At 45.1% G+C, this 70,572-nt stretch overlaps 6 protein-coding genes and 2 long non-coding RNA genes across 10 annotated transcripts in view; 1 reads left to right on the top strand and 7 right to left on the bottom strand.

Moving 5' to 3' along the window:
• Positions 1–1,498: 1,498 nt before the first annotated feature.
• LOC133895994 (transcription factor IBH1-like) lies at positions 1,499–2,299 on the top strand. Its single transcript, XM_062336516.1, has one exon. It carries the CDS (start codon positions 1,805–1,807, stop codon positions 2,054–2,056), a length of 252 nt encoding a protein of 83 aa, XP_062192500.1. The 5' UTR covers positions 1,499–1,804; the 3' UTR covers positions 2,057–2,299.
• A 23,949-nt stretch (positions 2,300–26,248) lies between these two features.
• LOC133895806 (uncharacterized) lies at positions 26,249–29,899 on the bottom strand. Of its 2 annotated transcripts, XM_062336324.1 has the most exons (3): positions 29,781–29,899; positions 28,688–29,158; positions 26,249–26,746 (listed from the first exon to the last, which is right to left on the bottom strand). In XM_062336324.1, the coding sequence occupies exons 2-3, from the start codon at positions 29,151–29,153 to the stop codon at positions 26,700–26,702; spliced, it is 513 nt and encodes a 170-aa protein (XP_062192308.1). In that variant the 5' UTR covers positions 29,154–29,158; positions 29,781–29,899; the 3' UTR covers positions 26,249–26,699. The 2 variants fall into 2 exon arrangements, with proteins under 2 accessions (XP_062192308.1, XP_062192307.1); XM_062336323.1 differs by having other exon boundaries at positions 28,688–29,860.
• Positions 29,900–36,569: 6,670 nt separating this feature from the next.
• Positions 36,570–37,640, bottom strand: LOC133896192 (protein SCAR2-like). Its single transcript, XM_062336741.1, has 4 exons — positions 37,383–37,640; positions 37,218–37,301; positions 37,003–37,110; positions 36,570–36,943 (listed from the first exon to the last, which is right to left on the bottom strand). The coding sequence occupies exons 1-4, from the start codon at positions 37,557–37,559 to the stop codon at positions 36,902–36,904; spliced, it is 411 nt and encodes a 136-aa protein (XP_062192725.1). The 5' UTR covers positions 37,560–37,640; the 3' UTR covers positions 36,570–36,901.
• Positions 37,641–38,374: 734 nt separating this feature from the next.
• Positions 38,375–42,220, bottom strand: LOC133895118 (uncharacterized). Its single transcript, XM_062335307.1, has 3 exons — positions 41,386–42,220; positions 38,521–41,288; positions 38,375–38,383 (listed from the first exon to the last, which is right to left on the bottom strand). The coding sequence occupies exons 1-3, from the start codon at positions 42,218–42,220 to the stop codon at positions 38,375–38,377; spliced, it is 3,612 nt and encodes a 1,203-aa protein (XP_062191291.1).
• A 196-nt stretch (positions 42,221–42,416) lies between these two features.
• LOC133895490 (uncharacterized) lies at positions 42,417–42,857 on the bottom strand. The gene is made up of 3 exons (XR_009905607.1): positions 42,717–42,857; positions 42,561–42,632; positions 42,417–42,485 (listed from the first exon to the last, which is right to left on the bottom strand). It is a non-coding gene; the product is annotated as an uncharacterized LOC133895490 (long non-coding RNA).
• A 2,518-nt stretch (positions 42,858–45,375) lies between these two features.
• On the bottom strand, positions 45,376–46,342 carry LOC133894793 (uncharacterized). Its single transcript, XM_062334961.1, has 5 exons — positions 46,204–46,342; positions 46,029–46,116; positions 45,812–45,936; positions 45,641–45,712; positions 45,376–45,526 (listed from the first exon to the last, which is right to left on the bottom strand). The coding sequence occupies exons 1-5, from the start codon at positions 46,283–46,285 to the stop codon at positions 45,432–45,434; spliced, it is 462 nt and encodes a 153-aa protein (XP_062190945.1). The 5' UTR covers positions 46,286–46,342; the 3' UTR covers positions 45,376–45,431.
• Positions 46,343–47,797: 1,455 nt separating this feature from the next.
• On the bottom strand, positions 47,798–50,986 carry LOC133894819 (uncharacterized). Its single transcript, XR_009905532.1, has 5 exons — positions 50,805–50,986; positions 50,602–50,699; positions 49,451–49,549; positions 48,625–48,685; positions 47,798–47,968 (listed from the first exon to the last, which is right to left on the bottom strand). It is a non-coding gene; the product is annotated as an uncharacterized LOC133894819 (long non-coding RNA).
• A 17,064-nt stretch (positions 50,987–68,050) lies between these two features.
• The window catches only part of LOC133895803 (uncharacterized), a 3,769-nt gene continuing 1,247 nt past the window's right edge, over positions 68,051–70,572 (bottom strand). The window contains exons 4-7 of one of the 2 annotated variants that reach the window (XM_062336318.1): positions 70,047–70,181; positions 68,899–69,522; positions 68,492–68,668; positions 68,051–68,399 (exon numbers count right to left, since the gene is read on the bottom strand). In XM_062336318.1, coding sequence (XP_062192302.1) covers positions 68,226–68,399; positions 68,492–68,668; positions 68,899–69,522; positions 70,047–70,181 — 1,110 coding nt within the window. In that variant the 3' untranslated portion in view covers positions 68,051–68,225. The remainder of the gene's footprint in view (positions 68,400–68,491; positions 68,669–68,898; positions 69,523–70,046; positions 70,182–70,572) is intronic. The other variant, XM_062336319.1, reaches the window with a different exon arrangement.

The raw sequence follows: 70,572 nt of genomic DNA, 5'->3' as shown, positions 1-70,572 counted from the left end.
AAAAAAAATTATGAAATTACACACTACCCCAGAGGGGGTATTTATTGAAAATTTTTAAACCTTATCATAGACGGTTATAGGTTTCGTCTGTATAAAAGTGTCTGTGATATCGAGTTTGCTACAGATGATTTTATCGGATCTGGCTGCACCTTGACTATCTCACGCATCAGCCATAATCAGATTGTGTTGCTACCAAACTGCAAGCCATGGTTCAGTAAGAAATAAGTATTTAATCATGTCTTTTAGTTGACAAAAATGTCTCCATTCTGACGAACAGCAATGAAGAAATTTTCATCCGATGGAACAGAATGGAGAATATGGTTGACGATGTACATAGGGTCGACGGAGGGGCCTTCACAGCAATGAAGAAGATGAATTCCATCGGGCCAAAGTCAACACCAAGCATCCGAGTCGTCGAAGCCTCCATAGGGACAACCCTATCCTGCTACCTCCCAATTATCGTGAATTGTGCCATTGTAGATTTACAATGGAAACAAGGTTGTGTCATCAGTTGCAAAGATCGAAACAATAAAAACCTAACAAATTCTAACTAAACCGCGAAGGGAACCATATGATACTCACCTCGGTGCAGTGAAAGGGATTCGGCCCGAGTCGAGATCTCGCTTCTCCAGCGCTGATGACGAGTGAGGATGCAGATTACTCCTCGTTTCTAAGTGCAGTTACAAACTTGGATATAGCGAATGAGAAAGAAAAACACTCCTCATCGCTTTATATTGAGGGGTTATGTGTGCCGGAAGCTAAAAGAGCCTGAAGAGATGAGCGATTTGTGTGTGTTAGAAGCTAAAAGAGCTAAGAAAGACGAGTGATCAAATTTAAAAATATTCGTGGGTCTTTAAATACAGACATGTATTTATGAAATCCATCTGTGTCTACTGAATAGATACAGACATATCTTAAAAAATCGTCTATGGTAATATTACAGACGGATTGTTCTAAAAATCATATGTGTCCGTATGATAGAAACAGATAGATTTATAAAAATTATCTATAAATTCATTCATACCTAAACGTCTAACTTATTATAGACATATCTATCTTAATCACCGTCCAAGAATATTTTATCGGGAACTGATGAAAAAACCATCAATAAAGTACCATCAGTTTCCAATAATTTGTGATAGTGACATAACATATGTTTCTAATGATTTGTGGCAGTGACATGACAATGTAGTATATCATCACTGGTACAATCTATGAGATCTTTGATAGCAATAGAGCAGATGATTTTGGTGGTCGTGGGTACAAGTTGTAAGTCCCATCCCCATTCAAACATAAATGTAGTACCTCCACTATGCATATACACTCTCATTTTTCTCCAAGGCATTGGTTAGAGTACTTGCGGTCATCTGGTACACGACCACAGAAGATCCCTGCAGCTAGCGGGCTAGCAGCTGTTATCCACGGTGATCGTCTCCTGTCCCTCTGTCGTGATGCCACCTGGAAGCGCGGCGACTACTCTGAAAGGAAACAGCTGTCAGGCACGTGCGCGCGGCGATCACGACGAGACGTGGCGTCCACGCCGGGGACCCGCCGCCACCCTTCGCCCGCCGAACCGCCGCTCGATCCGTCCACATCTTGCCTCGCGCGCGCTTCTTCCCTTCGTGGCGACGCCTCTCCTCGCTGGGCGCTGGCTTTCCCTCCACGTCCGCGCAAAAGCGCCCGCCCGCCTGACCCGCCGCGACGACCTCTCTATTTATTCCGGCCGGACCACAGCGAGCCTTCTCGGCGCCGGCCACGTGAACAGGGAAGGAGTGGATATATAGCTGGCTAGTTGGTGCTGAGCATGGAGGAGTGGCGCCGGCGGCGGGGGAGCGGCGGGAGGCGGCCGTCACCACGCGCGGCGCTGCGGCGGAAGGTGCGGAAGCTGCGGAGGCTGGTGCCCGGCGGAGAGGATGCGCCGGCTAGGAGCCTGCTACTCCGCACGGCGGACTACATCGTGCGGCTCCGGGCCAGGGTCGAGCTCCTCAGGACGCTCGCCGCGCTCTACGGCGCCCCGCAGCCGCAGGTCGCCGGTGCCGACGCGTGCATGAGCTGATCCTTCATCTCGGTACAAGCCGCATCGTGCACTGCAGAATTCATGCAGCTCAGCTTAGCTTGTACGTAGTATAGTTCAATGAGACGGGTGGTGAAATGTGAAATTTCACGAGCGATATGGTGTTTTCGGTATTTGTTTACAATTTTCGAATTGTTTCCTCTTCTTCTTCTTTTACTGATCGATGATATTTTATTGTTAATTTCTAGCTAGGTTATTTTTTAGGGCTAAATGGAGGCCCTTTTATCTTGCCTGGTTCTATGCATGTACTGTATTTATTCTCGGTTCGTTGTACGCATCTGTTGGTGAAATTCAAGCTAAGTTAGGATCCATAAAAAAATCATTCTATGTTGAGAAACAAGATGTTTTTTTCCCCTTCTTGGGACAAGATACGCAACTCATGTTATATGCACATTTTCATCTATTTCTTGAGACTTTGTTCTTTCTTTTTCGAGACTTAATTTTCTTTTCTCATGAATAGGATCGTGTTATGCTATTACTAGACATCTAGCAGGTACAGTTTATTGTTTGTCGAAAAATCGTCGCTTGGGGAACGACATGTCCTGCCACCTTTTTCTATTAGTTCTAGTATTATTCTGGTTATCTTTCCGAATGCTTCTGGAATGGACGTACCATACCAGTGTATGATTGAGTAGCCATTGTCCAGCAGCAGGGTGAGATGTGAGCTGGATGTACGTACACCAATACGTCCATATCACATTCAGACGGAGTACTACCCATTTCTGCCAACACTAATATAAAACCGAACAAAAATAGCGACCGATCAGTACCGATTAAATAGTAATTATGACTGAAAATATATCATTATCGGTTCTTAATCTCCCGTATGTGAACAATGATTGAATTGTTAAGAATCGGTACTCATAGTCCGTTTCAGTGCCGGTTTCATCTACCAACTAACACTGAAACAGAGATTGGACCCGAAATTACCTTCAATTTGTTTTTTGTTCACAGCTCACATCCGACAGCCCTTATCTGATCCGCTCTCTTCATTCTGCTCCTCCCTCTCTCAACCACCCCACCCCTCCTCTCCAGGCACGACCGCCGCCCTCCCCACCTGCCGCCCCTCCTCTCTAGGCACAACCATCGCCCTCCCCACCCCGCCATCCCTCCTAATCTACTCCCCCAACAGCCTCCCCACCGGCCTCCTCTCCCATTGGCCTTGTGAGATCCACGACAGAGGGTCCGAGGGTGGCGGGTGTGAGGATGTGATCGGAAGACGGAGGAGACGGGGAGAGTCCCACCATCGCCGCTACGGAGCGGAAGGTCCAAAAGGTCGCGGTTCCTTCCCCGACGCCTTCCCCACCAAGTTCGACGGGTAGCAGTCCACCCATAACCTCCCTCGTCGTATTCGTCTCGGGAGCCGGGGAGTCGAGCTTCGTCGCCACAATGGACAGTGTCAGGAGGAGGGTGATGGTCTCTTAGAGGGAACCAGTGGTGGAGGGGTGTTGGCGGTTTCTCGTAAATTTCGAATGTGTTCTTGGATTATTCTTGCTTACTTGTGCTTTGGGAGTTGAGATCCTATCGCTGTTGTGAGATCTTGGGAATGGTTCAGTGTACTAGAGGCAAGAAATTGTGTGGCATCCTAGAGTAGAGGTAGAATCTTTGGGCGAATGTAAGAGCTAATTTGTCTTTCTGCTTTGCTTTGAGTAGTGATGATCTTGCAGTGATTTAGGTGGCAGAATTCTTGGGTGAATGTTAGGAACAATTGTCTTTCTGCTTTGCATTGAGTAGCGATATCTAGTAGTGATTTAGGTGCACAGTCTTGTATTGTTGTATTGAATTTGATTTGAGATGTGTTTATATGGACGAGATAAGTTGATTTGATTGTGAGATATGTTCGTATGGATGAAATCGTTCGATTTGAGCATGCTCGGTGGTGGCGACGGCGACGGGAGCACCACGTCGAGTGGCGATAGGAGCGGCAGCCGAGCTGGCTCTCTTAAGCCGGCTCATTTATTCTTTTTGCCTCCTGAAACCTTTTCACTACCGGTTAGAGTCACGAACCGACAATGAAAAAAAAAATTAGTGCATGTTCCAGACCCAACACTGATAATCATTAGTCGAGTAATCAATGGTGGTTCAAAATCGTCATTAGTGGTAGGTTTTGAACCACCACTGATGATGTGTTCAGCTGTAGTGCAAAATACAATTGAGATTGATGGCTCATTTCATGATCGTCAATCGATTATGTGTTGACATTCATCATTCTACGTGTAATCAGTGTCATACAAGACTAAGCTAGATATACCCAGGGCAAGTGGGGACAAGATTTAGATATGTGACACGTGAGAATAGTACCAATAATGCATTTGTTAGTATTGGTGATATTGGGGTTGTGTCAGTTTTACACAGTGCTCAGGAGCGGGCTTACATGAGGGCAAGGGTGTACAAATATACACCCAAATGTTTTTGCAAAAATATATATATCATATTTTTCTTTAGTCTTAGGTCTTTGCACTTTTCTTAGTACCGCAGGCTCAGCTCCCGATGGCCCAAGCGGTCAAGCTCAATGCGACAATGCCCAACAGCTCAAGCCCAACGTAGCAAGTTAGCAACACCCAACTACCAATGCTCAATCCCCAATTTCCCAAATGTGCAACTATTTTCCGGTATTTCTCGGTAGCCCAATGCCCAAATGAACGCACGAGATGGAGGACGACAGCAATGAGCCTTTTGGCGGCGCAAGCGTGACGCAGTGGGGTGGCACGACCGCGACCATCAGAGTCGCTTCATTTCTAAAGGAGCTACAAGTTGCAGAGTTTTGATCCCTTTAAATTTGTATTCTCAGTTTCTCACCTTCAATTCTTCAAATGTGTTATTGTTAATTTGTTATTTATAGTGCTTAAATCATAATTTCCGAATAAAAGACAAATTTCTTCCTTCCATGCAGTTAATTTATGTTATCATGTGAGATGTTGTCCTTTATATTTCTTTCCTACGGGGTACTGGTATATAAAATAAAAGACTAATGTGATATTGTGATTAGAAAAAGGTACAAATTTACTTGAATAATATCTTGTTTATTTTACCGTGTGTGCTTTCCTACTAATAAATGGTACTGTATTTTCTTCAGAGGTTATCCAATAATTTTTTTAGCTAGCTATTTACACCCATTGTTAAAATGATGCGCTCGCAATTGTTGGTACTCCCATCGGCCCCTACTGCATATGCACATGTGTGCAATTGTCACTACTACAAAATGGGCGGTTACTATATGTGTGACATTACTGCCAGTTTTGAAACCGACAGTAAACACTTGGCAGTGATAGTTGAGCACTATCACTATCGGGTTCTCAACAAAGAACCAAAAAAAAAAGAAAAATAAAACCCCACAGAGCAGAGTAGGACCTCGCCGTTGTGGATCCAGCAATGGAGGAGGTCACGCCGCCCTAGATACGCCCTCCCCCATCGCCGTCCTCATCGCATGTGGATCTAGAGGAGGCCTCGCGCCATGGATCATCTGTGGATCTAGACGAGGCCTTGCGCCATGGAGGATGTTGTGAAAGCCAAGGAGCACGCGATCACCATGGAAGAGGGGCACCGAGGACTACATCGAGGTTGATGTGCTGAGGACCGCATCGAGGACACCGCACTAAGGACCGTTGGGATCTCACCCCGTGCTCCTTGCGGATCCCCTTGCCTCCAACTGTCGGGATCCCACCACCACGCTCCTTGTGGATCCCCTAGCCTCCCACTATCGGGATCTTGCCACCACACCCTGTCGGAGAGTGAACTCCTGTCGCAGGGATCCCGAGAGACCCCTTTTTAAAGATTCGGCTGGGGGGATGATCCTGAACGAGCTCGTCGGGGAAATAAATGGAAACGGAAATAAATGCAACGGCTGGTGGTGGGGGATGATTGACCTAGTGCAGAAGAGAGATAGATGCACCGGGGTTTAGACAGGTTCAGGCCGCACGGGGGCGTAACACCCTACTCCTGTGTGAGCGCTATATCTTTCCTTGAAGGGAATTCTTCAAGGATGTATTGGTTACAAGGGTGTGCTGCCTACAGAGAGCTTGAGGCTCTCGTGTTCTAGCTCTGCTCGAGCGTGTTTGTGATGTTCTTGCTCTACTGTGTTCGTCGCGCTTCTTCTATATCTCCTGTTTGTCCGTCTCGCCTGACGTGTTCTGGCTTCTCATCTCGAATCATCGACTGGGGCTCCCTCTCTATGTGTTCTCCATCCTTTCCTTTTATAGGCGCGCCGACCTCAACTTGTCCTGAATGGGAAGGAGGGGGCGCAAGTGCCAAGGTGCCATGGAGAAAAGTGCCATCATTCCGTCTTGACGAAGTGACAGGGACGGTGGAAAAATGCGGCGTGCATCCGACCACCCGCCACTATGGATGTCCTCCGGCGCCATTAAGAGGGCCCACCGGGCAGCCATAGAGGTGCCCGGTGCGCCCACCCTGTCTTGTTCTTCTGCCGGGGCAGGGTGGCAGGCGGAGCGCTTCGATTCTGGCAACGTTATCCCGAGGCACCTAGATGAAACGGGACGGGACCCATGCATTTAATGGACCCACGCCCCCCTGCCAAAGCATGGCAGGGTCTGACACTAGGGCGTGGGCAGCTGAGAATATCAGGATGTCAGGATGTTAGGCCGCGCGTGACTATTGAATGCGGTATTGGATCTTTGACTGGCTGACACCCTGCCGATGGGACCCTTCGGGTCGTCGGGCGATCTTGCGTGAACCTTCGGGGAACCAGGCGCTCAGGGGCTGCCACGTGCAGCCCCGAGCACCCTCTCTCGAGCACTTCGGTGAAAGCTTCGGGGAACCGAGTCCTCGGGGGCTGCCACGTGCAGCCCCGAGCACCCTCTCCCGAGCACTCTGGTGAGACCTTCAGAGAACCGAGTCCTCGGGGGCTGCCACGTGCAGCCCCGAGCACTCTCTCCCGAGCACTCTGGTAAGACCTTCGGGGAACCGAGTCCTCGGGGGCTGCCATGTGCAGCCCCGAGCACTCTCTCCCGAGCACTCCGGTAAGACCTTCGAGGAACCGAGTCCTCGGGGGCTGCCACGTGCAGCCCCGAGCACTCTCTTCCGAGCACTCCGGTAAGACCTTCGGGGAACCGAGTCCTCGGGGGCTGCCACGTGCAGCCCCGAGCACTCTCTCCCGAGCACTCCGGTAAGACCTTCGGGGAACCGAGTCCTCGGGGGCTGCCACGTGCAGCCCCGAGCACTCTCTCCCGAGTACTTTCTTCCCGGTACTTGGACTCTGCGGGTCATCGGGGGACTGGGGTGCTCGAAAACCGGAGGCTGCGGCCCCAAGCGCCTTCTCCCGGAACTTAAGTTCTTCTCATCGTGTAGGGGGGTCTTCGCGGGATGGTGACACGTGGTGGATGGCCGGCCCGGTCTCGGGACTCAGGGACCCCTGGTTCCTGATACACCGATAGTAGCCCCTGGGCCCATTGGTAGGCGACGGGATGGAGACTGCGGATGGACCCTTCATCGCGGCCGAGGCCGAGATTGGTGCAGACGCCACATGGCAGGCTTTCGAGAGGTGACCCTTGCGGATCCAGACCTCAGGTACGACCCAGCGGGAAAACGAGTGGACGCGTGTCCATACAACTTCCGAAGGGTATGCCGACCGTACGGGTGGCACGCGCGGCCATCGCGCAGATCGAGGAAAATACGCCTGGCAGTTGCTGATGCCGCACGATCGGCGGGAGATTCGCCTGGCAGTTTGCGTCGACCGAGGCGACGCTTCGCCGAGCGAACCGTTGGGTGGCAATTTTTGAATTTTGAGATATAAAAAGGGGGAAAGGATCGGCCCGTCCCCCTCTTTACGCCTTCTTGCACTCCTGTTCTTGCTTTCTTCGTGCTCCGAAGCCCCCTAGGAAATTCTCAGACGATCGGAGCATTCTTCCTTCTCTCTCTCTCCACCACCAAAACACCTTCTATTCTTTGCCGAGATGACGAGGGTCGGAGGAGGACGTCGGGACAAGACTTCGGACAGCATCTTGCCGGAGTCTCGTCTGAGGAACGAGGAGGCGGCGGACAAGATCAGGAAACTGCTGGTGCCGGAGGGGCAAGCAGGAGCTGTGGTAGTGACGCCGGCGACGACTGTCCCTGGGCGGATCGTCCTCTTCACATCTTTTGTGGCGGCAGGGTTGGTGCCGCCATTCTCCACCTTCTTCTTGCAAGTGCTGGAGACGTACGGCATTCAATTGGTGCACCTAAGCCCCAACTCCGTGGTGGTGCTGGCGATCTTCGCGCACCTCTGCGAGATGTTCGTGGGGGTGGTGCCATCGGCGACGCTGCTTCGCCATTTCTTCGTCCTTCGGCCGGTGGGGAAGAAAAGGGGGCACTCCACGGCGGACGTCGCGGGGTGCTGCAACCTTCGGCTTCGGGACGGCCTGGGGGATCATTATATTCCCCAGGTGCTGCGCAGCAAGTGGGAGGAGTGGCGACGGGACTGGTTCTTCATCGACGTCGACCCCCACGAGCGCCTCGAACTGCCAGAGACGGCGGCGGAACCTCGGAGGTCGACGTGGGAGGCGCCGCCGCCAGAAGACGCGAGGCTGAAGCCGGTGCTGGAGCGCATCCTGGAGCTGCGCGAGTCCGGGCTGACCTCCGTCATGGTGGTTGTGGACTTCCTGCGCCGTCGGCTGGCGCCTCTGCGAGAGCGGGCCCGGCCGAGCTGGTTCTACACCGGGCCGGAGGACATCACCAGGACCCAGATCGGTGCGAGCTGGGACCTGGGCCTGGCGGAGCTGCGGGGAATGACGCGGGTGATCACCGGAACGGAGGACATGGCCCGGGCGGAACTCCCGTGGCCGGAGATGGCACTCTGCGCCAAGCCCGACCGGGTGGCAATCATGGCGCGGCTGCCGGAGTTCGACGCCCAGGGGCCTGTGGACCGGCCGAGAAGCCGGAGTCCCGAGGCCTCCGAACTCCCCGGGTTGGAGGAGCTACTTGGCGAGGAGGCCACTGTCAACTCGGCGCGGGCTGGCGACGGGGCCGTCGCAGGCAGCAGCCGCCGTGCCAGAGAGGAGGGCACCTCCAAAAACGTCGTGGAGGCGGCATCGGGGGACCGGGGAAAGCGTCCCCGAGCCCTGATTCTAGTGCCGGATTCTCCGCCGTTGCCCACGGCAGCGGCGGTATTCCCGGTGCTGGAGCCGCGGCTGGTGCGGATGGGGCCTGCGCCGGCTCCTGAGACCCGCGCAGCGGCGCCTGAGACCCGCACAACGGCCCCGCCGAGCCCCCAGCGAAAGAGGCGGCGGGAGGAATCCGGGCCGGCGCCGTCGGACCCGTACTTCAGGCTCCCAGCGGCCAAGTGGCAGTACCAGTGAGTCTCTTTCCTTGCTCTTTCCTGAGCGTTTCTTGCCCGAACTGAGCTTTGATGTTCTTCATCTATCTCATGTAGGTCGGCTGTGGGCGCCACTGCGATGGAAAAGGCGCGGGTGCCAAGGCCAGAACCTAGCCCGCCGGCCGCGTCGACGGAGGCGGGCGCAGGAACGGCGGAGGCGCCAATAGTCGTGGCGGCCACTGGGAGAGAGGCGGAGGCGGCGGCCGAGAGGAGGACGGAGCAACCGTCCGAATCCTCGGTGCCGGCGGAACCTACCCCGGGCGCGGAGAGCCCGGGGTGGACGACGGTGGAGGTGGAAGTTTTGCCGGGGCCGGCGGACGTGGCGGCCGATGCGGGAACGCGGCCACCGTCCGAACCTTCGGCGCCGGCGGAGCCTACCCCGGGCAGGCAGAGCCCGGGGCAGATGGTGGTGCGGGGCCCTGCGGAGAGCTCGGACCCCCCGGAGGCAATCTGCGGGGAGGCCTGGGCCCCACCGGTGCCCGGCCAGCCCGCCAACCCCTTCCTGGCCGCCATCGAAGGCGTCCAGGCGGTGGTTGGGCGGCTGGGCGTGGCGGTGAACGCCAAGGAGGAGGAGCTCGAGGCCGAGCGCGCCCGCCTGGCGTCGGAGAAGGCACAGCTGGCGGGCGCCCAGGAGGAGGCCCGCGCGGGAGCAGAAGCTCCTAGAAGACACCCGCGCAGAAGTCGCGCGGGAACAAGAAATTTTGAAGGCCGCGCGGGCAGAAGCCGCGCGGGAACGAGAAGACGCCGCCCGCCTGGCTGAGGCGTCGAGGCAGCAGGCTGCCGAGGCCCTTGCCAGGATGGGGCAGGCGCAGGAGAGGGAGGCGGCGGTCGCAGCTCGCGAGCAGGCGGCGGAGGTGCTGCAAGCAGAGCTGACCCGCTGGGAGGGCGCGGCCGAGAAGACGCGCGCCGACCTCCAGCATTGGGAAGACGACCTCCGGAAAATCAGAGAAGAGATCTGCCGCTGGGAGGAGGATGTCTCCCTTCGGGAGGTGGACAATGAGTTGTCGACGGCAGACCTCGGTGCCCGGGAGGATTCGGTGGCCCAACAGGAGGATGCGCTGGCCCGGCGGGAGGGCGAGCTGAGTCGCCGAGAAGGTGAACTGAGTCGTCGAGAGGGTGAGGCTGCAGCGGCCGCTGCTACCAGGGCGGAGGAGAACACGAAGCACGAGGCGGAACTGACCGCCCGTGAACGCGCCTTATTCGAGATGGTGGCCAAGACGAAGCAGGCTGCCGGCCCCGCAGCAGTTGGCGGTTCTTCTGGTCCGGCCGGGGACCAGGGACTTGAGGCGCAGCTGCGGGCTGCCAAGGAGAAGCTCGAGACCGCGTTCGTCTCGCGGGTCAACCTGCAGCAGATGCTGGAGGATATACTCCGGCGGATGCGGCGGGCCGTGGAGAAGGGCGGTCTCGGACGGCTCGTCGAAGACCAGAAGGGCGACGGCCCCGCACGACAAGTGTTAGGGCTTCAGTAGGTCTGCGAGCGCCTTGAGGCCCTGCCTTGGGCGGTCCAAGAACTTGCCGCCCGGGAGGGACGTGGCTTGGCACGTGCAGTGGCCGAGCACATCCTAGCCTGCTACCGAAGCAGGGACCCAAACTTCCCGCTGGAGCCGGCGCGGGAGGGAGTGGTCGAAGTTGAGGGAGAGGCCGCCCGGGAGGCGGTCCGAAGCACTGCCGCCGTGGTGGCAGCCGGCTTCAAGCGGGAGGTGCCGCCGCCGCCAGCCCCCGGGGACGACTCAGAGGACTCAGCTAATGCCTCCGCCGCCGACTAGATCTTTTGTAGTTGTTTCTTTCTTTTGTTGTCTTGATGAATGTAAATATAGGAGTGATCCCTTAGAAACGTTTTGTATATGCCTTGTGAATATAGTGGCATCTTTTCTTTGGGCTCGCAACTCCAATTTCTCTGAGTGTTTGATGTTTCTTCTAATGTTTTGCCTTGAAGTCCCGGGGAGTACTCAGTCGGGCCGTTCCCGACCTTCCCATCCCCGAGAACGAAGTTGTCCTGATCGCTGTTGTTGGCGCGGTCAGCTCTCGAGCTCTCGCGAGTCCGCATCGTCTAAGTTAAAAAAACAAAGACACGAACTTCCTTGCCCGGGAGATAGATCAATCCAGCACGGAACACGCCATGCCTGGTGAACACTTTTTCACTTCGCGACCACTCAGTTAGTAGACGGGAGACGCGCGCGGGCGAAAATGTGACCAAGGGACCTCGTGGTCCGGTGGTGCCCGGGCTTAAGACGGACCGGGCCGAGCACTGACAGCCCGCCCTTGAGGCCTGAGCTCCGGACTACTCGAGCAGCTCGAGCGATAGGATTACCCAGGGCACCCAAGGACTCGGTAGTGCTGGGGGTCCTTAAAAGCAGACCGAACACCACGACCACCACGAAGGGCTTCGGTCAGACATTACCGTGCGCGCGGTACTCCTTTCTACAAACCGCTCTGTCGTTCCAGGAAAAAGTAGACATGCGGCAGGGTTTTGCGCGCGAGGAGATCACCTCGCCGAACAGATTAAAGCGCGAGAGCCCCCGAGAATGACTCGGGAACATAAATTTACTGAAAGCAGACTTGTCTGAATATAACCACTCACCGGACAGCTATCGGCCTTCCGGCCAACCGATCCAGGAGGGGTGTGCTTCCGAGCTCGGGGTGCCCAGGGACTTGGTCCTTTCAGCGGAGCACCCGAGCGCCCAGAGGCACACGAGGCTCCCGGGGTCGGGTGATCTCGACCACTCATGCCTAAGTGGTAGGACCACCCGAGGACCCTTGGGGCTGACCAGGGACCGGGGCATTGAAGCCCTCGCGGTCGAACTGCTTTTGATTGCCGGCCTGTGACTTAAGAGAGAATATAGAATTTCTTTGTCTGGTGCGCTCTGTTAGTGCGGTACTTGTTATAGACTGCTCTTGTTTTCGACCCGAGACCTCTTGAATACCCAAACCGGTGGACCAGAGCGGACAGAGGCATAACCTAGAGGTCCTATGGTTCGGTGGCGCCCGGGTATGACAGACCAGATCGAGCACCGACAGCCCGCTCCGGGGGCTTGAGCTCCGGACTACTTGAGCAGCTCGAGCGATAGGATTACCCAGAGCGCCCCGGAACTCAGTAGTGCTCGGGAGCCTGCCACGACACTGAACACCACAGCCTACCATGCCGGACGTAAATCAGCGGCGACTGCTCGCATGCATACCGATTGGGATTCTTTTATCAGCGGGGAAAATGAGAGAGCGAACTTTTTCTCGCACAACCGAGCACCTCACTAGACAGATTAAACATACGGAATCCAGAAAAAATAATTCGACATAGCGATTGCCTATTGAAATGTTGAATGTACAATGTTTGCAAGGTTGGACGACGGCGACTTACCCAAGGGGTGGAGCCCTCGATCTGCTTGGGCGGGGGGAAGCCCCCGGCCTGGCTGACCTGAGCTGCGAGCACGACCATCTACGGGTAGAACCTTCGGAGATGCTCGATGTTCCACAGGTTCGGGAGTGGCTGTCCTTCCTCTGTCGCCAACCTGAAAGAACCTTCTCGCGGGACCGCGATCACGGTGAAGGGACCTTCCCACATAGGGGACAGCTTATTCATTCCTTCGCGCGACTGGACGCGTCGGAGAACTAGGTCCCCCACCTCGAGAGATCGGGCCCGGACATGGCGCAGATGATAACGCCGCAGACCCTGCTGGTACCGAGCCGCCCGGACGGCGGCACGCCGCCGGCGCTCTTCCAGGTAGTCCACGTCGTCGCGCCTTTGCTGCTCCTGCTCACCCTCAGAGTATGCATGTACTCGAGGGGAGCCCAGAGTGAGCTCGGAGGGGAGGACTGCCTCGGCGCCGTAGATGAGGAAGAACGGAGTCTCCCCGGTGGTGCGGTTTGGCGTAGTCCGATTAGCCCACAACACGGCTGGCAGCTCGTCCACCCATCCCTTCCCGTGCTTAGCGAGCACGTTATAGGTCCGGGTTTTGAGGCCCTTCAGTATCTCCGCGTAGGCGCGCTCGACCTGCCCGTTACTCCGAGGATGAGCGACGGAGGCGAAGCAGAGCTTGATGCCGAGGTCTTCGCAATAATCCCCGAACAGGGCACTCGTGAATTGGGTGCCGTTATCGGTGATGATCCGGTTCGGGACGTCAAAGCGGCTGGTGATACCACGGATAAACTGGAGCACCGTGTTTTTGGTCACCTTGATGACTGGGACCGCCTCCGGCCACTTGGTGAACTTGTCGATGGCGACATATAGGTATGCATAGCCCCCGATTGCTCGGGGGAATGGACCCAGAATGTCCAAACCCCAGACCGCGAAAGGCCATGACAGGGGAATGGTATGAAGAGCCTGAGCTGGCTGGTGAATCTGCTTTGCGTGGAACTGGCACGCCCTGCAGCGCCGAACCAGCTCGGAAGCATCCTGGAGAGCTGTAGGCCAGTAGAAACCTTGCCGGAAGGCCTTCCCGACCAGCGTGCGGAACGATGAATGGCCACCGCACTCGCCCTCGTGGACCTCAGCGAGAAGATCGCCGCCTTCTGCCCGGGAGATGCATTTCAGGAGGACACCTCCTGCGCTACGTCGGTAGAGATCCCCATCTACTATGGCATAGCGTCTGGACTGCCGAGCAACTCTTTCGGCAGACGCCTCATCCCCGGGTAGGAACTTTTCTTTCAAGTACCCTCGGATGTTAGACATCCACGAGACATCTTGAGAACATTCGGCGAGCGCAGCGCACTCGCCGAACAGCGGCGCCCTGACGGGGCTTCCCACTGAGGGCACCGCCGGGGTCCCCTGAATTGAGTTCGAGGTTTCCCCTTCATCCTGTTCGGCAGGCAGGACGGAAGGCCGTGTGAGTCTTTCTTCAAAGACTCCGGTAGGGACGCGCGCACGGGAGGAGGCCAGGCGGGAGAGCTCGTCGGCCAGAGTGTTATCGCGGCAAAGGATGTGCCGCAACTCCAGGCCATCGAAGCGCCTCTCGAGCTTCCTGACCGCAGCCACGTACGCCACCATTTGAGGATCCGTGCACTGGTACTCCTTGGACACCTGGTTGACGACCAATTGGGAGTCCCCTTTGACCAGGAGGCGACGAATCCCGAGCCCCACCGCAGTCCGGAGGCCGGCAATGAGACCTTCATATTCCGCCATGTTGTTGGATGCGCGGAACTGCAACTACACGACGTACCAGAGCTCTTCACCTGTTGGGGAGGTGAGAACCACTCCGGCCCCTGCGCCTTTCAGCGAGAGGGAGCCGTCGAAGTGCATGACCCAGTACCCGGGCGCGTCGTGCCCGGGATAGGCAGAGATCTCTTCTGGGATGATGTAGGGGACGGGCGTCCACTCTGCCAAGAAGTCAGAGAGTGCCTGGCTCTTGACTGCCTGGCGACTGACGAAGTGTAGGTCGAACTCCGCCAGCTCAACTGCCCATTTGACGACGCGCCCAGTGCCTTCCCAGTTCCGGAGAATGGGTACCAGTGGATACATGGTAACCACCGAGACCTTGTGCGCCTGGAAGTAGTGGCGCAGCTTCCGGGAAGCAACGAGCACGACATAGAGCAGCTTCTGAGCCTGGGGATATCTTGTCTTGGCTTCCCGGAGGACTTCACTGACGAAGTACACCGGTCGCTGCACCCGGTGGGCCCGGACGGCGGCTCCACCCGGGGGGCTGCCGCAGCCCCCAGGCTCGGCGGCACGGTCGAGGCTGGCTGAGCACTCGGGCTCGACTCCCTGCCCAGGGGGAGTCGCGAGGACAGGTGAGTGGTCGGGGGCCTCTGGGAGCTGGGACCCAGCACCTGGCCCTGAACACTCGTCGCGCTCCACCACCAGCACTATGCTCACGACCTGAGGTGTGGCCGAAACGTAGAGCAGTAGGGGCTCACCTTGAGAGGGAGCCACCAGTACGGGTGGCGAAGTGAGGTACTTCTTTAGGTCGCGAAAGGCCTGCTCGGCCTCCGGCGTCCAGTCGAAACGACCGGATTTCTTCAGAAGCTTGAAGAGGGGGAGCCCTCGCTCCCCGAGCTTGGAGATGAAGCGCCCGAGCTGGACCTCTTTGAGTCGAGCCGGGGGTCGCATCTGCTCGATGGCCCGGATCTTCTCTGGGTTGACCTCGATTCCTCGGCCAGAAACCAAGAAACCAAGGAGCTTGCCCGCCGGCACCCCGAAGACACACTTCTCCGGGTTGAGCTTGAGGCTGGTAGAGCGGAGACTGTTGAAAGTCTCGGTAAGGTCCTCGAGCAGGGTGGCGCGGTCTCGGGTTTTGACCACGAGATCGTCGATGTAAGCTTCGACGTTGCGGCCAACCTGCGAGTTAAGGGTAATACGAATAACGCGCTGGAAGGAGGATCCAGCGTTGCGCAGGCCAAAAGGCATTGACATGTAGCAATAAGTCCCCACCGGAGTGGTAAAAGCAGTTTTTTCCTCATCCCCTACGGCCATGCGAATCTGGTGATACCCAGAGTTTGCATCTAAAAAGCATAAAAGATCGCATCCCGCAGTTGCATCTACAATTTGATCAATACGAGGTAAGGGGAAGGGATCTTTAGGGCAAGCCTTATTTAGGTCGGTGTAGTCCACGCACATGCGGAGCTTGCCGTTGGCCTTCGGGACGATGACTGGGTTTGCTAGCCAGTCGGGGTGGAGGACTTCTCGGATAAATCCGGCGTCGAGGAGCTTGCTGACCTGCTCGCGGATAAACTCCTGGCGCTCAGGCGCCTGCCGCCGGACCTTCTGCTTCACCGGGTGGGCGTCCGGACGCACCGCCAAGTGATGCTCGATCACCTCCCTAGGGATCTCGGGCATGTTGGACGGTTGCCAGGCAAACACGTCGGTGTTGGCCCGGAGGAAGGCGACGAGCGCGCTTTCCTATTTGCTGCCCAGGTCACCGCCGATTCGGACGACCTGGGTAGCGTCTTCGCCCACCACGACCTCCTTCGTCGGAACAGAGGCGTTGGCAGCGAGTCGGGGTTTGGATGGAGAGGGTCCCGGGCCCCCTGGAGAGCCATCGACCTCGGCCTGCGCTGAGACCAGAGCCATGTATGACTGCTCAGCGCAGGAGACGGCGCCGCCGGAGTCGGCGATCATGGAGATGGGGCCCGCGGGGCCCGGCATCTTAACCGTGAGGTATGCGTAGTGCACGGCCATCATAAACTTGGCGAGCGCCGGACGCCCGAGGATGGCGTTGTAGGGGAGAGGGAGCTCCGCGACGTCGAAGAGGACGCACTCTGTGCGGAAGTTATCCCGGCTCCCGAACGTCACGGGCAACTCGACCTGCCCGAGGGGCAGGGAGTGCCCGGGGGTCACTCCGCAGAAGGGGAGCGACGGCTTTAGGCGCCTGGAGGACACCTGCAGCTTCTCAAAGGCCCCCTTGGAAAGGAGGTTGAGGCCGGCACCACCGTCGATCAGCACTCTGCCGACCTTAACATTGCAGACAGTGGGGGATACTACCAGAGGTAGTCGCCCCACGGCTGCAGTACTGGCGGGGTGATCAGCCATGTTGAACGTGATCGGAGCGTTCGACCACCTCAGGGGCCTTGCGGCCTCCTCGCTCGGGGTTGCTGAGCACACTTCGCGTCGCATGACCTTGATGCCACGGCGCGAGGAAGGCGTGTACGCGCCTCCGTCGATGAAGGCGATGGCGTGCTCGGGCTCCTGGAAACCGAGCTCGGCGTTGTCGGGGGCGACCTCAGCATCGTCTCCTCCGCGGGACTCGTCGCGCTCCCTCTGGCGCTGCTCCACGAGTCCTTTGACCGTACGACACTCCGTGAGGTCGTGCCATCTGGTCTGGTGTATGGGACACCATTTACCTGGCTCGGGCCCCGCGGGAGCGGGGGCCCTTGCTAGAACAAGAGCCCGGCCGGGGGCCGGGGCTCTGGCGGGAGTCGGTGCCCTAGCTGGTGCCGGGGCCCTCGTGGGCCCGAAGTCCCGAGGAGGAGCCCGAGCAGGGGCCCTTGCGGGACGTCGGTCGACGACCGGCCGGCGCTCTTGCCGGCGGTCGGGCTCTTGCGGCGCCCTATGGGCGGGGCCCTGGGTCGGCTCGACAGGAGCGGCCTCGCGCTTCCTTCTCTTCTTCTTTTCCTGCTTGTCGGAGCGGGAAGAACTTGGCTGGTCGGTGGCGGGGCGAGGAGCATGCCACGCCCTGGCCTCCGCAGCCTTGGCGCACTTATCGGCCAGTGCGAAGAGCTCCGCAGTGGTCTCGATCTCGTGCGTACCCAGCTTTTCGAGCATCCGCTCGTCGCGGACGCCCTACCGGAAAGCAACAATAACAGCATGGGGGGCTACTCGCGGAATAGTGTTGCGAACCTGGCTGAAACGCTGTATAAAGCGCCGCAGCGTCTCCCCTTCCTGCTGTTGGACGGCGTGGAGGTCGCACTCCAAGTCGGGGCGCGTAAACGTGCCCTGAAAATTGGCCACGAACTGGTGGCAAAGGTCATCCCAGGAGCTAATAGACCCTGGGGGTAAGTTCATAAGCCAAGAGCGGGCAGAGCCCCTCAAGGCAACATGAAAATAGTTTGCCATCACCTTTTCGCTGCCTCTGGCCGCTTGGACGGCCGTTGTGTAGATCTGGAGGAACTCGACGGGGTCGATGGACCCGTCGTACTTCTCCGGCAGCTCGGGGCGGAACTTGGAAGGCCACCTGACCCGGCGGAGCTCAGCGGTGAAGGCACGGCAGCCGGTGCCGTACCCCGCAGCTCGAGCGGGGGTCCTTGGTGGCGAGTGGCGGCGAGCCGGGGATTCCCGGCGGCCTTGGGCCGGGAGAGAGGAAGCCTGGTCCTCTGCCCCGACCTCCTGCCGGGTCTCCCGCTGGCGCTCGAGAGTAACTCGGGCATCCTCGTGGCCCCTCCGCTCGTCAAGACGCAAGCGGAGGTCCCGGGCTTCGAACACGGCCAGGGGGATGGCACTCCGCCTGGAGGCCCCTCGGCCCGTGTGGACGTTGCCCGTTGAGGAGCCGGCTCTGGCGGCGCCACGCTGAGAGGTGGTGCGAGGACTCCCGGCCTGCACCTGGCGGTGAGCAGTGCCAACCAAAGCGACGACATCTCGGATCCATTGGCCTTCCGGAGTATTCGGCGTGGCCTGAACGGGCGGGTGCCTGAGGAGAGCATGCGCTGCAAGCAGCGCGCTCCCCGGGCCGGCCTCGCTGAATGCGAGCCTGCGCCGGGATGGCACTTGACGCGGTCCAGAGGCGGACCTAGCGGCCGGGGTCCCGACCTCTTGCTGGGGGTCGAAAAGTGCATTAGCAGCGGCGGCGGCGGCCCTGCTGGGCCCAGCGCCTTGATCCCCTTAAGCGGGAAAAACCGCGCACGTGGATAGCGGCTGCTGATGGAACGCAGCAGCGACTGGGCTCTCCCGAGCGTCGGGCAGCACTCCGTCACTGGAAGTGGAGCCGGAACGCTAGAGACGGTGCCCACCAGCCATCTTTTCCTGTGGAAAAAAGCAAACAAACAAATCCAGGGATATTCCCCCCTACCTGGCGCGCCAGCTGTCGGAGAGTGAACTCCTGTCGCAGGGATCCCGAGAGACCCCTTTTTAAAGATTCGGCCGGGGGGATGATCCTAAACGAGCTCGTCGGGGAAATAAATGGAAACGGAAATAAATGCAACGGCTGGTGGTGGGGGATGATCGACCTAGTGCAGAAGAGAGATAGATGCACCGGGGTTTAGACAGGTTCGGGCCGCACGGGGGCGTAACACCCTACTCCTGTGTGAGCGCTATATCTTTCCTTGAAGGGAATTCTTCAAGGATGTATTGGTTACAAGGGTGTGCTGCCTACAGAGAGCTTGAGGCTCCCGTGTTCTAGCTCTGCTCGAGCGTGTTTGTGATGTTCTTGCTCTACTGTGTTCGTCGCGCTTCTTCTATATCTCCTGTTTGTCCGTCTCGCCTGACGTGTTCTGGCTTCTCATCTCGAATCATCGACTGGGGCTCCCTCTCTATGTGTTCTCCATCCTTTCCTTTTATAGGCGCGCCGACCTCAACTTGTCCTGAATGGGAAGGAGGGGGCGCGAGTGCCAAGGTGCCACGGAGAAAAGTGCCATCATTCCGTCTTGACGAAGTGACAGGGACGGTGGAAAAATGCGGCGTGCATCCGACCACCCGCCACTGTGGATGTCCTCCGGTGCCATTAAGAGGGCCCACCGGGCAGCCATAGAGGTGCCCGGTGCGCCCACCCTGTCTTGTTCTTCTGCCGGGGCAGGGTGGCAGGCGGAGCGCTTCGATTCTGGCAACGTTATCCCGAGGCACCCGGATGAAACGGGACGGGACCCGTGCATTTAATGGACCCACGCCCCCCTGCCAAAGCATGGCAGGGTCTGACACTAGGGCGTGGGCAGCTGAGAATATCAGGATGTCTGGATGTCAGGCCGCGCGTGACTATTGAATGCGGTATTAGACCTTTGACTGGCTGACACCCTGCCGATGGGACCCTTCGGGTCGTCGGGCGATCTTGCGTGAACCTTCGGGGAACCAGGCGCTCGGGGGCTGCCACGTGCAGCCCCGAGCACCCTCTCCCGAGCACTTCGGTGAAAGCTTCGGGGAACCGAGTCCTCGGGGGCTGCCACGTGCAGCCCCGAGCACCCTCTCCCGAGCACTCTGGTGAGACCTTCGGGGAACCGAGTCCTCGGGGGCTGCCACGTGCAGCCCCGAGCACTCTCTTCCGAGCACTCCGGTAAGACCTTCGGGGAACCGAGTCCTCGGGGGCTGCCACGTGCAGCCCCGAGCACTCTCTCCCGAGCACTCCGGTAAGACCTTCGGGGAACCGAGTCCTCGGAGGCTGCCACGTGCAGCCCTGAGCACTCTCTCCCGAGCATTTTCTTCCCGGTACTTGGACTCTGCGGGTCATCGGGGGACTGGGGTGCTCGGAAACCGGAGGCTGCGGCCCCGAGCGCCTTCTCCCGGAACTTAAGTTCTTCTCATCGTGTAGGGGGTCTTCGCGGGATGGTGACACGTGGCGGATGGCCGGCCCGGTCTCGGGACTCAGGGACCCCTGGTTCCTGATACACCGACACACCCCTTGCAGATCCCGTCACTGCATCCATTGCAAGTCATGCGCGTGGATTTGAAGAGGTGGGGGAGGAGGCTCGGTGGTGAGAGAGAAAAGGGGAAAATAATGATAAGAGAGAGACAACCAGTGGGAGAACTTAGGATATTTTTGGCTAGCGGTTCACAATGATGGTGTATGTGGCATTAGTATACTTGGCTTATTGTCGATTCTTTAGAAAAACCATCAATGAACGAGTAGTGACATTTTTTATCACTATCAGTTTGTAATATAAACTGGTAATAATGTATCACTACCGGTTCTAGCTTCGAACCGGCACTGATAGTGGATGTCATTGTCGGTTCTTAACGGATTAATGTTAGATTTGTCGATTCAGCTTATGAATCGGTAATAATACCTTATTATTATCGGTTATTATCAAACTGGTAATGAAAAGGAAATAGAAATGACTCTTTCTGTAGTGTGTTATGCATAGAAAGCTATAATATAAAACGACCAATGTAAAAAATGTTTGGACGTGGTTCCGGTGCATGCTGTTGTTGTAGCGATTGCAACATTGGTAGTAGCCCAGCCCGATACATAGCGTTCAAAAAATACCGAAGTGGTCTTCCTCCTTGGTGTCGGCTGCGCACAGCGAACAGGCCCGCCATGCCCATGGATCATCAATTGGAGCTTGACCGCAGTGGAGAACGGAACCTCGACCAGTCCTAACTAGGTAGATTGGCGCGCTTTGCTGCGTCCGTTTTGAATAAATGTTATATTTGAATGTTGTATAATTTGTAGTAGCTTTAATAGCATACGGAGCGTACCGATTTTTTCATCATTAGTATATATTATTGGTGGAATATTGAATTCATTTAGACTCATATATATATATATATATATATATATATATATATATGTGTATATATAGACACACACATATAATATATTGCTGAGCAGTAGCTACGTCAGTAATACAGAACTAACAAAATTTGTTTCGTATCAGTGCATTGATTTTTCCACCGTTAGTATATGTTATTGGAAGTGGAATGTTGAATTCATCTAAACTCATGTATGTAATATATATATATAAATATAAATATATATTTGTATCTATATAGATTTATATATATATACATAATATATTTGTGGACAGTAGTTACGTGAGTAATACGAATGTAACAAAATTTGTTTTGTATTTTTTGAGTTTTAGTTTCTTGCCTTTGCACTTTAGAATGTTTTAGTCGATTTATCAATATAACAAATTTTCCTTTCACATTTTCTAGTATTTTCGAAAATAGAAAGTATATTATATGTATACAAATACATATATACGTATCCATATATATACATATACGTATACAGGTACAGTGATGGGTGGGACTCTGCTACAGTATCAGAGCCCTGAGCGCCCAGGGATTTCACCGCTGTTAGTATATAGGATAGATTATTGAAAGTGGAATGTTAAATTCATCTAAACTCATGTATGTAATATACATATATAAATATAAATATATATTTTTATCTATATAGATTTATATATATATACATAATATATTTGTGGACAGTAGTTATGTGAGTAATACGAATGTAACAAAATTTGTTTTGTATTTTTTGAGTTTTAGTTTTTTTTTTCTTTGCACTTTAGATCGTTTTAGTCGATTTATCAATATAACAAATTTTCCTTTCGCATTTTTCTAGTATTTTCAGAAATAGAAAATATATTATATGTATACCAATATGTATATATATATATACACGTATATGTATACATATCCATATATACATATACGTATATATGTATAGTGATAGGTGGGGCTCTGCTACAGTAGCTTAGAGTAGCAGAGCCCTGAGCGTCGAGGGATTCCACCGCTGTTAGTATATAGGATAGATGAGAAAGGTGTTGCTATTCTTGCTCTTTTTTACATTCTTGTGATGAAGATTTTTCTAGAGGGGATATTAAGACAATTTTAAGAACTTCTGTGAAATTTTTTTAAAATAATATTATTTGCATCATATTTTATAGGGAGGTGTATCTTAAGAGAATTTTTAAAATTAGTTTCACTTCAGATAGAGTTTTATTAATTTCTCCATGATTTTTACAAAGTTTAGAAGCATAAAGTAAACATGTTAAGAAACAACACTGTAATTAAGTTTTTCATGTCTACCATTATTTTCTATATAAAGCATAGTATAAGTAAAATAATAAAAATGGCTTCACTAATTTTAGAGGTGTGATGATTAGCTATGAATTAATCTAGTTGCAACACATTATACAATCTTGCACGTTACAATAACTATTTAATGAGTTCATATATTTTTAAAAGACTTTGATCATGTAAGAAGACCAACCAAATTGGTTTCATAATTTTTGGATTAGCAAAGAGTAAACTATGCGTTTAACTTGGTTTAGAAAATACATTTTCTTCCAGAAAATATTCAATTTTTTATGAGTATAAATATTTTTATCATGTAGATCATGTTACAAGAAACAAACAAAATTTGTTTTACTTAATTTGAAGCTCAGATAAATTAGTTATTGATTTTACAAGTTTAAACTAATTTTTTGGTTTTTATTTAACATCATATAAATTCGAGAAAACCGCTCGATAAATCACTAAAACCGAACTGTTACCGACAAAATCGAGCGATTACCGATAATGCAAAAAATGCGGAAAATGCGCTCGATAAATTGACACAACCGCTCGGTAACTAGCGCAAACTGAGCAGTTACCGTTTAGCCAATTCGGTTCGAATTCTCACCGAATTTCAAATTAGATCGGTGAATTTTAAGCGAATTTTCGTCAAAGTCCAAGCGATTATCACGATACCGTAATTTTTCAGTTACCACCGGGTCTCAATTTTTTCAACAAACAGTTTTGTAAACCTTAGTTAACACGAGAAGATGACATCTTGCGGTCCCAAGTTCCAAGGCAAGGTGGGAATGAGCCGCTGATTTCCTCTTCTATTGGCCTACTGCCAAAGACCAATAGTTCCAGTCCTTGTAACGACTGCACCCGATCCACACCAAAAAAATGTTACATCACTTTCTGGTGCATGCATCCTAACCGGAGTACATATGGTTCTTGTCTTAAGTTGTTCTGTACAGCACTTCACCTTTTTTTAGGGGAAGGGGTGATTCTGTAATAAAGTGAAGAAGGTTATTTATAATTATGAACACCTAGAGAATATTCCCCAAACATAGGTGATGTTATCGCATAATTATGGAGATCTTGGAGGGGCTATTGCCTAAGATGCAGAGTTATAAGCTACAACTAAGACAATTCGTAGCGCAAACTTGAAACAAATATGGATTATTTTTTTTTGAAATGGGTGTTTTTCACCCTTTCTCACGTTGTGCCTCGGACCCTTATCGCGAGCAGGGCGTTCCCACGCCTTGACCATCGTGTTTTTGCATAGGGTTCAAATGTGAACAATATAAGCTGATCGTAATCTCTCTTTTATTTCTAAATTTTGTGCTTATGTGATGAATGGGTGCCGTACGGGAAACATCAGACTGTCATTGTATTCTTCTTGCTTTTTAATTTCTTGTGCAATGTGGACACATCTGGTTAAAATAGGTTAAATGTTGAAAACTTCACATGGTTGTTGCAGTCATTGTTTGGATTTGTTGCAAGTGACGGTTGGAAATGCTGCAAGGGATGTTGCATATTTGTTGCAATGAGCAACAAAAATGCTGCACCAATGTTGCAACACCATTCAAGTTGTGCAACAATTCTAAATATCGCTTGCAATAAATTTTCAAGCTTTCAAAACTTAGTCTATTTTCACTAAATATGCCCCCTTCATCACCCATAGACTTAATCAATAATAGATATAGCCTTTGGATTTTCTCTGGGCTTTCTTGGAATTTTTGTGCAACCAAAAAATTCATTTCATGATTTTACAAGCATCCAAATAATTACTGCACTCAAATAGTAAATCATAAAATCAGAAAAATCTAACATTAAGCTTCTGAGGCCCTCTACTAAAATTTAGGTGAATTTTATAAGAAGTGTTGGATAAAGTTTGACTGTAGTTCAAAGTCATTTGAATTTCAAGAATTAAACTAGATTGAAAACTGATTGGAAATTCCTATGCACAATAATGGATCAAGCTCACCTCAACCTAGCTCCCTCTCTCCTTGTTCAGCCCAACACGGCTTGAACCACTCCGCGACTTAACCTATTGGGCAGGCCATGTGGTCCCACACTTAGATGACCCGACACACCCTCACGGCTCATCTACCAACGTGTCTCCCACCTCTTGTCGGCCCTCTCTCTTGTGCATGCGAGCAGAGTGTGGATGACACCATAATTTTTTGATGGATCATGGTGTTGAACAAGAAAAGAACTTGAAGATTTTGCTTTGTGCTTTTACAAATTATTTAGACTTAAAAATGTATTCCAATAAAAGCAAGCTTTTTTGTTGAGCAAACGATAAGGTCAACAATAGCAATATAGAAGTATTAAGTTATATCTACTATACCAAAGTTTTGAAAAATAACTAGGTATCTCATATATCATCTCTAAAAGTTACATGTGACTTGGGGTGAGTATAATTGGCTTTAATAAGTGCCACCCATCTTTTTTTTTTTAGCCTAGGTTGGTAAGTGCATCATTGCCATATAGCAAGACACTGGCATATTTTTTGTATAAATATCTTCTTTCTAGAAACAAATTAAAAGTATCAAGATCTAGATAATTCTCTTATCAACCTTGCAACATTGAATCATTCTCATATTATTTTGTTAAGATAATTAAACAAAAGAGTTTGATAATGAGACATTTGGATTAAGGACTTCATCTCAAATGGTTGGAAAACAATGAGATGATGTGCTAGTTTATGTATGTTTTCTCTGTAGTCATCTTATAAAAAGTTATAAATTATACTCATGATTTCCAACAGGTTTACAATAGAGAAATTGTACCAAACTATATAATTATTTATTTATAATCTCTACTATATAAAACACGAGTTATTTCCCGCGTCACCTCTTCCTCCTACTCCTCCCATCTAATAAAAATCCCTAAAATTCAAATAATTTACCAACTTTTGCCATCCACCCTCCTCCTCCATCCTCCCTACCTCGTTATTGGATACGGATATGGAACTCGTTTTACTAGAAAATAAATAAAAAAATCAAGAGAAAAATTAGTGAATAATCTCCTCTTTTTTGGATCCTATCTGAAATCAAACTACGATATCACTCCCAACGTATTTATTCGGCAGTGCTCCCATGTTGCATCTACATCTCCATATCTTAAGTTTGTGCTAGTACCTCAAAGAAACACAAACATACCGCGTCCAATATTTGTGTTTTCATTGTAACGCACGAACACTTAGCTAGAACTCCCTCCCGTCCGAAATAAATATCATTTTGGACATCGATGCAACCCCTAAAATACAACTTTAACTACTACTTTTTATTGTAATATATTGGTAAAAACATAGCAAAAATATACTATTATAAAAGTTTTTTTTTTGACAAATCTAGCTACCTGTGTCATTTTTAAGTATCCAACCTCAATACATAAAAAGTAATTTGTAGCTAAAATTTAAAATAATTGACTGCACGTAATCCAAAACGATATTGATTTTGGACTAGAAGGAGTATATATACAATATTGAATATGGAGACTATACTCTAAAGGATGTTAGACATTGTGGTCATATAATGGATCCTAGCCTCCAGAGAACTCTATATAAGTCAATACTTCATAGTAGGGTTAACATTCTAAACCAGCAATCAAACACCCTCTGATACAGTACACCAGCAATCAATAAATTTGATAGTGCGGTACATAATATGATCAAAATAGATAGTTGAAATATTCAGGTGAAAAAACATTCATGACATATTAACTGTGAAAGCAATTCCAAAAACAGATACCAGATTTTATTCTGGCCTTTACAGCCACAAAATAATTTGGATACAGAAGATATGTGAAATTCATAAGAGTTCAGTTTCCAATGTTCACGAATACATGTATATACAGAACAAAATACAATCATACCAATGATGTAAACAGCCATGACGCTATATACATGTAGTTCTAGAATCTAGAATTTATAAGCAAGTGGGATAAATAGTCTAGCAATTCATTGCTCCATTGTCAGTAACTTCAATTATATTCATACCAATTGCATATCATGGTGCCCATGATTTCATGCGAGAATATCATAGCCTTAACCTCAGGAAGGATGATGCACCCGTTCATTGCTGTTTTAAAATTCCACTGCTCTTGTATAGTCCTCTTCGTTTGCTTTTTTGGGTTTCATCTCTTCCTCCATCGATACATTTTACAAATGGGGAATATTAGATCGAATGTAACAATACTATATACATTGAAGCCAGCAAAGAATGGAAAAGGAGACATCAGTTCTGAAGGGAAGAAAGCCATTGTTCTACAAAATCCTTGTTATCTGCAGAATAGAGACAAGAGACAAAACATTACAAGGGCAATATTGGCAGCAGTAATTGTGTTAACCATCATGCACAGTACGTAATAACAAAACATGAATGATTAAAGATCATAACTATATTAGGACAGGCAAGCTTGATTGAAGGATAAATGACATTATTTATTATTAATTAAAATGGTAGAATAAGCCAACAAAGATTGTCGGTAGTTGCGGTTCAAGTAGGTAGCATGTTTTCTCAGTTGCAACTGAACAACAAACAAAAGTCCATGACAAATATCAACTAAGTCAAATTTGAGAAAACTGATAAGCCAAATGGATAAAAGAATACAGCATCGATAAAAGAGTAAAGGAAATAATCGATGCTAAAAATACATTTCTAGGGAAAGATTAATGCAAAACCAATTGTATGTGTCTCAAGAATGATGCAAAGGACACCATAATGATTAGAGATGGAATGGTGGTTTGAATTCTGAAAGTTTACATCAACTTCGAAGGCACATTTAAAGCTGCTGATACTACATATACACATTTGTGCAAGTGGAAAAGATATATTATCAAGAAATTTCCCGTTTTGTAGCAATAAGGCCCACACATAATGTGTGACAGTAGATTAGTAAGACAGTTGCAGTCAGCGTCGTGGCAGGCAGTGATGACCAGAAGTCGTGGCCGATGTGACCCAACGGTAGCAGTAGGTGAGCGCAGGAGAGAGAGAGAGAGAGAGAGAGAGAGGGTGGGCGGAAGAGGAGAGTGGAGGAAGAACCGAAGATGACAGACAAAATGGTAGTCTGACTTGCCACTAACAATCAACAACGGCACAAAGGGCAAGGTTTTGAAAAGGCAATGGCATATAAGGGAGCATTCATTCTACAGTGGCATTTCAGGTATCTAGGAACCTTCCACGGTATAAGAAATTTCCCCAAGTAGTGGTCAAAGATATGTTTTCGAGAATATGCCCAAAAGGACAAGCAAAAGAGAACGGATGCGTGATAGGACCAAAGCTCAGACTTAGCAAGCAATAAGGGGCGACAACTAAGATGTATGGTAAGACCAAGCTCAGACCTTCATAATATAGAAGCTATCCAAACTTTCAAACTAGATAGATAGAGGCCTAAACCTGAAACTAACAGAGAATAGATGGAAGGGTTCAAGGTTCCACATATATATTTCCTGCTGACCAATCTTCTGGTGGGTTCAAGGTTTCCAACAATCGACATAGCACTGTAATAGAAAAACTGAAGAATAGGTGCCATTTTATTAGAGGATTCTGAAATTTCATGAATTGCATTAAGATTTCAATGTTATAGTAATTGAGCAATCAAACTCAGCAATTGGCTGGTAAATAGTAGGTAGCTCGCACGTTATAGAACAGTGAGAGACACCACTGATGATATATGTGGTACTTAGTTTCGGGTAAATGACATAGGTGCATTCCCAAGTTAGAATAATTATGGCACTAGGGCAGCATAGCAAAGAGATGACAAAACAAGCATGTCGAGAGCATAGTGATATTAGGGTAACACACCTAAATACCTACTGGAAGTTGTGTTTATGATTATCAACAATAAACAACAATGACGTCAAGTCCATGATGATAAGACTGACACCCAAAATTACAACACTTACTATTCTTTTTCTGCTCAGTAATGCGAGTGTTTCACCCAGCACTGGAATTTTAGCTGCTCATTATGCTAATGTGGCCTCAAGGGTTGTATTGTACCCAACTACCCTTTTTATTGCCAAAAACATTCAACACTTGAAAGCTCGAAACTTGCCAATTTTGGAGCATCAGTTCAACAGGATGAACTATGTCTATTAAAAAGTTAATAACAATTTCAACTATATAACTTAATTACTTGCCTACTCAGCTACTCTAAACTACTAGTTAGCAGTAGTTACTGAACATAACAGAAGCATACAGTGGAGTATGGATATTCGGCTCACCGGAAACGCTGCCGTCGGCGTCACTGGGACCAGGGAACCTGCCGTCGGGCAGGCCAGGCCGGCGGTAGCATGGCACAAGGACGGCAAAGCTACCCTCGGAGTCCCCGTCGTTCTGGAGCTCCGGCGCGTGCGGCTCGAGCCAGCCGATGGACCAATCGGAGCAGTCGGAGTCCGATTCCAACAGGCACCCGCCGCCGTCGCCATCGGACGGCACGATGACCATGTCGTGCTCCCTGTCCACCCTCGCCTCCCTGCGGCCACCGCGACGCCTGCTCTTGCCCTTCCGCGGCCGCGCGCCGCCGCCAGAGCTCGGGAGCCCGACGACGCACGGCTCCCGGAAACCGGAAGGAGAGTCCGGGAACAACCCGTTCGTCATGGACGTGCTGCCCGCCGGCAGTTCGCGTGGTCTCCGGCTTCTAGTTCTGCTTCCCGGCCATATCCAGTGGGAGATTCGACTCAGGGCCATGGCCACTGGGGGAGAGAAATCAAATAATCAAAGAATTCTTGGTTCCTCTTGATCCCGGTAAAAAAAATTGGGCAAAACTTACTGGATCAAACAAGACAAAAAAAACAATGGCAACCGAAAGATCTCCTAGAAAATCCTATAGTTAGTTCACAAAGGCGGCGCCTTTAGAAGTAAGCAACAGGGCTGAATCGAGTAGAACAAAAGAAATAGGTCATAAATATCCCCAGCAGTTGCTCCTGGGCTCTAATCAAAGGAAAGGAAGGAGAAAGCAACGAAAAATCATGAGTTGCTCACAAGAAACCCATCTCTCAATAAATTTTCTCCCCACTCCGCATACACCAGATTCGCTTTGGAATCGACAGCCCTTCGATGAATCTAACGCACTTCCCCAAAAGATATACAAAACTCGAACCAAGAACAGACTAACCAACAGTAGGTAGGATAAACCGGTGAAACGAAGAGAAGAATAAATAGCAGCAGATTGCTACGAGGTCGCTAAAGGAATGTGGAGTAGGACCCGCTCCCCGGATTCGGATCTTTCGATGGGAGGAGAGGAAGGATCGGAACAAGCGAACTGGATCCAAAAGGAAGATGCGTGAGGCGAGGAGAGGAGGTAGAGGATTTCACCTCTTCACCTCTGTATCGGAAGCAACCACCGGCGGACCAGACGGTCAGATGGATATAGCGCTGCTGGTTCGGCTATCACCCCACAGTGATGAACTGATGACGACACTATGTGTGAGTTACATATTCTCTCATTGTGTCGTGTGTTGTTTAACTCATCATTCCACAGTGATGAACTGATGACGACACTATGTGTGAGTTGCATATTCTCTCACTCAGCCCCTGCGATTGGATGTGTTGGAAGTAGGGTTTAATTTACCGTTTGAGTAACCGCACTCCGAAAATGCACGGTTATTCGAAATTCAGCTAAAATTCGTACAAAATTTATTTGCTAAAATTTAAAATTTAGATAAAAAATAACAGATTCTCTGTTCGGTAACCGGTCCGATTAGATCGGTCCGATTAGACCGGTTACCGAGCGATTTTCTCGATTTATCGAATAGTTTTCTTGAATTTTCCGCATTGTATTGTCGGTAACCACTCAGTTTTCTCGATTTATCAAACATTTTTCTCGATTTTCAGTGAAGTTTAACCTAAAAAAAAACCCTAAAATTGGTTCAATCTTGTAAAATTAATAACTAATTCATCTAAGCTTCAAATCAAATGAAACAAATTTTGTTGGTTGATAGGACCAAAGCTCAGACTTAGCAAAATAGAACGGATGCGTGATAGGACCAAAGTTCAGACTTAGCAAGCAATAAGGGGCGACAACTAAGATGTATGGTAAGACCAAGCTCAGACCTTCATAATATAGAAGCTATCCAAACTTTCAAACTAGATAGATAGAGGCCTAAACCTGAAACTAACACAGAATAGATGGAAGGGTTCAAGGTTCCACATATATATTTCCGGCTGACCAATCTTCTGGTGGGTTCAAGGTTCCCAACAATCGCAACATAGCACTGTAATAGCAAAACTGAAGAATAGGTGCCATTTTATTAGAGGATTCTGAAATTTCATGAATTGCATAAAGATTTCAATGCTATAGTAATTGAGCAATCAAACTCAGCAATTGGCTGGTAAATAGTAGGTAGCTCGCACGTTATAGAACAGTGAGAGACACCACTGATGATATACGTGGTACTTAGTTTCGGGTAAGTGACATAGGTGCGTTCCCATGTTAGAATAATTATGGCACTATGGCAGCATAGCAAAGAGATGACAAAACAAGCATGTCGAGAGCATAGTGATATTAGGGTAACACACCTAAATACCTACTGGAAGTTGTGTTTATGATTATCAACAATAAGCAACAATGACGTCAAGTCAATGATGATAAGACTGACACCCAAAATTACAACACTTACAATTCTTTTTCTGCTCAGTAATGCGAGTGTTTCACCCAGCACTGGAATTTTAGCTGCTCATTATGCTAATGTGGCCTCATGGGTTGTATTGTACCCAACTACCCTTTTTATTGCCAAAAACATTCAACACTTGAAAGCTCGAAACTTGCCAATTTTGGAGCATCAGTTCAACAGGATGAACTATGTCTATTAAAAAGGTAATAACAATTTCAACTATATAACTTAATTACTTGCCTACTCAGCTACTCTAAACTACTAGTTAGCAGTAGTTACTGAACATAACAGAAGCATACAGTGGAGTATGGATATTCGGCTCACCGGAAACGCTGCCGTCGGGCCGGCCAGGCCGGCGGTAGCATGGCACAAGGACGGCAAAGCTACCCTCGGAGTCCCCGTCGTTCTGCAACATGGCACAAGATATGGATGTTATTTTTTTTATTATTCAGATTATTCATAAGATACTTAATTAGCAGAATTTTAGAAATTAGATTGTGTGGTTTGTGCTAAACTTTGAACTGTTATTTGGTTTAATCACATTTATTGAGTTGGATATTTTCTTCAAAGTAAATGAGAATGACATAATTGAGACTTTCATGTCTAAAAAAGCACAAAAGAAAGAATCTAGAGTAGTACTATAATCTCGTATTTTTGTAAGATCTTATTTCATATTTAAACAATTTATATTGTAATTTTTGCAAATTTTGAACCTATTTGTTAAATATACGATATTATGAGATATTTTTAATATATTTGTAATGTACTTTTAGGATTATTTTACTTATATATTGATTTGTGGTCTTATAAAAAGTTAGAGCGCCTATCCAACCTAAAAATTCTAGCTCTGTCACTGTACAAAAGATGGCCTATATAAGGCTTCGGCACAAATCCAATGCCATGACAAATGAGAGATGTAAAAGATATTAGGTGGGAGGATAAAAAGTGGAAGATATTAAGATAGTGTTCAGTTCACACACCGGTAATGCAAGCAAAAGGGGTGTGTTTGGTTAGATGGATAGAGCTATTTAGAAGATGGTCATCTATTTTTTATTGTACTAGTTATCTGCCCGTGCGTTGCAATGGGCATAAAAAATTTGTTAAAGAAATATTTTTCTGACTGTATGCTGTAACGAGTGTTAAAAATTTATATAGAACTATCTAGGTACGTAGCCTCATGACAAATAACAAAATCGTTTTCAGATAAAGCTTGCAACTTAGATTTCAAATACAACTATAACTTAACTTTGAGTACAAATAAATAGGTTTATAGAAATAGATTTATTTCTATAACTATCTCTTTCAAATCGTCTTGCCCACGATACGGCTAAGATATTCTCGTACACTTGCAGGTATTACATGTCGACATGAATTCTCGTCGAGCACATGAATTGCAAAACGAAATAACCAGATAAATTCCTATGGCAGAATGTAGCAACTGAAAAATGATACAAAATATAGTGGAAATAAGTACCCTGCGGGACAATTCCATTCAATAGAGACTTCTTAGGTTTGTTATGCAGCGACATGACTCTAATTCCAGCTCTCGTTTCCTGTACAAACTTGCGACAATGAAAAGCATGAAAAGGCATAAGATGAAATACATGAAAAGGCGCCATAGGCAACAGTGTTTGCACTCATGTGCGGAGAGATGGCTAAAGGCTGTACTCCCTTTTGAATTTCCACTAATGCAATAGCGAGAACATGTCTAAATAAAATCCTACTTAAAAAAACCTGAAGCTAAAAATGATCCATCTTGATAAATTAATGGTTGTATAGCGAACCTACAGCCAACTATGTATAGCGAACATTTTCTAATCAAATGGACTTCCACGAACAGCCACCTGACAAAGAAGGCGGGCGACGGGAAGAAATCTCGGCGGAGGTGGTGGTCGGGCGGTGGAGAAGAAAAACCGATGAGCGGTGGAGAAGAAAAACCGATGAGCTCTCCGTGCCGAGGGTGAGCTCAGACCGGGCGGAGCGGCGCTATTCGACGGCTTCCCCAAGCTCGAGCTCGGTGCTCCAATGGTGGCGGCGGCGGAGTGGTTAGCTAGGGCAAGGAGGCGGCGGAAAAGAGCACTCGGCGGACGGGTTGGGGGAGGTGGCTTTAAATAGAGAGGGGAGTTAGGGCCAGCGGTTAGGATTGGATTCGGTTAGTTGGGATTTTTTGAATCAAATCGCGCCTCCCCCTTCCTCCTCGTAGCGAGCTCGAGGCGAGGGAGATGTCCCCGGCGGCGCCGAAGCAGCAGAAGGCGAACCTGCTAAAGCAAGAGGGCAACGCTTTCTTCAAGGAGGAACGCATCAGCGCCGCAATCGACGCCTACACCGGGGTAAGGGTACAACAGCCACCCACTGGATTTTCTGCCTAATTCGCGTGCTACGCTTGTAGTTTCATCAAGTTGTTAGGAGTCGGAGGTTTTTCCCCCTGTTCAATCGATGGCTTGGTAATTTGATTTGTGGTGTTGGCATTGCTTGTCAGGATGGTTCATGGCTCCTGTGTCGAATTGTCTCACATTTATCTCAAAAAAATAGTTGTCTCACATGGAAGACAATTTTCTGTTGATGTAAAGCTTGTTTGTGGGCAGCTAGGTGGTGTGATTACTGATTATGCATATTGCTGCCACAACGCATCTGGACTCTGGAGTAGTTCCTTTGTTTACCTAGTTAAGAATTGCTTCACTACAATGAAGGTTGAATAGCAACTTGACTTTTAATGTATTGTGAGGCTAGCCAATGCTAATGCACTGCTGTTTGTAATTTGCTACACATTTAGTGCTAGGCAGGGAAGGGGGTTGCTGGGAGAGGGGAGGGGCTGATGGAGAGAGGACATAGAGATTTACCAATCTTATAGCACGGTGTAGAAACATTAGAAGCCTCTAGAATTGTTATGCTTGTGAAGCCTACAGAATTATTAAACATTAACTTTAGATTAAGGGACATGACATCGAATGTGTTGGTTTTAGCCATTCAGCAAATTGCAAATAACAACTTTAGATTAAGTGATTGAATAACCTTCAGAACTTAGCATATAGAACAGGACTTGTTCATGGAAGGGAGAAAAAACTTCTCTTCATAGTATATGCTCACCACTACCTCTAGGACTGATTTACTTCCTTCACTTTTAGTTGTCTTGATTGTTTGGAGCCAGGGATTAGTAATGTAGTCGGAGTTACTATTATTTCCAACTTAATCAACACAGTAGGAACAAGTAAGATTGTTAACTTTCGTTGAGGTCTCACCATCTTGAAATATGAAGACGTAATGCACTTGTGTCTAAAGAGGTTCATATGGTCCAGCTTATGTATCTACTATTCAAACTTTCCTTCCACCTTATGGAAAGTCCATGTCCTTGCTTCTTTTTTGCTTCTCAAATTTTTTCACTTTACTTTTTTTACCTGAATCGTTTGGTCTTTCTCCTTCCATTTAGTTGCCATGGACATTTGAAAGACAAGGTACCAAGTTGGAATGGCGTTGGAAGTTGCAGCCGTCACCTAATACACAGTAGACTAAATCTGAGATCCTGGGTTTTCTTATGGTTGCAAAAATACGCTTGAGTGTATGTCCCTTTACCCTTTGCTTTACATCTTTCACTTCAGACTACATGGGATTATGGAAAGTCTAAGCTATGGCAATGTTGAATTTAAAGAGAACCACAGGGTGAATTGGTTGTTGAGGTGCAGATGAACATGAACTTGATTTGCTTGAATTGCCCCCAACTGCCAAACCACTGAACCACTTTTGTCTGAAGGAACTGAAAATAGGCTTATGGGGCGCAGATGCTAGTTGGAATTCCAATTTCTTGGTCAATGTTTCTTTTGTAACTCGTCAAATTTATGAGTAACTGGTGCTGTGCATTTTTAGAGTAGTTTTAGTAATGAATACAGGAATACACATATACGTAATTCACAAGCTCTGAGTAAGCGTGAACAAAAACTAAATAAAGAGAATAAATAGACAATGTGAACGTATCAATCTGGTGCCTCCAAACACTGAAATACAAATACAATCAATCTAATTTGCAATTAATGTAACAGAGAAATACAATCATGCTAATATACTCCAATGCAAACAAGGAATCAAAAGCAGCCTAGAGCTTCACAGAACTCTAAACTTGGTGATGAAAATATGACTAAATATAGAATATCTCAACAGCGGTGCCATATGGCATATTCTTTCCTGGAATGTCTTGAATACTTTTTTTTATTTTCACTGCAAATTACATATGCATTAATTTCTCTATATTAGTAGAGAAGTATAACAATTTCTCTATTGTTTCCGAGAGTCACTACAACTCGATACACAGACAGCACTCAGAAGAACAAAATACCATGAATCAGAAGAACAGTGTTCACGTTGGCTGACCAGTGAGTAAGGCAGTGATGAAACCCATCAGACAGCTTCAGCTTCAGGGTGAACTTTGGAGCCAGGATAAGAAAACAGCTTAGTAGCATTCTTGTAACTCACCTCCACAAGTTCTGCCTCTGGCATTTCAAGCAATGACGCCCCATACATCAAAACCTGAAAATAAGGGACCACAAGATTTTAGAAGCATGTTCTCAGTATTGCTCAATACAAAGTAAACAAGCCTTTTTCATAGATGGAATACACAGGGAAACAGGGGGCTGACGCTGGATTGCTTAAGCAATTTAAAAAACACAGGACTTCAGTATACTAATAGAGTAATAGACAATTGTGTATTTTAAAACTGAAGATCTAAAACAGGTTACATATGGGGAAGGATGTCAACAGAACAAGCACATTCTGATGTTTTTTTTTGTTTTGGTTTTTTCAATGTTTTTCTCATTCTGTTCTAACTGATTAGAACTCTAAAAAGCCATAGTTTTAGCTTAATGTATTTGTGCATGACTCACTATTTTGTGTTTATCTAGTTTGTGGCTGTCTCAAACTCAAAGAAGGCCAAGCTCAGACAGCTTAGAGACAAAGCTGCTGAACTCGAATCTGCTGACAAGCCTCCAAAGGAGGAAGAGGAGAACTGAACGGACAGAACAGAGCTCTTCGAGGGAGGAGGCAACAAAGAGGCAAGCGTCAACGATGGGCCATCGGAGACAGGTAGCGACCATCTTCATTCTTCATAGCTCTCCTAAGAAATCTGCAGCCACCTGCAGAGGGAGGAGAGGTCACAAGAGGACAAGAAAATAGACTGAATAATGCAAGCTCACTGCTGGACTGAACATAACGGGACCTACGTGGAAAATGTTGATCCTTGTGAAGTCCATCTGCAGCTGACCCATGATCTATCATGCCAGTGTGATCCTGACACACTGGCTTTATATTAAAAAAAAGAAAAATAACAGTGTGGTACTACACTAAAACCTATAGTAGTTTCTAAATGGTTTTGCAAAATGCCTTTAGTTCTGCGATATTTACCCACTGAAAAAAAAATTAAATTTAGTTTAAGTAACACACTGCATGAAGATTATTTATCTGTACACTCACAAGTTGCTTGCTTGAGTTGCTCCAGATTTGCAAGTTACAAAATTCACACGAGTCATGTGAGGCATATACAATCCTCAACAAGCACCAGACACTCAGGAGTTGCATCAAAAGATAATAAACATATGACGCATCAAAAGATAATAAACATATGACGCGCTCCAAAACACAGCAATCACTAAGTAGGCACACTGTTTACAGCGCTGCCCCTATCTTGCCATGGTCCGGACCAACTGTTTTGGCATGTAATCCTGTAGAACGCTGGCTCCATTCCATCGATCATTTGCTCCATGCAAGAACAGGATCACAAGACCTGGATCGGCAGATTACTTGTGGAACATCAGGCGCCAGATTGCTTTGAGGAATCAGCTACTCACTCCAGCTATCCTCGTCATCTTCATCAGCAACAGCCTGTTTCACAAAAGAAGAATCATCATGCGATCGTGGATGATACAGCTATGCCTTATAACCTGGCGAATCGCATGGGCACGCTCTAGAATGGCCACCACTTGTAAATTCGTTCTGGGACCACCCATCACATTTGGTCTCTTTGTAAGAACAGGCTTCAAGTTGAAAGACTGTAAAATTGGTTTGAGGCACTTTTAGCATGATCTGACTGTATCTCCTTTCCAAAAAAATCACTATAATGGCAGTGGTTGGCTTAGATGCAACCTTCAACGCTTACCTTATTCTTTATCTGTTCTAGTATTGTGTTCTTCTCATCTAGAAGCTTACTTGAAGGCTGAACCATAGTTGGAGCCTTTCTAAGCTGAAAAGAAATAAAAAGGAAGATATCTGATCAGGTGAATATCTTAAAATGATTTAAAGCAAATAATGAAAGGAGTCATACCATGCTTCTGTCATGAAAAGTAACTGGAAGTAGAGGATATCTAGGCGGTTTTAGCTCTGAATGTGTTGGTGTCTTTGTTAATTCCTCTTCTAGTGCAGAAAAAAATTCCCTTGATTTGTCATCAGAACCACAACATTCGTCATCTTCCTGTTGCGCTAGCAAATCAGGTTTCATCATATCCTCCTGTTTAGGAACCCTATTTGGTTTGTTTTCTTCTGAACCTGATTGAGATTGATCTAACTGCACGCGTAGCCATCAAAGATCTTATTGCAATACCTAAACAGTGAACACTAAATATCAAGCATTCCAGCAAGCAATGAATTTAGCTACCAGTGTTGGATCGAGCAAAATTATTCTCTTGCATACTACCAGTATCAAAGCAGGATATTAAAAAAAACATTTGTATAACAATCTTCTGATGGCTAAACAAACCCCATCATGTGTGCTAAACCTGCAAGGGAGTTGGCCTGCACAAATGAAAATAACTAAAATTAGATGGATATAATTCAAAAAAAGCAAATCATAATTATGTAGAGTATAAATGACAAATATGCCACAAATACCTCACCTATGACGTAAGGACCTCTATGTAGACGATGTTCCTCGTATACGTACCACTGTGCTTTGAGCACTTCCTTTTCTTGTCATCAGACGGGAAGGCAAGGACTCTGACGTTAGCTCTGGCTGTGGCTCTTGATAGCGCGACGTACAACTGACCATGAGAGAATACCGGCTCGGGCAGGTAAATACCGACGTTGGGGATAGTTTGCCCTTGTGCCTTGTTAACCGTCATGGCGAAGCTGAGCCTAACAGGAAACTGCTTCCTCTTGAACTGAAAAGGGAACATCTCATCATCAGAGGGGCACAAGGGGATTCGAGGCAGAAAAATCCTCTTTCCAGCATGTTGCCCCAGCATAATCTCTGCATCGATGGCGTTTCTTTGGAACCCCCGGACTACCAGCCTCGTACCGTTGCAAAGCCCGTTCGCAGGGTCAATGTTCCTAAGCAATATGACAGGGCAGTTAATCTTGAGCTTCAATATATGTGCGGGCAACCCGTTAGGAGTCAGCGAGTTAAGGAACTCAGGGGGATAGTAGTTATGGGGATCGTCTTCTGCACGATCAAAGCTATGGTACACCATCTCATCCCCTCGGAAGCGACTGATCATCTTCATGTTAATCCTATCCACACAATCATTCCGTGTGGACAAAATGGCTCTCGAGGTGATGTAGTTAGGATCTGACATATTATCATCCAGCCTTGGGAAAACGTAGTCTATTAGTTTATCAAGGTTAGTGTCCTCCCCTGTATACGGCACGCATATCTCATCAGGAAGACGCACATCGCCATCACCATTGGCCTCCTCAGTGCCACCACCGATGCGCAGTAGGTATTTCGCAAACCACGGGTCGCTCTGTGCCCTCATGTTACGTACAAGCTTTAGGTGACGCATGCAATCCCATAGGTATGACCTACGTAATGACGCATCAATTATCTGAGCCCTTGACCCCTTTCGGACAACAGGAAGGACCTGCCTGAAATCTCCACCAAACACAACCGTCTTCCCACCGAACGGCAGTTCTGGTCGACTCATTATGTCACGCATGCTGTTGTCCAGCGCCTCCACTGCCTGTCTCTTAGTCATGGAGGCTTCATCCCAAATAATGAGTGATGCAGTCCGCAGAAGCTTGGCAATCCCACTCTGTTTCGTGAAGCTACAAAATGCACCATCGTCAATACTCAGCGGTATCTTGAAGCGCGAGTGCGCAGTTCTTCCTCCAGGCAATATGGAAGCTGCAACACCGGACGTAGCTGTTGCCACAGCAATCTTATTCTGCCCGCGTATCGTTGCGAGCAACGCCTTGTACAAAAAAGTCTTCCCGGTGCCTCCAGGTCCATCCACAAAGAACACGCTGCCCTCGTCGCTATCAACAGCTGATAGAATCTCATCGTAGGCAGCCCTTTGCTCAGTGTTGAGGGAGTCTGACAGAGTTGCGTCCTCAACGTTGAGCTCGATGGTGGACTCCTCGAAGATCTCTCTAGGCACACCGCTGGCCGTATCATGTGTCTCATCGATCTCGGGAAGAGGGAACGACCTTATGTCCTTCCCCATTGACTGTAGCATATTCCTGATATCTATCAAAACCATTTGTTCTACAGCGACTATGCATATATTATTACGGCGATAGTCCTCCGACATTGCCTCCAGGTGCTTTTGCCAGAGTCCTCGCACGTCGCTGGGCTCACAGAATACCAATATTGTTGCAAAGAGCCTTCGGAGCGATGGTGGCATCTGGAATAACTCGGCTTCCGTAAGGCACTCGTCCAGTGTGTTGTCTGCTTCGATCAGGCCCCTTCTCTCTGCAGCTTCACGAAAGGTCGGTAGGATCACGCCGTCAACCATCCTTAGGTCATCGTAGGATGTGGCACCAGACACGTGGTTTAGGAGAACCCGGAGATAGTAGCGTTCCCCCTCCGCCGGATGAGCTGATACGATTCTACCAACCTGTCCACCTGTTTCTCGTACCCTTCTTTGCCAGAATTTCTTTTTCTTGCCTTTTTGCCAAGTATACCACTCGGGGAAATCACGGTACAAGATACCTCGAGCATGCTCATGTAATCTATTCGTCTCGAAGTACTCTGACAGCATTGACTTATCAGCACCTTCACGGTTTACCACTTGTCGGATATCTTGGCCCTCTTGAAACGAAACCATGTGCATGTTTGGGAGATGAAGTTGCAGCTGCATCACAGGTGGAAAGTTCTTGCTCAATTCAAAGCCGTATATCCTCCACAAGGCTTCCGGAGGGGTCACCCACCTCGCGTCTCTATACTGCCTAATCTCATCTATGTTGTCGTTGCTGTCTGCCTTGTCAGCCTCGCTCACAGTCACAGAGGCCCGGTCATGGCCCTTGTATATGTACTTGAATAGGTATTTAACGGCCTTTATGCTCGAGCACGCCTCAACATTGATGTGACAGTTGAACAGCCGCAGGAGGTAAGGGTTATATGGGACGACCCACCTATTGTCTAGCTCGTGTTTGCGAACCATTGCATGCCGGCCATCATCACGTCTCCTATACACCGGGTAGGAGTCCTTGCCTTGTAAGGTAGTCGCGTTGAAAGGCCGTGGATAATGATTCTTGCATGACGGACGGTCCTTCGTGCACGGGCAATCACGATTCAACACACCGCAAGGGCCATGCATCATATGCTTGACGACCATCTTGTATAGCTCTGGGTACTTATGCTTGTCCGGGAGCTCGGCTGAGATGAGACAATCATACTGCTCGGGACACGTAAGCTTGTACCGCCCCTGCATGATGAGTAGGAAGTGGGCATGTGGTAGGCCCCTCTTCTGGAACTCCACCACATAGACATAGGCCCTCACCTTGCCAAGAATGTCCTTTTGAAGCAACTGCCTTTTTAGTTCCTCTAGCTTCGCCCTGAAAACACGCACAATGAGATCAGGACGATCCTGGGGTATCTGGCTAGGGTAGAGTTCGCGCGTGATCTCATCCCAGTTTGGATTGCATGTCATTGTGAGGAAGACATCTGGCTTCCCGTATTTCCGCACTAAAGCCATAGCATCCATGTACCGACGCCTCTTGTCTCGAGGTCCTCCAATAAATGATGTAGCCAATACAGTCCGTTTTCCAACAGCGTCCGCTCTTCCCTCATTGGCATGCAAGCTGTCCACCAAGCCTTGGTACAGGTCCGCCCTTAACTCCTTTTGATGAGCCCATATGTAGTCCAGCCGCGAGCTCTCGATCTTGATGTATGTGTCGACCACGAATTGCTGAAAAAGACGCTTGCCAAACAACATTGGGTTGAATATCTCTGGCCGAATCTGGAATTTGTAGCAGTAGTAATCCCGCACGGACACGCATAGCCTGCCACCAGAATCTGCACATAGCATATGGCGTTAGAGGCTAGTGTTGTACATAAGAGAGTACAGTGCCACGAATTGGCGGTGCAAACGCCATCTTTTGAGAATACTAACCTGGGTCCTCATCATTATTACCACGAGCCTTACGAGCAGCACGAGCAGCGTTCACCTGATCGATGGACACACCAACCTTTGGAATGTCGGTATGCCAGCCAAGTTCGCCTCTAGGGAAGAAGAGAGGGTATGATAGTGCATCGTAGCATCCATGATATGACCGGATGCCATATACTTCTCTGTTCTTCCCTTGTAGGATAATGCTATTCTCAAACTGCCTTCGGCGGTCGCTCCCCTCAACCCAAACAGCAGCAACCTCTGAAGTGGCCGGCACGTTATATGTTCTCTGGTCCAACCTATGGTCAAGGTTCAGTGTCACACAATAGTCATCAAGGTCCTCAACCTGTCCCATACTCCGGAGTTGTTCAGAGTACGGGTTGCCACGTAGTATATCAACCAACTTTTTGATGACATCATTGTCTTGCTGGTACAGCTCTTTGCGACAGCGACGAAACCGAAGCTCTAGATTGGGATCATCATCGTAGAAGTAAAGCTCCAGGTGCTTTGGTTCTGAACCATCTGTACCGAACGACCGTATGTTGTGGTACATTTGGCCGTGGGCACGAAACGTATAAATACCATGTTTTCTCATGTCAGTGGTCTCACTGTCAAGGTGACAGTAGAGCGAGGTGAATGAGAAATGACCGTTGAAAAACCTAATGTTGTCACGAAAGTGCCTAGCATCAGTGTCTGAACTCGACCAGAGTCTCATGAGCTCGGATGGCGTATCTGGGGTGGATAGTTTAATATTTCCATTACGGCAGCAAAAACCCTTTGTCTCATGCTCGAACTTCTTCGCATTGCAATATTGGCAGTTTTCACCAGGCTTCAGCATGTGCGTGGCTGGAGGTATATTGCTATACACGTGGTCGTACGGATCGAGTACGCTAGAGATAGAAGCAGAGGCGTTGTCAGCTTGATTGAATTCGACATCCTCATCGGTGTCTCGGTCTGAAGATATTTTTAGCATCAAGTAGTTAGATAAGGCTATACAAGATATGGACAGAAGGCGAAAAAAATGTCAAAAGTACCTTGACCACCGAACATGTAGCCCTCCTCATGTTCGGAGTCCTCCTCGAATATGACGCCATCATCATCACCTGTCACGGTAATAAATTTTTATGAGGGTCCTGATTTCATTTGAAATATAAAATTAATACAATCAATGAAATTACCATCATCGTTAACTGGTGGCTGTGTTGGAGGCGTGGTAGTGTTGTCAGTTTGAGGGGCCGGAGGGGTATTTTCTGTCAATACAAAACAAGTACCGTACATCAGTACCTATATTGTATTGGATTGCAAGGAAAGAACAACACATGTAAGAACATTACCATTGTTAATGACGACTGATTGTGTTGGAGGTTCCAAACCTTTGACGTCTTCCGCACTCTCAGCTGGACTTTCTTCTATCAAGGCAGTCTGTTTCTTGTCACGCCTTGTTGCAAAGTGCTCGTTACGACGGGCTAGCAATGCTTGCCTTTCTCCAGGTATTACACGTTGTCTACATGATATTTGACTGGCAGTCATATCGGGGATCTCCATGTTCGGCATCTGCTCACATGCTGACTGGATGTAAATAGGGGTACCTTTGACCGCAGGAATCGACCAATCACGTGTGACTGTGGATCCATGTGGACCGGATGCATCCACAGCAAGTGGCACAACCTCAGGGACATACACTGGGTTCTGCATGGCGATGGAATCCTGGCTTAGAGTGTTGCAACGCAACTCTTTCCATGCTTTATCGCGATCTCTCTTTGCCTGCTTGTCTTCGGGTGTCATATTATGCACCCTTCGACGTTCGCGACTTGCTTCAATCTGCTTCTCACTAAGGGTGTTGCGTCGCACTGCATAGGATAGCTTTTGACGATCAAGTCTTGCTCGCCTATGTTCAGGTGTCATATTTGCGTATCGCACACAATCCCTCACTCGTTTAGCTTCAACTTGCTTGTTTATTAACTCTCCCATCTGTGAATTATTAGCAGGTGGAGTATGGGTGACACAGTCATCAATGGTCACGGTCTGGATAGAATCAGGGGTACATTGTAGTGGTATTTGCTCTTCTAACATGGTACTATGTTGCTCTGCGATGCGAGGAATAGGAACAGGTGGCAACATCAGGAATGTAATAATGTGCATCTGTGTGCATCACAATTGCGGGATGCTTACACACTACACATTACCATCAAACGAATGACAACAATTTTAATATAGTAGCATGCAAAAATAGGTCATATGTACCTGAAATATGGTAGTTTGGAGTCGTAGTGACGCCAATGATGCTTTTGTGTCCACCTACTACTCCAGATGTACGTGTGAAGTCACCTACAACGTGCCCCTCTTCTAATATTCATGCATTCAACAATGAACCAAATAGTATGCTGAAATTTATAACATTGGCATATAAATATTCACGGTACCTGGCAATTGACCAAAGTTGGTATTTGTTGTCTTCACACTGTCGACAATATTTTCTTGGCCCTTATACGAGGTACAAACTTGTTGCCAATTTGTAGGAGCCACATTTTCTTTGTTGATAATGTTAGGGTCAACTAAGAAAATACAACATGTATTTAGTTGCTTTAACTAATAAGTACATCTTGTATACCAATAATGATCGTTGATTACTTTTTGAAGTACCTGGCAAATGGATAGAGGTATTTGTTGTAGCACTTTGATGTTGTTGGGCATTTATAAGGGCGGTTTCAGCTTTCTTTCGATGGTATGCTTCACGTTGCTTCTTTAGTATTTCATCTTTTTTCTGCGCATACCGTTCCCGCTCCCGTTGCCTTTTACGTTCTTTAGGATCTGTGAGGGCCGCCTGTGAAATGGTTGAGATTGGTCCACCAACATTGATATTGTTAGCAGTACCTATAAAGGCACAACATGTATTTAGTTGCGAAGTATCAAACGATACATATGCACTTGAAGTAGACATAAGTTGTTTTGCAATACCTGTGTTGGTGGTGTTGGATATATCTTCGAACGGTGTGCAACACCCGGACATCTCCGCTAGTTAGATTAATATCTCTCCTATTTAAATTAGTCAAGGTGAGCGATGGAAGTCCTAGCGTTATTTGTGGTTGGTATGTGTTTCATTGGAAGTATGAAAATGCATTTCATGGTGCAGTCAAGGAGTAGATGATATTTCAAGATCAAGTGCATTCATTAATCAATACATTACTCTGTTGCAAGAGAGTCGAATACATTACTCTGTTGCAAGAGAGTCGCTCCTCTAGTGAATGAATAAAGTCTGTTTTCACCATTTCACTGGGCTTCTATTCTTTCGAAAATAAGCAGTCCTATATTTGTTGTACAACTGATCTGCTTAATTGCTTTGCGAGATTCGTACAGCCAGCTTATATATAACCTTGTTCAGCTTAGGCGAAAGGAAACGAGGACAATCATATCTATGGGTTTTCAGGGTGTGAATTCGATTCTGAAGTTTCATGAGAGATGGATACATAAAAATATGTATAATACACACTGGGATTACCTAGTAGATGATATAATACACAGTGGGATTACCTAGATGATATATACATAACTTGATCCCTCGTTAAACTAAAATTTGCATAATTTGTTAAACAAAAATTTGCAGAATTGCCATGATCGACAGCCAGAATTGGAGCATGCCGTAGACCACATGCTCATGCAACTTCAACTCAGTTTTTCAGCCCATACATTTCAATTCCCTTCAATAATAACAGGCAAACAATCAAAACACACCACCCAGAAAGTAAGGAGACCAAACGATAAATGCATGTACAAAAATGGTCTCTGCATACATGCATCGCTCCTGCCACGCGTGCCTAGACCACATGCTCATGGTATAGCACAGCACCAAATATTCTCATAATTTCTTTGCTTACTTATGAAAGAACAGCGGTGCTCTTGCTTAAAGAATATACACGTTACGGTGACTACAAACCAAGCATTATTACCGTTATGTCTGATCTAAAACTACAAACCAATCATAATTTAGCATTATCTGTTACAAAATTATCCTTCAAGGTGAACTTGAATCCATAAGTATCCAACATAGGTCACACCACTGTTGCGAGGTACGCCCACCTTTTTTCAACAAATCTATTCACGAATCTGAGGTCTCTCTTGCCCGTGACGCACCACCGCTCGAAGGCTGCATTATCCAATCAGGGATGTTTCAATTAATCCAACTATTTGGTTTAGCATAATTACCCTTTAAGTACTTTGAGTTGTACAAAATTTTATGGATGGTTCTGGAACTACTCACCATGCAGTTGACGTGTTTGAAGATTAGCTGGATTGAATGCAAAACTCGTGTGATCTGAAGTCTCCAGACACCCTGTCATATATTGCATTTTCTTAGTTACTACGATGTTATATATGTAGAAACTATGTCAATATTCTTTATCTTTAAAAAGAAATGTGAGGAAACACTCACTGTGTCTTTTATTCAATTTTAGCATGGTCCCAAGAATAACATGATTATTATTTCCTGCAGATTGCAAGCTTATCGCATACCGCTCTAAAAGCTCACTCCAAATTCCAACAACTATGAGGTTGAACCTACAATTTTAAGAAAAAAAATATGATGTTTTGCATGAAATTATTATCTCTAATCCATGTAGCTTGAGTTAACTGCATAATAACTTGTGTACCTTGTGTCCATGAGTATGACCTCTCTATAGGGTTTACTATGACCAACGTGCTCAAGTTTACACCAGTGCACAACAACTCCGGCTATATCTGTACGATTTATCAGTTTATTAAATGAACAGTCATGCTTCTCTCTATATAACAGACAAAAGGAAATATTTCACACTTAATTCGTACCAACAAACGTCTTGTTAGGACGTCGGTACACTTCATGGATTGGCGTGAGATGCTTCGGATAGAGTGGAAATTGAATAGGCATGGTATACGATTCAACCCTAGTGCGGTCATTCAAGACACACTCATACTGATGCCCAATGTTCCGAAACTGCACTGCCTCCTCCCAGTTAGGATCGAATCTTACTTCATGCAAGGTATAAACACACCCTTCTGCGAGTAAAGTGTTGAATCTCTCAACGTTGCTGTTTGATGCAATTGCTTCTATCTTGGACCCCTTAAAATTTAATAATCGACAAAGTTAGGTTGTGATAAGATTTCGTATAACACAATTGTTATATCTATCCATTATACAAGTGACTTACATTGATATCCATGAGAATAAAGTGTTGGCTATCACGATGACGAGAGACCGGGAACTTGACATCTACCCTAACGACGACACTCCATAATCTCTCCAAGTCCAAATATTCAATGTCATCGAATAATTTGAATCTGTATTAAAAGAACATATTTTAGCTTTACGTCTTTACGATTCATTTTAATTTTGATTTGACAGGTGAAATTGTACTCACCTAGAAACTACTTGGCGGTAGGAAAAGTCTGCATATGTTCTCTTTCGAGTAACATTAGTTGACTCCATTGAGCTAGCAGTACAAGGCGGTGGTTAACGAAAGTGAGACAAGATTATGGACACAAGTCAGACAATATATCTCTTTTCTTTAGGGTGCTAAGATTGGATGATAGTCTCATTACATGCCACGAATTGAAGGGTACATGAACATGATATCTAAGCATGCCACAAAACAAAATGGTATCAAGCATTTTAGAGCATTCACACAACCGAGACCAAACATGCACTGATAATCAAATAGTGAAAGGTATACCATCATCCTAAATCATAGGATAACTTAAATATGCAGCAGAAAAATGTTAAATACATGATAACTAAAGTGCATGCTTCAATGGAAGGAACAAATCACCACTCACCAGGAAATGACAGCTCAAAAATGACAGACCTGCAACAACAGCTCAAAATGCTACCGAATACCTGCATGAAGAACATGAACAGTAACAAAAAATCAGACAAAAATGGGGATTCAGCACAAAATCTTCCAAGAATTTTGCTTTGGAGCACTGCTATCGGATTGTCTGGCTAAAGGAATTATTTAAATTAGAGACACTGATTAAATCTAATGATCTCTTAGTAGGATATTTACAGTTCACTTGAAATGTGGTATTAAGAAAAAATGACTCATTTATAATTTATGAATACAAGTCATGATTTTATGGATTGCCACAAAATTGGCTTGTGGGTTCTGGATAGTGCCATTCCTGGAAGGCCTTGCTGCTGGCTTTAGCAAGGAAATATTGACACACAGGTGCCAAGCAAGTGAGACAAGATTATGGACACAAGTCAGACAAGATATCTCTTTTCTTTAGGGTGTTAAGATTGGATGATAGTCTCATTACATGCCACGAATTGAAGGGTACATGGACATGATATCTAAGCATGCCACAAAACAAAATGGTATCAAGCATTTTAGAGCATTCACACAACCGAGACCAAACATGCACTGATAATCAAATAGTGAAAGGTATACCATCATCCTAAATCATAGGATAACTTAAATATGCAGCAGAAAAATGTTAAATACATGATAACTAAAGTGCATGCTTCAATGGAAGGAACAAATCACCACTCACCAGGAAATGACAGCTCAAAAACGACAGACCTGCAACAACAGCTCAAAATGCTACCGAATACCTGCATGAAGAACATGAACAGTAACAAAAAATCAGACAAAAATGGGGATTCAGCACAAAATCTTCCAAGAATTTTGCTTTGGAGCACTTCTATCGGATTGTCTGGCTAAAGGAATTATTTAAATCAGAGACACTGATTAAATCTAATGATCTCTTAGTAGGATATTTACAGTTCACTTGAAATGTGGTATTAAGAAAAAATGACTCATTTATAATTTATGAATACAAGTCATGATTTTATGGATTGCCACAAAATTGGCTTGTGGGTTCTGGATAGTGCCATTCCTGGAAGGCCTTGCTGCTGGCTTTAGCAAGGAAATATTGACACACAGGTGCCAAGCAAGTGAGACAAGATTATGGACACAAGTCAGACAAGATATCTCTTTTCTTTAGGGTGTTAAGATTGGATGATAGTCTCATTACATGCCACGAATTGAAGGGTACATGGACATGATATCTAAGCATGCCACAAAACAAAATGGTATCAAGCATTTTAGAGCATTCACACAACCGAGACCAAACATGCACTGATAATCAAATAGTGAAAGGTATACCATCATCCTAAATCATAGGATAACTTAAATATGCAGCAGAAAAATGTTAAATACATGATAACTAAAGTGCATGCTTCAATGGAAGGAACAAATCACCACTCACCAGGAAATGACAGCTCAAAAACGACAGACCTGCAACAACAGCTCAAAATGCTACCGAATACCTGCATGAAGAACATGAACAGTAACAAAAAATCAGACAAAAATGGGGATTCAGCACAAAATCTTCCAAGAATTTTGCTTTGGAGCACTTCTATCGGATTGTCAAAAACACGTGAATGGCTTTAGCAAGGAAATATTGACACACAGGTGCCAAGCACTATATAGTCTCTTGACAGACATAACTGAAGGCAGTGGCAAAACAAATCTAATCTAAAGTTTAAGCACATGTTTATTCAATAAAAACCCACACCAGCACACCTGCACATGTTTATTCAATAAGTCCTAACAGGAAGTGTATTGAATAGTAATGGCTAAGAAAAAGTCTAGGATTAGGGTAGGCGAGATTGGGCCAACTGCTTCTGGCACAGTTCTTTGTGGAAAAAAATACTCTGTACACTACTTCACTAACCCTAGACACCATAGGGAAATATGATGGGAGGGGACAAACTGTATGTGCATAAAACTCAGCAAAGTTCTGGGTAGAACTTTAGAAGAGCTGAGCCATTAGCACTTTCCTAAGTCCTAACAGGAAGTGTATTGAATAGTAATGGCTAAGAAATTAGTCAATTAACCGCTGCATAGACTGTGGAACGGTTTTGTGTTCTTGGATTTTATTCTATTAAGGATGAGAATAGGTTATGTGGTGCAAGTGCATGAAAAATAGACAACAGAACACATGTTTTTCAAAATGAAACCATTCTCAACTAAGAAGCATTCTCAACTAAGTCACTATGGCTCCCCGGAAATTCAAGAACATTAACACTGACCTTATCACAAGCCACAAAGGATCATGTTTGGTGTCGGCAAACTCCTTTAATTAAATTGGTACAGTAATCCTTTAGCAGGGAGGCACCCTTTGTTTTCAACTGACAAAACATAAACAAAAGGTTAGAAATATGAGGGGACAATTAAATAGTGAAAAATATTAGGGCAATGGCAAGCTAAAATAATCATGAGTGGAAGTGGCAAAACTAAGCCACACCTGTACATGCTGCATATTCAATCACCTCTAAAGTTTAAGAACATGTAAATTTTTAATTGTTTAAGAACATGTAAATTTACAAACCACACCTGCACATATATAAAGCTAAAATAATCATGTAAATTTATCAGCCGGAGTATGCAGCCACACAAATCCCACCCCAAGAACATCGGAACCGACCAAACAGAGACAGGGATCTGCAGGAGCTCACCAGCAACGGCAGTATAAATGTTTAAGAACATGTAAATTTATATACCACACCAGCACACCTGCACATGTTTATTCAATCAAAACCCATTCACGTGTTGTTTTTTGTTTACTCAATCAAATCCCATTCAGAACTACACAGGTGGAAACCATGTGAGTCGTGAGCTGTGAAAATTTCTACCGGGCTTTACCTCCGAGCACCACTTACACAATGAATAAAAACTCACAATCTCCACACATGGGCTAAAATAATCATGTATCTGCAAAAACTAAGTAAAGCTACCCAATGCAAAAACTAAGTAAAGCTACCCAATGCAAGTCTCAGCACCGCCATATTGGATTGATGCAAGAAATTTTGGATAAATGTCACGAATTTAGAACTACTAAATAAAAAGAAATGAAACATCTAGGACTGATACGCAAATTTGCCATCTATAAGTTTGGTCAGGATGAATATTCATGTTACTCATGAGTATAAAATTTTCATCTTAAAACCAAATTTCCAGTACATCAAAAGTATAATCGAATCAATCAAGTGACAACATGCTGTTACATACATGAGCACATAGTTGTGAATTGCTCCCTGCAAGAACAGAATGCAAAAAACAAATGAAACATCCAGGACCGGTGCTAAGTACCCATTTCACGGATCAAATCGATCTGTTCCAAGAAACCTGCTACGCGAAAATCAAAACAAGGATTGCCAACAAGAGAGGATGGCGAGCTCACCTGAGCAGGACCTGGAAGGACTGGCGGTGCGTGTGCTCCGTCGGGGAGAAAGGGAGCACCAGCTATCGGGGAGAAAGGGTTTTCTGGCGGTGCTGAGCCTGAAAATTGTTGGCATCTTTGAGAATAGAAATTCTAGAAGTAAGAAAGCTAAGAAAAACACCGGTAATCGATCGAGACCACATGACGGTTCTAGTTCTACTCACCTCGCGAGCCTTCCAATCCAACCCCAAAAAAATGCCGCCGTGGTGCTGCCCTCGACGCGGAGGTACTTATAGGGGGCTGCGGTTGTTTTGGCGGTGGTGGCGGCAGGGAAATATCCATGCGCCCAAGACGGTTCGCCCTGGGAGGGGGTAGGGGCGCGGAGAAGGCTGTGGGCGGGAAGCGGAGAATCCGGTGCGGCGGATAAGGATGGGCCGGGAGGCGATGAGAATGGGGAGCCGGGGCAGGAGCGGCGATTTCGGGAGCGGGGTGCGGCGGTCGCGCGGGGAGCGGCGATTTCGGGAGCTGGGGCAGGAGCGGCGATTTCGGGAGCGGGGTGCGGCGGTCGCGCGGGGAGCGGCGATTTCGGGAGCGTTGCAACGGGCGGGGAATCAGGGATCGATGGCAGGGCCGTCAAGAACTTCGACCGGAGTTGACCCTCGGCAGAGGAATCGCAAGGGGAGGCAAAGGAATATTCCACGCGGACGGATCACGCCTTATTTCTTTTTTAAGTAGGAGAGATTTGGTTCGCTAGATAAGATGGATGAGACGGAAAGGATGGGAGCCAAAATCAGTTGGATGGGGTGATCTAAGTTCGCTCACACTAGTACGTTTGCTCTGGTTCTCATTCATGTTTTTCATTTAAATCTTTATTTTATTTAGAAGTACAAGAGAGATCTAAAAATTCTAAATATTTTTATAAGTAAATTAGAGCTCATTAGCAACCCGTTTTAATTAGTTTGATCCAAAAATACTGAGCCAATATTTAATTAAAATTCTCCAAAAAAATCTACTTTTATAAGTTCTAGCAATTTTAATGCATCAAATAAATTCCCAAAAATCTAGAAAAATTCACTAATATTCTTCTCAAGTGATATAGTAATTTATAAAAATGTTTTCAACACTAGGTTATTTGATGAAAAAGTGAGTTTTTTTAATGCTCCATTTATATGTATTTTTATCATTTCATGTGATATTCTCTTTTTTTAATTCAATTTGAATTCAAACAAATTCAAACATGAGCAAATTCACCCAAATTCTTATGAAATACATATAAATATGAATAGATCATCCTATCCACTTTAATCTCACTAACCAAACATAAAACTGGCTCATCCTATCTACTCTAATCCTACTAACAAAACACAAAACTAGCTTATCACATCCATTCCAATTAAACAGAAAATTAGATCATCCCATCCAGCAAAATATGGATAACCATATCCCATCTAAGCTCGCACTTCAAACAAACGCATCCTAAGAGAAATGAATTGAAGGGGGGATTGGCGATGGATTCCCTGCTTTGTTTGGTTTGACATGGTAATGATATTGAATACCATTATAATGTTTGATTCGCAATTTAGGTATGGGAAGACATTCTTCAAATTTTTTAATACTAAAAACTGCTCTACTAATAGATCAACCAATACAATGTACAAGCATTGACGCTAAGTAGAACATTACAAGAATACTACCGTAGGTCCATAGCAGTACTGCTCTCTTGAATATGCTAACCAAAACATCCATTACACAAAGAGGTTTAAGCTCTTTCTGAAAAGCCATGAGAGAACACGTTAGCTAAATATAACTTCTATTACATAACAAGATGGACTAGAACGAAATACTTCTTCCTCTTCAACAACAGATTAACAGAACCATGCCTCAAAATACCATAGCAACCACCTTCTGTTTGCTTCCAAGCTTATCATCCGTGATCTCAGAAGTGCCACATTACTAGCTACTAGAAGACCAATGAGAACAAGTCTGAGAAAAAGGTGTACACTCTAAACCGAGCAAGGGCCAACAATAGCAGTTTCATACACCAAAGCTGACGGGAAACTTTTAAAGCTCATCTTAATTTTGCTCATGTTTGCGGCATTTCTTGGCACCTAATGCTCAGGACGGTAGCGGAAATAACTAGAGTATTTCGTCAAGCATAAGTGAAAAAAAAATGGTCTCAAGTAGACCAATCAGATAGGTATTGGAATAAGTAATCCACAATGATGAATTTCTACAATCGATACAAAATTGTTGCCATGGGAGTCATCGTAGTAAATAAATCTAATCATTGGCAAGTAATCTATTATTTAGTATAGAACAACCAAAAGGAAAAAAGAGAACATTCCTCAATATCTCCTCCCAGCCAGGCAACAATTTGTTAGGTAACGGCAATTCTGCATGCAAAAAGAGATTTACAGAAATCTCAATGAAAACTAGTTGCCATAGTTATAGTTCAAAGCTTGCTACTCTAGAACAAGCATACATCAACAAAATCAAGCGTAGGAGAAAGGGGCACTTCAAATTTCAAGAGAGAAATCTCACATTGAGCAGACGCTACTTTTCCTCCCCCTCTAATTGGCGCACACGAAACATACATCAACAAAATCAAGCGAAGGAGAAAGGGAACGAATAGAAGACGTATCTGAAGAGGAGTTGAAGCCAGAGCCGGACGTTGTGGTTGATGACTACTTTACTCCTGTCGTCCTCCTCCTCCTCCTCCCCATGCAAATCCTTCTATCACCCCTCCTTCTCTTCCCTCGCAGATTTTTCCGTCGCCTTGCTGCTCCTCCTCCGCCTTAAGGAAAAATTGATCTACGGTTGAAAGAAGAGGCTAAGAGAGAGAGGGAGAGATGGGAGAGAGAGAGAGGGAGCTATCGATGAGATGGGAGAGATGGATGAGGCGGTGCGCCCATTGCCGGTGGAGTAGCTCGAATGGAGGAGGCGCAAGAGAGCAGCAACACCGTTCGAGACTTGGGGCGACGAGAAATAGTATTGATGCGATACCAGTTGAGGAGGGGGAATCGGATGTGAGATTGTGAGTAGGCTGGTATATATCCAGTTACCTGGTAACATGGTACATGCCACGTCAAACCAAACACATTAACGCTTTGGCTTACCCTCTGTAATCCAGTTACTTATAAAACCCATAACCAAACACTATATAAATGATTAGTTGTCCATTTAAGTACATGCATGTCCACTGTAGAAATGGTCTATTTCACTGCTACAAATACTGTTATCGATGTAAGTTCAAAATTATTATTAGTAACGGGTTTTAAATTAATACTGATTATTCGACACTGATAATCACAAACTAACAGTAACAGGTATGAAACTAGCATTGAAAATCACTATCAGTGCCGGTTAGTATTTATCAGTGCCAGTTTGTCTTTACCAACCAGTACTGATAGGTATTTCCTGTCCTTTTCAAAATGTGACGGTTGCCGCTAATACCATAGTATTTTCAAATTTTGGCCATTGTCGGTAATAGTATACGATATATTTATAGACATGCACATATAAATTTAATTTACGAGACGTCAGTTTTATCGTAGCATATATACACAAGGATATATAAATTTTATTTTTAAAACATCAAGTCTCGTCATAGTATATATATATAACGCATACATGTGAGATTTCATTACAACAATAAAAAAGAGTTTAAGGTTTCTTGCTAATTAAAGGTTGTAAACTCTACTTTTTCTTGTTGGATGAAGGAAATGAATCTATCAATTCTGGTAATATTTACATGCATCATTTACTTCACATTATCCTAGCCACAACTCTATAATTCATAACGCAAGTCTATCAATTCATCACAAAAGTCACCTACTATTGCATTTGCATCATTTCTCAAACAAAATAGCATAACTAAATCCATCCGTATAATCTATTCATCACATGAGTTCATTCCCATCACCATGTGTTCACTACCACTCAGAAAACAACTGGTAGATGCAGTGTCCTGCAAAGATGACAATCTACTTAGCTGGGTTAGTAAACTATGGTTGCTTCTAGAAAACCTAGCAAACTTCTCTAGGATAGAAAAAGGCAAGAAGCAGTCAAGAAAGAGTAGGTGCTATTATGCAATTGGTGTAAGAATAAAGAGAACTCGGTGATGAGAATTGAAAAAAAACAAATATAATATATGAAGCCATGTTTGGTATGACAAACTGCAAATAAAAGATGGACACAACCACATATTTACACAGCAAGGGAAAACAATAAAATTAAGCATGTACTATATTTTTCGTGTCTTAACTCTTAAGGTGCATTTAACTTTTGCTTACTCAGAACAATCGATTTCAAGTTGATTGGCAAAAGCAAATTTAGTCTCTGGATATATCTATCAAGCTGAAAGTACAGACACTCACTCAACATCTACTACAAAAAATGTGGTCTAAAACCTGAAGCTGCAACATCTATCAACTTCAATGGAACAAAAAAAATGCAACATCTATAGACTTCCATGGAACAAAAAAGACGTAGCAAAGTGCAACATGATTATAATACACATCGTCTTCTCTCTTGTAGTTTTTCTATCCTCAAATCATACATATATATATACACACACAGCCACACACATGGATCTCTTGTGAAATTCTTAATACAGATTCATTTGTTCCAAACAGGGAAAAAATAGTATTACTTTCCACCACTTAGATGGTAATTAAGCAATTTGTATGAGATTGATAGGCATATGTATGCATTGAATAAGATCTAATTCAATTAATATTTCAGGGAGCTCTTCTAATACTTGTGTGATGAGTCTTAAAAAACCTTCTATGATACATGTGCTAAGGTCTTTATTCTCATAACTGCATATATATACACACACTTACGTCATTTTAGGACGTAGATAGAACAATATTGCCACAACTATTTGTCAATGTTAAAGTTTTTTTTATTAAAGAAGCATATCAGCACAATATTTTTTTAAATATGTTCTTTGCGCTATCTCTTTTGTGTATGATCATAAATAGTTGTACTAATAAATGGTTCCTTTTTGTTTAGCGGGAGGCAACAAAGACAAAATCTTCACGATTGAAAGCGTTGTCTTATGTTGACAGAACTTCATGTGCTGATGATTTGATATCCTTGTGGAGAGATTTTTTTATAAATTAGCTGTTGACAGTAGAGCTGAGATGACTATAGAGCAAAATGTCAAAATATCAAATTTTATACAATGGGAGCCTTTATATAGCTTTCCTGCAGCAGTTTTTTTGGAAAATCGTTTAGCCACTTTATAAAATATCAAAAATAGCAGAAAGAAGATCATTCAGTTAAGTTTCTTATTGCAAGAAATTTGTAACTTAAGCTGTGAAGTCGCCAGTGTAAGAATTTGTATACAAACAACTTTTCGAAGATGTGGGACCCACGTGTAAGTCACTTAAATATTGAAGATAAACACTCTGTATACAGTAGCTTCTGAAACTTTTAACTATCATGCATACGCACAAAGTACTTCATCACAGATATGCATTTTCGACCAGCTCATGGAAGCAATGAAAGTAGTCCACTTCTTCGATTCAACCCCTGCATCACAGATATGCATTCTCCATTGAAGATCATTCAATTAAGTTTGTCCCTCCTTCAAATTTGCCTAACCCTACACCACTGAAGAGATGGACAATCCGATCCGTACATGTGTGGCGGGAGTGCGGCGGCTTCAGTCCAGGGAGTCGGGTCTTCCTTCCCAGCGGCGGCTGCGGGAAAGAGTTGGCGCATTGGGAGGAGGAAAGGCGGTGCGTCAGGAGGAGGTGGCACATCGAGGTGCGGTCGGGGAGGAGGCGGCGGGAGGAGGTGGCGGCTGGGGAGGAGGCTGCACAATCGGGGAGGAGTCGACGCGTAGGGAGGAGGAGCGGCGGCGCATTGGGAGGAGGCAGCGCGTCGAGGTGCAATCGGGGAGGAGGCGGTGTGGTCAGGGAGGAGGCTGCGGTCGAGGAGGCGGCGGTCGGGGAGGAGGCGGCCATCGGGGAGGAACGGCATTCGGGGATGGAGGAGGAGCGGGTTGAAATGGTGATTGGAGCGAACAAGGAGAGCGGACAAGTGTTAGTATATATATTTATAGAAGAGTCAGTGCCGGTTCTAGTTGATAATCGACACTGATAAACATATCAATGATGGTTCTATTTACTAACTGGCACTGATATGTGAAGTATCAGTACCGGTTACTACTTAGAACCAGCACTGATAAATATTTTTCTCCTACAAATATTCTTCTATTGTTAGATTGGGCTGAAAACTTGAAAAATTCATAGAAAAATGATTAGAGTTGAGAAAAATATAAACCAAATTTGTTGAGTTTGTACTACTGTCTCCTACATGATAAAAAATACTTGCATACATGAAATGTGCATTGAATTATCTTTATTTCATTAATAAGTCTGTAATTTGTTAATTCCGTAAAGAAATTATGAAATATCCATATAAAAAACATGTGAAACCAATTATGTTAAACTTAATTTTTCATACTCTTTACATGAAAATTAACATTAACCACTGATTCTTGGTTAACTTTGTGATTTTTAGCTCTTCATTTGATTTTCTGCTTTTTAGCCAATTTGAATTCTAACCAATTCACATAAGTCTGATCGCATAGTGTGGCACTCAGATCAGAACTTTCAAAAAGTTACTCTTCACCATACATGTCCTCAATACAAATTAAAGTTTATCCTAAATTTTCACAAAATTTACCAAATACATGAAAGCTGCTTTTATTAAACAATTAATGCTTCGTTATGGTCGCAGCGTATGTAGGTAGCTTCCTCAATGTCATCAATAAGACGAAATTCGACACTCTCTCCAAAAGGAGGCAGGTCGTTGAATTTGTCCCAGTTTTCTTCATCGACAATATCCTCAATACCGACAATCTTTCTTTTTCCTTGAAGAACCATGTGACGCTCCTCCTTGATAGCTGGGCCCAGGTCCTTTACATAGAAGACTTGTGCAACATCCTTGGCAAGCACGAATGGTTGTTCTCTGTATCCGACGAGTTTGAGGTCCACGGTAGTCATACCATACTTGTCGATCTTGACTCCCCTTGTCGATCTTGACTCCCCCTGGGAGCCTAACCCATTAGCACCGAAACAGAGGGACCATCAACTCGCCATATTTAACCTCCCAAATCTCCTCTATGAATCCATAGTATGTCTCCCTGTTGCCAGCGTGGTCATAGGCATCAATATGGACACCGCTATTTTGATTAGTGCTCTTGTTGTCTTGTGCTCTCGTATAAAATGTATAGCCATTGATCTCGTATGCTTGAAATGTACGAATCGTAGTTGACGGGCAATTAGCCAGTAGTTCCAACAGAGCATCGTCGGTATCCTTACCCATCATGTGTTAACGTAACCAATTACCTAAATTATCTCTGTGCTCTCTTGCAATCTAATCATCTAACTTCGTTGGATTTGTGGAGCGTAGCATGTTCAAGTGCATATTGACATATAGTCTCACTACAAGTGACTATTGCAGAACTGCAAAGTGTGCTTGAGCGAATGAAACACGATCTTTGATATCGATTGAAGTATGACCTATCGTCTATTTCCCCTTTAGCCTCCCCTCATAGCGAGATATAGGCATACTTATCGCGTTCAGTTTCTGAAAGTGCATCTAGACCCCCTAAGTGGGTTTTGGCTTATTGATTGCAAACAATTAAGGGGCTAATGGTTTGCTGAGTTTATAAACAGGTTTTAAGTCCCATTGATTATGTTAAGAGTTGTTGGCATCCCTCAAAAAGAAAAGAGAAGCGGCATAGTTACTCAATAGGTTTAAATTTATTTTATTTTGAATTTGAGTCAAGGATAGCAGTACTATCAAGAGGGATGCATGTTGATAGTCTTGAAGATGTCTCAGTGCTCAAAATATCCTTTTTAGGACCAAAAGATGAGAGACACAATCACTCACGAACACTGGGAAATAGTTTTGTTGTCTGAGCCTGGAGTATCCGGGTTAGATCGGATACTCCAGACTCTGTCCAGTTAGCCGGAGGCCAGAGCCTCCGAGTGAGACTCCGCCAGTGAGTCTCAGGTAAAGCCGTGTGTGCTCAACCCAGAGTCTTCGGGTTGGCCCGGATACTCCGGTGCTCTAGTTGCTGCCGGAGTCTCCGAGTGAGACCCTGCCAGCGAGTCTCGGGCAAATCCTTGTGTGCTTAACCCAGAGTCTCCGGGTTAGCCTGGATACTCCGGTGTTCTGTTCGTGGCCAGAGTCTCTGAGTGAGACTCCGCCAGAGAGTCTTGGGTAGACCTTAAGTGTGTTAGCCGGAGTCTCCAGGTTAGCTCGGATACTCCGGGTCCTGATGTCTTCGGACCCTCCGGAGAGGCTCCGAACAGTGTATTCTGCCTAAGTCTTCGTGTGTTACCTAGAGTCTCCGGGTGAACCCAGATACTCCGGGTCAATTCAAAATAGACCGTAACGGCTAGTTTTTTTAAGTAAGCTATATATACCCCTCACCCCCTTTGTTGGGGTGCATCTGAATGAACTCGTGCACACATACTTCCAAAGCTATCCAATAGCCTCCCTAACTCCTCTAGAGCTCAAATTTGTGCAAGATTTGGAGATTAGGGTTTGGGAAGTGAGATTGAGTGCTAGAAAGAAAAAATTCCATTTTTGAGCACTCGAGGTCATCAACAAGCTTTTGATTCGCAATCTTTTCTCTTGGAGCTGTGAGCTCTTAGACAGCAAGGCGTCACCCGGAGAGCACCCAAATTTGTGGAGTGCCGCGGGAAGTTTGTGTTACCCTCGTTGAATTGAGTAAGAACCCTCGCTTGATCTTTGTGGTCGCTTAGGAGAGGAAATAGTTGGAAAAGACCCGGCTCTTTGTGAGCTCCTCAACGGAGACGTATGCACCTCTTTGTGAAGTGACCAAACTTCGGGAACAAATTCTTGTCCATTTTCTTTTGTTGCAAATTAACTTGCTTTAGTTAATATTTGGGGATCTTTCCCGATCTACTGGTTAGTGTACTTGTGACTGTAGGGTATTGGTGATAAGGTACTTAGACCTCCTCTAGAACATGTGGTAACCCATGGAATCGCTTAGATTTACTTAACAGTTATTCAGTTTTGATTTCCTGTATAATCCGGAGTATCCGGATAAGGCTGGAGTATCCGAGTTCTGTATAACCCAGAGTCTCTGGATTAACCCAGAGTATCCGAATCCAGTTATCCGCTATCAAGTTTTTAAATTGCAGGAATCGCCTATTCACCCCCCCCCCCTCTAGGCGACATCTCGTACATTTCAGTTTCATGTATTCAATGCAAAACTTAATGACCTCCTCCGTACTCTAAGTGTCTTTACCATCTTAAATACCTGTTCTCCAGTGAAAATCTTTGGAGCTTGACGATGCTCCACTGTCCCGTCAAAAGCTCTTTTATTATTGCGGTATGGGTGATCTGGATGAAGGAACCTACGATGACCCATGAAGATCATTTTTTGACTGTTCGTCAGCCACCCCCCCCCCCCCCCCGGTTTCCTCCAAGCACTGAACACATCCATTGTACCCTTTCACAGTCTGCCCTGATAGGTTACCAAGAGCGGGCCAATCGGAGATCGTTACGAATAGCATTGTGCCCATGGTGAAATTCTCACGTTTGTACTCATCCCATACCCGTACGCCATCTTTCCACAATACAAGAAGATCTTCAACCAATGGTTTGAGATATACATCGATATTGTTTCCTGGTTGATTCGGCCCTCTAATCAACAAAGGCATCATAAGGTACTACCACTTCATGCACATCCAAGATGAAAGGTTGTAGATACAAAGAGTCACGGGGCAAGTGCTATGAGTACTTCTCGTGTTGCCGAAAGGATTCATCCCATCCGTACTCAACTCGAACCTTATATTCCTCACTTCATCTCTGAATTCCTTGTATTTTCAACCAAATCTCCTCCATTGCATGCCATCAGCAGGGTGTCTAAGCATTCCATCTTTCTCGCGATGTTCGGCGTGCCATCGCATCAACTCAGTATTCGCTCTGCTAGCAAACAATCGCTTCAAATAGGGGATTATAAGAAAATACCACACCACCTTAACGGGGGGGTCTTTTCTTCTTTCTCTTCACCCCCCCCCCCCCCCCGCCATCTCTCTCGATATTATCAACATTGCACTTGTACTGTGGTGCACTGCAAATGCGACATGCTTCCAAGTCTGCATCATTGCCACGAAACAATATGCAGTCGTTTTCACATGCATGTATTTTCTCTACTTCCAATCCCAACGGTAAGACAACCTACTTTGCAAGGTACGTATTTTCGGACAACACATTCCCCTTGGAAGCAATTCCCTCAAGAATTCTAACAATTCATTGAAGCCCTTATCGGCCCAACCATTGCTAGCCTTCATTTGCATCAGTGTTAGCACCATATGCAACTTGATGTGCTTATCTTTACAGTTCGGGTAAACTGGTATTTTAGAGTTCTCTACCATGAGCTGGAACTTTTGATGTTATCTTTCACTGGTGAAGTACCCCTCCCCATCGCGTAACATTTGCTCTAAGCTGTCTTCATTGTTGCCAACAAAAGTGTTCCCTCGATCGTTCTCAACAAAAGTATCTTCAAATGCCGACATATCGAAGTCTTCGTTAGCTGTCATATCATTGCTTATGTCTTCTTCGACTGTTGGTTACCCTTCATGCCCAACATCTTCAAGTTTACCGTGCTCAGTCCAACGAGTATAGCTAGCCTTGAAACCCTTGCGAATCAAGTGTGCACGGATCTGCTCTATGTTTGAAAACTGTTTCTCGTTCTTGGAGTCGACACACGGATAACATATATAGTGATCGACACGTTTCCTTTTTGGCTTCTTGTACACTGTGACAACCCTCAAAAAATCATCAACGCCAACAAAGAACTCTGGCCCTCGATCCTTGTACATCCATGACTAGCCAATCTACAAATCATTATAATTAAACACATTCAATTTATAATCATTAAATATTTCAAATCTACAACAAATTCATTGAATTACCTCGCATCCTGATTGGTCCCTATTTGAGGGCCCATCTCCTTCAAGTACATGGGCCGGGTCAAGGACCCCCCTTCCAAAGGTTGTCATGTCCGATTGCGACCAGTGGGTAGAAGTGACATCCCTACAACATAATATTCTATCAATTATGTTAAATTTACTACATTGATTAATGAATAGAGGAAATCCACTGGATTATTATTTAAATTCAAGACTTTAAAAATATACAATAATATTTACATGTATCTTTTACTTCAAATTAGCTTGGTCACAAGTCTATAATTCATAACACAAGTCTATCAATTCATTGCAAGAGTACACCTGCTATTGCATTTGCATCATTTCTCAAACAAAAAGGCATAACTAAATCCATCCGTATAATCTATTCATCACATGAGTTCGTTCCCAGCATCATGTGTTCACTACCACTCAGAAAACAATTGATAGATACAGTGTCCTGCAAAGATGACAATCTACTTGGCTAGGTTAGTAAACTATGACTGCTTCTAGAAAGCCTAGCAAACTTCTCCAGGATGGACAAAGACAGGAAGCAGTCAAGAAAGAGTAGGTGCTATTATACAATTGGTGTAAGAACAAAGAGAACTCGGTGATGAGAATTGATTAAAACCTATATAATATACGAAGCTATGTTTGGTATGATAAACTGCAAATAAAAGATGGACACATCCACAGATTTACACGGTAGGGGAAAACAAGAAAATCAAGCATGTACTATGTTTTTTGTGTCTTAACTCTTAAGGTGCATTTGACTTTTGCTTACTCAGGACAGCCGATTTCAAGTTGATTGGCAAAAGCAAATTCAGTCTCTGGATATATCTGTCAAGCTGAAAGTACAGGCACTCACTCAACATCTACTACAAGAAATGTGGTCTAAAACCTGAAGCTGCAACATCTATAGACTTCCATGTAACAAAAAAATGCAACATCTATAGACTTCCATAGAACAAAAAACACATAGCAAAGTGCAACATGATTATAATACACATCGTCTTTTCTCTTGTAGTTTTTCTAGCCTCAAATCATACATATATACACACACCCACACACATGGACTTCTTATGAACTTCTTAATATACATTCATTTGTTCCAAACAGGGCAAAAAATAGTATTACTTTCCTCCACTTAGATGGTAATTAAGCAATTTGTATGAAATTGATAAGTATATGTATGCATTGAATAAGCCCTCATTCAATTAATATTTCAGGGGAGCTCTTCTAATGCTTGTGTGATGAGTCCTAAAAAAACCTTCTGTGATACTTGTGCTAAGGTCTTCGTTCCCATGACTGCACACACACACACACACACACACACACACACACACACACACACACACACACACACGCACGCACGCACGCGCACACGCACACGCACGCACGCACGCACGCGCGCGCACACACACACAGATATATATATATATATATATATATATATATATATATATATATATATATATATATATATATATATATATATATATATATATATATATATATATATATAACACACACACACACACACACACACTTATGTCATTTTAGGATGTAGATGGAACAATATTGCCACAACTACTTATCAATTCTAAATTGTTTTTTATTAAAGAAGCATATTGGCATAATAGTTTTTAAAATATTTTCTTTGCGCTATCTCTTTTCTGTATAATCACAAATAATTGTGCTAATAAATTGTTCCTTCATGGGGTTCTGAAGTAAATTGACAGCTCTTGCTTATTTCAAAATTCAACACCAAGAAATAATCACCTAAATTCAAATCTAGAGTAATATAGCAACTAAATCCAGCTAAGAATTAAATGTAGATCATCTCTATACATCTAACAATGACAAAGTTGCAAACTTTTTTAAATTAGATCTCAATTGCATCTCTAAATCCATAACCATAGAACAAGCACCAACCATCAACCCTAGAGCAATCTACCAAGTAAATCTATCTAAAAAAGAAATATAGATCATCTTATTATCCTTAGAGCACTTGACTTCTCCAAATCTTGAATCCCCCCAACCGTAGATATGGTAAAAATGGCAATCGACGCAGTTTTGGTGGGCTTGCGGTGACTCTGGTCACGCTTGGGGGAGAATGTGGGCTTTATACTAGAGCGCCCCGTCAATGCCTGTTAGTATATGAAACTGGCACTGATAGCAATGTCGGTTCTTAAGTCCTCAGTGATGTGAGAGTTTAACCATCGGCACTGATACATCAACATTATTGGTTAACTGTTGAACCGACACTGATTGGATGTTATATATGCGATGTTCTGTAGTAGTATTTTGTGCATTTATCTGTTCTAAATCTCTAGTTTCGGCATGTTCGATTTTTGTATCGGCACCAAATCTCTAGTTTCGGCAGGATTTACTGTCCAGATAGGATCACTAAGTTTGTTAAAACAAGACACGCTGTATTTCTTGAGAATAGGGATCTAGAGCTCAGGGAAGTTGGTCTCGAGGAAAAACGGGTTTATATCATGGCTCAACCGGAAGGTTTTATCATGGAAGGCAAGGAACATTTAGGATGTCGCCTTAAAAAATTAATTTATGCTCTAAAGCAAGCGTCTAGGAAATGGTATCTCAAGTTTGATAAAGTCATTAGAAATTTTGGCTTTAAAAAAAATAAAGTTGATAACTACATTTATGTAAAGTTTAAAAGGGAAAATTCACCATCTTAGTTATTTATGTGGATGATATCTTATTGGCCAGCAACGATAAGGATATGTTATTTGAGACCAAGTTATTTCTTTCCTCTAATTTTGATATGAAGGATCTCGATGAAGCCTCTTACATTCTTAGCATTGAAATTCACTGAGATCGGTCCAAAGGAGTATTAGATTTGTCTCAAAATGCATACATTGGCAGAGTACTGAAGAAATATATTATGCATAAGTGCTCTAATACGCCTGCTCCTATTGTTAAGGGAGATAAGTTTGAGACATTTCAATGTCCGAGGAACCATTATGAAATTGATCAAATGAAGTCGGTTCCTTATTCAGCTGTCGGAAGCATTATGTATGCTCAAGTATGTACATACCCTGACTTAGCTTTTGTGACCGGGATGCTTGGCATATATCAGTCAAATCCAAGACCGAACCTCTAGAAAGCCGTTAAGAAAGTCCTTCGCTATTTGCAAGGCACTAAGAACTATATGCTCATATTTAGAAAAACTGATAACCTCAAAGTTGTTGATTATTCGGATGCAGACTTTGTAGGGTGTGTGAAGGATACTAAAAAATCCACGTTAGGTTATATCTTCACCCTCGCTGGAGGAGCCATCTCATGAAAAAGCTCCAAACAGACACTTATGGCATCATCAACAATGCAAGCTGAGTTTGTAGCATGTTATAAGGCTACCGGGTAGGCTGTATGGCTAAAGAAATTTATCCTGGAATTAAGAGTGATCGATAGTATTTCAAAGCCACTTACATTATACTAGAATAATCAACCCATAGTTTTCTATACGAGTAACAATAAATCGAGTGGTGCTACCAAACACATTGACATTAAGTATCATATTGTGAAAGATAGAATTCAGGATCAAACAATAAGTGTCAAGCATATAAGTACTAAGTCAATGCTTACGGATCCGCTCACTAAAGGCTTACCACCCTATATTTTTCGTGATCATGTTGCCAGCATGGAGTTATTGTAAAGCCTATGATTCTAGATTAAAAGGATCATAAAGCAAATCAACTCCCATTAAGCATAACGGACTTCCATTTTGAGATAGAGTGGTATACTATAGGTATTTGGGTTCCAGTGGTATTTAATTAGCTGTTGTAATGCTTTGCCTTGGTGTGTCATTTTATTAAGAGTGGGCTTATGATGTTAGCCTTACGATCAATGGGTAGAATGTTGGAATTGATCTCGGGCCCCCTATCCCTCATGACTCCTAACTGACGACCGATAAAAGAGGGGGAGTCCCGTTCTCTCATGCGCTCTGACTGGGAGCGCAACCAACTCTTGGTTGCGGTCTCATCCTGTGCTGCGTCATATAAATAGCAAGGGGGAGACGGCGCCTGGCCAACGTGTGTGTTCGTGCTAGGTTTTGACACCGTTCATATTTTCATCCAAAATCGATCTTGACGTGTGCCGCAGCGGGGTGAAGGCCGTCGCCTCCATCGCCATCTTCACCACCACACCGACGACTACATCAACACACTTCACTAGGCTCGGCTACCTCGACATCGACGGTCGGCACTGCTCTGCACCAACCCGCCTACGCCGACTCATCTACTCGTCTACATGGCATCCACAAGCATGGGTATGTCGATCTAACGCTTCCGCATTAGTGTGTTCATGATTAGGGCTAGCGATTACGTCTCTAAGATGATGTTTATAAGCTATCATGTGGTCGTTGTTATATCGTCAAGCTTAATCATGTTTTTCACATATTGTTAAAATGTTCAACTTATTATCTTTGTTAAAGATGAATATTTAATCAACCATAGCTAAATAGCTTGTTAAAGCAATTAACTTGCTGAGATTTTCAAATATCACCCTTGCTATCTTTAGGTGCATATTTAGATGCAGTCGATCATGCAGAATGGGTAGCAGCACGATTTTTGCACAGATCACCTACACTTGTTGGCTTTTTAGTTGTAATATTAGTTTGATACCCCTTAGTTGTTGTGTTGTATGCCTACCTCATTGTGACATGAAAGTTTGATCGAGGCTTGTTCCTCTTGCTAGGGTGCTTACTACTGTTAGTGTGATGATGTGTTTATCTCTTGCTCCGTGGTGTTTAGTCAGTTATACCTCTAGTTACAGGGGATATGCTGCCAAAATTTTATTGTTCGGTGGGCTCGTAGGTAGGTTAGTAACACTTCGGGCTTATGGTGGTCCCCGGGGAGTTACAATTGTGCAGGTGAATAGCATGCCTTACATTTCAGTTGGTTATAGCAAAGTTTAATTTATTTTCAATAATTGGTTGATGGAATGCCTTTCTTTTCCGATTGTAACAATTTTTGATAATCTTTGTCATAGAAAAATACCTTCATGTCAAATTCTGGCAATTTTAGCGTCGTATTATGAATGAAAAAGTAATGGACGGGTATTTCTTCGTGGTCCCGTGGTATCAACTAATAGAAGAGGAAGTATCAGTGAGAAAATTGAGTGTATGAGCTTGAAAAATCCAAACCCGTATGCAGAATCCCTTGCTTGGTGATACTAACGAGTGAGATTGATCAGTTCAACTTGTTATTCCATTTTTTAAAAGTGTGCCACAAATTTAAAACTAGATGTTTTTGCTTTCTTCTCCATGAGGTATAATGTGTATGATTGAGATGATGAGCAGTTGGTATTTTCCCCTGATCTTTTTGGTGCACACTCAGCAGAGTTGGACACAGAACATACTGGATTAAGCAATGAAGGAGATGGCTGTGGAAATTCGATCCCTCGCATTTTTGAGACAGAAGTACCAACAAGCATTGCAGGGGTGCAGAGCACATAGTAAGAGATCAGGATCAAAAAGACCTGCTGAGAATGGTAACTCAAGTTCCTCTACCATACCTCCAACTCAAGGAGCTAAGAAAATCAAGAGTTTATTGTTGAGACTATTGAAGCTTATATGGAATTCAGGAAGAAGAAGCATAAATTACCGCAGAAGCTTTCAATTGCCAAGTGTATCAATGCAATGCGTGAAATAGTTTATTTGAGTGACGAAGAAAAGGTGTTGGCCTGTGATCCCTTCAGAGATGCTTGAACCGAGAGATCTTCCTTTCCCTTGATGCAACACTTCATACTATGTGGCTTAAGCAGTTAACAAAAAATTGCTGAAAGTCAAAATGGTGAGTATTCTGCTATATTTGTGCATTTCATTTGTTAACTCATATAGGCAATGTAGTCTGAAAGTGCAAGGAACCAAACTAAACACTTGCAAGGGCCTCTTGGGGTTGTGGATTGTGGCCATGTCAGATGTTTCTTGCTAATCTTGTCACTAGATTGCAACTATTTTAGTTGTAAATCTGAATCTGAGTTGACATGGTCAACATGATTCTTAGTTAATGGTTGAGTCCTTAACTTTTGCTGAGACAAAGTTTTCTTTTTTTGTTACCTTAAGACAGAATATTGGGATTGCCATGTGTGGTGTTGTAATTTGCTGCTGAGCTTGTACCATGGTATGCTTGATGTGATCAGTGCTACTAGTGTTCTTTATATAAGTAATAGTATTGTTATTTGTGATCTTCGTCTTCCTTTATTACAAGACCGTCTTCAGAGTTGAACTAAGATTAGAGCATTGTCAGTATTTATGCACAAGTGGGATGTTCTCGGCGTGCTTTCCTATTCTTTATCTTCGTCCTCTTACCCCTCGTGTTCCTATCTCTCGAATACGTGTTATGTGACGAGTGCCAATTGCTACCACAATTAGGAAACTTCATATAATCTGAAGGTAAATGGGCTCAAAATCAGCAATATATAGCAGCGTTAAAAATCGATGCACGTGTCCTGTCTCGACCAAATTAGACAATGCGACTAATTTTGATTAATTTTGAGAATCCTCACCAAATAACAAGCATGGATGAAATTACCAGCTGAATTAACATGTCTTCACATATAACTTCCCTCTAGAACCTCAAGCAGCCTGGTGAGGAACGAATCGCACAAGTAGCAAGGTTATAAGGCTATGACATGAATATTCAGATTTTTGGGCTAGCGATAACGCTGATACTGCATCCGCAGATCTCTGCAGTGCACGCATGTCCATGGCATCAGCGGGGGATCAAGGCAGTACGAGTGTACCCACTGCGACCTGCAGACATGGCAGCTCAGAAGAAGCTCCTCGGGCTCACGGCTCTGGCACTGGTAGCATGCTCCTTGCCTAGCCTGCACAATGGATTCGATGCACAGGAGGGGTAAGCATTGCAAACCCAAATCGATCTTAAGCAGCAAGGAGACACGATGCAATAGGATATCACCATTGATCGAGAAAAGTCGTAGCCTTCATTGCTGAACACGAAACTGTCGGTAGAAGCTCCACAAGGAATGGTCTGCGAGTATATTTTCTGATCGGAGGTGCCTGCCTCGTCCACCTTACTGATCCATGTGAAACTGGCTTTGCAAAGAGGACATGTTGAGACTTTTCCCCTAGAAGCCTAAAACACAATATGCAGCTGTATGAGTAATAATTTCTAATTGAACTCAAAAACTAGTGCACAGTCAGGTTATTGCTAACCCCTTTTGCCCAACACTTGCTAATAGTTTGATATAACGTATTAGTTGCATTTCCTATATGTTATTAGTTGGTAACATTTCTTTCAGTGACAAAATGCTATCTTGAATCTGCATTAGTACATTCCCTACTCTGTCTGAACAAAATACATACCAGACAATCTGCCCATCCTTGAATGCATGAATAACAGAATCGGTGTCCACATGGTAAGATGCCCCTTGTAGAGGAAAAATCTGTCCAGCATATAACACATGATAGCTCTGCTTGTTTTGGTAGATTAGATGATTTTTCTATGGTGGACTTGTCATCGTTCTTTTCATCATCAGCTACAGTGTCAAGGCTACATTGATCTATTTTCTCCTGAGTACAGAAAGCTGGTTCCTGTGCAGACAAATCACATGGCAGCAAGTTTCCTGAACTCTCGTATAATTCAACATTTTCCTGCTCTTTACTTCTGTCTGGTTCATGCCTACTACTTTCACCAAACTCAAATAGACTTTCCAGGGTACTTTGTCGAAGTGATGATGATGATGATGATGCATTCGTCTTGGTAATTTTTCTTCGACCTTCTATAGACAGAGTATCCAAAGTTTGAGGTTCATCAAATCTGTCAGACAAACTATCATTTTCACAGCTTTCTGTAAGATCGTTCCTTTCTCCCATCCTGCTAGGACCCTCATTATCAAGAAAACCTGACAAGTTTCCCTTCTTCGATTTGCTCCGGGACGTTGTGTGACTTGATTCACGAAGGCCTTGTCTTGTCTGTGTTGTCATTTGCTACATGCATAAGATTACAAATAAAAATGTGCTAACAAGCGAACGTGAAAAGGAAGCATGCTAAACAAGCTGTGTACTATATTCATCAAAGCCCATATACCCAACGGGTCCTGGCCTAGATGAAATGTGGTAGACACAAGATTTTGTCATCTTGGGCATGGACCACATGCAACAAAAAATTAATGTCATCTGCATAAATAAAACAATGTCTCCATTTAGGTGACTCCAGTTTGATTCTTGACAGGTCCTTGAGCACTTGGACAGATTAATTCGGATAAAATTATTAGCTACTGGGTCCTTTGTTCATTAGATATAATTATTAAGCAAAACAAAGCACCACAATATGCACTTTGAAGGGTGCTTGATCAGGACTTAGGACCAGAATACTGAGAGGTTCATAAACAGAATTAACACCTAACTTTCAAGAAAGTATGTACAGAAAAGACACCAAAATTTCATAGGCTGTAGTTAAACAAAAGAACAGATTCAGAAGGGGTCTGATAAAGTATGAATTTGCATAGTACCATGACACTTGACGCATTGTCCTGCAGGTGTAGGACATCTTTATATGTTGATTTATGCACACGCTTCAAACGTTTTCTTCTTTCCTTAACATCTGATGAATCATTTTTCTTAGAATTCCCACAACCAACAAAATTCTGCAGGCAACAGGTCAACCAAGCCCCATCAGAAAATAGATAGTACAATATACGCAGTACTTCTGGAAAAGTAGGTTAATGCTCAGACTTCATACATAGACATTGAAACTGAGAACCATATACGACTGTGAAGTGACCATCAAAATATCATAAGGCGAACCATCAGAAAGCACTTCTATCATACTTACTAGCTGAACCATGCATGATTTGGCAGTATTATACAGAACTATATGCTAGACAGTAATATGTTTTTGTTAAACTAATGGAAGAACATCGAGCTAGTACTCTAATAGATCGAAGATTTAAAAAACATGATGATTTGAAGATAGATTAGAGAATACAACATCAAGGGACTGCATGCAGGAACGAAATCAAGTGAAGTTATGATTCG

The sequence above is a fragment of the Phragmites australis genome, chromosome 16 (genome assembly GCF_958298935.1).
Source record: "Phragmites australis chromosome 16, lpPhrAust1.1, whole genome shotgun sequence".
In the NCBI taxonomy this organism is placed as follows: Eukaryota; Viridiplantae; Streptophyta; class Magnoliopsida; order Poales; family Poaceae; genus Phragmites; species Phragmites australis.
The sequence above is the reverse complement of the archived record's forward strand: the minus strand, read 5'-3'. Positions and strand labels throughout refer to the sequence as shown.

Bases quoted from the DNA above. Each gene is read 5' to 3' on its own strand.
- LOC133895994 (XM_062336516.1), top strand. From the start codon at position 1,805: ATGGAGGAGTGGCGCCGGCGGCGGGGGAGCGGCGGGAGGCGGCCGTCA.
- LOC133895806 (XM_062336324.1), bottom strand. From the start codon at position 29,153: ATGGCCCTGAGTCGAATCTCCCACTGGATATGGCCGGGAAGCAGAACT. The intron at 26,747-28,687 runs GTGAGCCGAATA...TCTATTCTGCAG, and splicing joins CGCCGACGGCAGCGTTTCCG to ATAACAAGGATTTTGTAGAA.
- LOC133896192 (XM_062336741.1), bottom strand. From the start codon at position 37,559: ATGATGAAACCTGATTTGCTAGCGCAACAGGAAGATGACGAATGTTGT. The intron at 37,302-37,382 runs GTATGACTCCTT...ATTTCTTTTCAG, and splicing joins CTTTTCATGACAGAAGCATG to CTTAGAAAGGCTCCAACTAT. The intron at 37,111-37,217 runs GTAAGCGTTGAA...CCAATTTTACAG, and splicing joins TAGAACAGATAAAGAATAAG to TCTTTCAACTTGAAGCCTGT.
- LOC133895118 (XM_062335307.1), bottom strand. From the start codon at position 42,220: ATGCTGAAGCCTGGTGAAAACTGCCAATATTGCAATGCGAAGAAGTTC. The intron at 41,289-41,385 runs GTTAGTATTCTC...TGCTATGTGCAG, and splicing joins TAATAATGATGAGGACCCAG to ATTCTGGTGGCAGGCTATGC.
- LOC133894793 (XM_062334961.1), bottom strand. From the start codon at position 46,285: ATGCCTATTCAATTTCCACTCTATCCGAAGCATCTCACGCCAATCCAT. The intron at 45,937-46,028 runs GTACACAAGTTA...TTAAAATTGTAG, and splicing joins GTCATACTCATGGACACAAG to GTTCAACCTCATAGTTGTTG. The intron at 45,713-45,811 runs GTGAGTGTTTCC...AATATATGACAG, and splicing joins AAAATTGAATAAAAGACACA to GGTGTCTGGAGACTTCAGAT.